The sequence below is a fragment of the Dipodomys ordii genome, unplaced genomic scaffold (assembly GCF_000151885.1).
Source record: "Dipodomys ordii isolate 6190 unplaced genomic scaffold, Dord_2.0 Scaffold188, whole genome shotgun sequence".
Lineage (NCBI taxonomy): Eukaryota > Metazoa > Chordata > Mammalia > Rodentia > Heteromyidae > Dipodomys > Dipodomys ordii.
Window position 1 is genome coordinate 2,099,789 of NW_012267404.1, and position 72,089 is coordinate 2,171,877.

Genomic DNA, 72,089 nt, shown 5'->3' on the forward strand with positions numbered 1-72,089 from the left:
GAAACATACTCCAGGTGATATCACTCCCTTGCCTCCAACTCTTCAGTCTCATCCTGTTCCATTCTCTGGATCATACTGGTCTTTGCATGCTGTTCCCTCAACACCTGGAACACTTCACCTCCCCCACCCTCACCCCCTCCCCTTCCTTGCGTTGTAACTCCTCTCAGTCATCCCTTCTTCAGGGAATTGTCTCCCAACCTCCTTGATGAGGTCAGCTCCTTCTTTATTAAAACTCCGAGGTACAATTTGAGGTTGGTTTGGAGTCACATGGGTACCAAGAACAGTTCTGATGTTGTTCATGCAGCCATGGGGGTGGCTCACTGAGTTCAGAATATCCAGACCCTGGGTTTGAAGCTGGATCTCTCTACCTTTCAGGACACTGGGATAAATAAGTAGTAACTCATTGAGAGCATGAACAGGCCTGACAGGACCCTTTGTTCACAGAGCCTGTAGAGTTTGAAGGAGTGATTGGACCAGGCATGGTGGCACATGTCTATAATCCCACTGAGGCAAGAGGATCATGAGTTTGAGGCCAAGTCCAACACAGGGAGAATCTGTCAAAAAGGAAAAAAAAAAAAAAGGAATGACTTAAGTTAGCATGGGGTCTGTAGGATCAGCTACACGAGGAAGAAGGCAAAATGGCTATCGCTTCTGATAAAGAGCTTATGTTATAATCACACATTTGTTCAAATCGTCTTTGTCACCAGCCCAGCTGGTGAGAAGCAGCAGGAGAAAAGGCCTTGCCCTGATACCCCAGCTTGAAGGATGGATACTTTCAGCATGGCAAGAAGACCAAGGATCTGTGAGCTTCCACTATCTCTTAAGAGGGAGGATCTTCCTGAGTGTCTCCCATCTTCTAGAACCAGACCACTCCACTCCCCAAGGCCAGGGCCTCTCCATTGCTTAAATCAAGTCCCCACACACACACTCCCGCTTCCCCCCCTCCCCCCAAGGATGCATCTTTTCTTCTGAGGTGTTGGCCAGAGACAGCTTATTTTCATAGTGGTGGTTGCAGCACCCCATCCTGTGCACCGGGGACTGTGAACTCCTCAGATGTGGGATTTCAAAGCCAAGGTCTGCAGTTCTTAGGCTAGCCTTTCCCCCAGCTTATCACAGCCTCCTAGACTGAGCCAGGCCCTTTTCAAAGCCCCAGTTGGCTGCCTCCTGCTGGCAGGGAGTTCCTTCCAGGCTTCAGTGCTACTGCCAAGGAATGGGGTTGGGGGCGGGGTGGGAAAAGGGAGGAGATCGGATTGTACAGGGAGGGGGGGTGGTCCTGTGTGTGTGCTATATTGCCCTCTCTCATGGTTGTGAATCGAGGGGGGATTATGAAAATCCATAATTTGTGACACTGGATACCTATCAAAAATGTATTTCCTCACATTCACCTCCTCCCATGAAAGTCTCAGTCTCCTCCATACATTTGTATTTGTTGTTTAATCATACCTCTGACCAGGTGGACTGAGCAAGAAATAGGAAGATAAATGAATCCTGCAGAGAGAGAGAGAGTTTCATTTAACTTTATCCCCACCCCCCCCCGCCCCCCAGCCAAGGCTGGCTCCCCAAAGCTAGTTTTACTGAGGTTGTTTGCTATAAGCAAAGCAAATTCCCAGAGGTTTCCCAGAGATTGCTGCCATCCTGTGCAAGATGACTGCTCCCACCCTCCCGCCCACCCACCCACTAATAAGACATAATGCCTGTCCTATTTTGGGTAACAATTAAAGGGCCTCCGGGTGAAAGCAGAAAGCTGTTTATTTTTCTGTTACATCACTTTGCCTTCGAAGGCTGCTCTGTGCTCGGCGTTTGCCGGTGATGCAAGCGGCTCTCTTCCTCCAGCAGTTGGATCGTTCCCATCTCACAGCACCTCACAGGTCTCCCCACCACCACCCCCCCACCCCGAGCAGTGCACTGCTGAAGAGAGGAGAGAGGAGCTGTTCACGAATCAGCTGCAGGTCCCTGTTTTGAAAAGCCAAGATACAGACAGAGAGAGAGAGAGAGGAAGAAAGGGTGGACTCCTATGTGACCTGTTCTGAGAACAAACCCAGGCACCCTCTGAATTCCAGAAGATCTGTTCATGTGTCGGGCTATTTTTTCGACTGCATGGAATCAGAAAGAAGCAAAAGGATGGCAAATGTCTGCATCCCCCTGAAACGAATTGCTTATTTCCTATGTCTCTTATCTGCGCTTTTGCTGACTGAAGGGAAGAAAGCAGCGAAGCCAAAATGCCCTGCCGTGTGTACTTGTACCAAAGATAATGCTTTATGTGAGAATGCCAGATCCATTCCTCGCTCCGTGCCTCCTGATGTTATCTCACTGTAAGGCCCGTAAGCATTTTGATATTTAATTTTATGATTGAAAAAAAATTCCAGCTTGTGGATCTGGGGTTTTGTATATGGTGATGGAAAGGCAGAGAGAGACAGAGAGAGAGAAAGATTCCTCTTGCATGCTTGGCCATTTGACAGCCTTAACATTTTGCTGCATTTCCAAATTTTTGATTCTTGATTAACTGCTACTGAACATGCTTAGACACCCCCCCCCGTGCCCCCCCCCCACCGCTGCCCTGCATTTCCCTGGGCATTCATAAGAGAAACCTGTAGCAGTTTCATCCGTCTTTCTTACTTTTCACCTGGGAAGAAGCAGTATCGTACTTCATAAAATAGGGTAAAAATAGTGAGTTGGATGCTAAACTGGATTAACATAAGGTTCGTTCTCTCTCTCTTGTCTTTGTGTTTTTCATGTGTGTTTTGTTTTCTTTCAGATCCTTTGTGAGATCGGGTTTTACTGAAATCTCCGAAGGGAGTTTTTTATTCACACCATCGCTGCAGCTCTTGTGAGAAATACTTATATCATGGCTATTTTTTAATACATAGTGGGATAATGATGATAAATAGTACAACGGGACTCTGGAATATAGTGGAATAAGCCTTTCTAGTAAAAACAAGCTTAATATTAATTTTGTCGCATGTGATGCTATTAATTGAGAAAGATCAGCAGAAGGAAAGGTGATAGGTTTGCTTCTAACTTCCCACCAACGGTGCAGGTTGCTACTTGCCATGGTAAATGTGCTAACCTGTGAGGCTGTCTACTCTAATGGCTATTTGTGAAGTTGTTGGAATGTGGTGACAAAAATCTCAATCCCATAGCACTATTTGACTTTCATTTTTAACTTGGGAACTTTGGTGATTTTTGCCCTGGAGTTTTTTCACATTTGTCAATGCAGAACCCAATATAACATATGCGCTCAAGATGTTGCCGCCAGAGAATCTGGTGCAGGCTGCTACTTTGTGTGATTTAGCATGTAGGGGGGAAAAAGAAAACCTTCAGTTCTTTCTAGGTAATTCCTTAAACTATCATTTCTCAAGAGACTGCTTTCTCATCTCATCTAATTTATAGAAGGAAAGAATATATTTAATTTAGGGTTAGTGCACAGGATTACTTTCCACTATGTGTTTTGAGTTGATCACAGGGGAATCACATATTTAGTCTGTGCCTGCACATATTAATATATCTATATATATACATATATATATATATATATATTTGGCTGAGAAATCAGATCTCTTTATAGGTGTAATGTAACATGTATAATTTGTTCAGATGTGTAATGTCTGGCAATTGGAGTTCTGGTTCTTAGAGCAATATCACATGGGGGAAAGGTCAAGAGGTCCCAGTAGTATCCGACAACAGTCTTGAGTTGGTAGCTAAAGGAAATTAGTCAATTGTCGATGCATTGAATTTGGAGTATTTTAACAGCATGATTCAGGACTGGAGTTTTCTGCTTGTTTTTTGGGGTTTGGGTTTGCTTGCTTTCTTGCCTTACTTGGCCATTTTGGCTGTTTGAGATTGTATATACTAAGCAGTAAGGAACTGAAATTGGAGAGCCCAGAGGGAACTGAAATCTCACCTTATCTCTCACTAGATCTTAGACATGTAATTTCGATCAAATGATTCAATCTCAGTGAGCCTCAGTCTCCTTCTCTGTAAAATGGAGACAATACACATTTTGAAGAGTTCTTATCGGAGATGAATAAGAAAAATTCTTGGCATGGCATATAGAAAATCCTTATATGTTATATAAAAGCCAAGGCATTTCATTTTGATGTAAAGATGAAAAAAAAACCTAAAAGTCACTAAACCTATTGTTAGGGCTGTATGAAATCCCAAAGCTGGCCTATTTCATTAGATTTGCAAACTTGATTGAATGTTTCAACTTATGCAACAATTGTGGCTATGTCCTTCCCCAAGCTTATGTCTCTGAGGAGTCAACAACTGAGTAGATGATTCTCAAGGGGTTTCCCAAGGGCCAGTAATGGATTACAATAAGTGTGAATATATTAAACAAATCAAAAAATGATAGTCTTTAGTAGAGAGAAGGGAGAAGTCAGTAATGCTGGGATCCTCCCACAGCATAAGAATTTGCTATACGTGAGAAAGTGATACATTGGCCTTATGCTGGTTATTGGTTAAATAAATGGGTCGCTTAAAAGATATCTTTTTGGTGTACCCAGATACCTCCCTCCCCCAGTATAGATCAAGTCTTAAAAGAAATCTCAGTTATACAACTAACTACTTATATTGTGACATTAGATGTACATCAGCTATCACATCAAAAAACCTGGATTGATCTACGTAAACAGTTAGCTTTATTTTTGTTGGGTGGGTGCAGCCATGACAAACCCTGCTGGGCAGTGTTGTAGAAATAGAACCCGGCTGCTGCATGGTAATGTGATTACATGTATTTAGAATCACAGAGGGAAGCCAAGGGATGGGTTTTAAATAGCCCACACCAAGTGTGTGCCATGCCCCTCTGTCCCATGCTCTGAGTTCCTATGGAACATTCCAACCCTTATTTCCACAAGCAGGTCAGGTTTCAGAAATAACAAAAGGGCGAGCAGTCTTGCCCTGGATGTCCTCAGTTAACTCCCATTGGCCAACCTCAGCTGTGTCATGCTGATCTTAGGTAAAACTAACAGGGGTCAACATTGGTCTCTAGTCACCAGGATCCTGTTCCTAAGGCCTTTGTTCTCCACACATCCTGCGCATCACTCCCTGCCTGATTCCTTCTATCCTCAAGGAAAGGTCAAACAAGACCATTTTCATTGAGTAGGAAAGTAACAATAAGGATCTGAATATGAGCTGTATCACCGTATAATAATTGTGGGAAAACTTGTACCACAGATAGAAAGAGGGTACATGAGTGAGACAAGGCCATCCAAGTGCCCTTGAACTCCCACTTGAACTGCCAGTCTGCCTCTGGAACCTTAAGAGCCCAGTGCTACCATTTTTGGGGGCCTAGATCTCATCCATTATTGCTTGGGAGTAGCTATGAATAATGGCATTTGTATCCACAGATCCTCAAATATGCCCCTTAGTTTGTCAAGAGAGAAACTTCAGAATCAATTCTGTTGGATCCATGTGGAAGGCAGTTGGTTTCATCTTCTCATTTTTTTTTTTTTTGTTTCTTGAAAGGAAAAAGAAAGATCCCATTCCTATCACTTACCATAGCCATCTGAGAATGTAGTTATGGCCCAAATGCATCCTCAAGCCCTTCTGTAGAAGTATTGGTCATAAGGTCAGCCTGGGATAAAGAGGAAAACATACGTAGTACCTCATTCTACACGGTGTTTCAGAAGAGATCCTGGTAGGCCGTGGCTGGCAGCTTGTGTTGGAGAACAAGAAAAACAAAAGCCCACACTGCATGGAAAGGAGAGAAAGAATAAAAACAATCCAATAAAAATTTCTCAGATTAGTTGTGAAAAACATTTTCTATCTCACTTATGGTTTTAAAATACACACATAGACACACAGACACACACACACACACACATACATACACAACCCTTTTCCAAGCAAATGCAATTTTATCCATGTTTTTTACAGGGCCAGTTCAGAAATGTAACGAATCAGAATGATTCTGAACTCTAGTTTGCTCTTAGGAATGACAGTGGTACTTTCAGTGATCACAATTAAGAGGTGTATGTTTCACACATTCCAGCCTGTTCTGGCACAGCTGCAGGCTGAAGTCCACAGTGATGCAGGACAGGCAAAGACTTGGTGTCAAGAGGATAAAATGTTGCCACATAGCTGTTGGTTGATGGCATTTTAATGAATATGCTTCCTGCAACTCCTAAGAGGGTTCTCCTTGCAGGGAGTGAATTTCAAGGGTAGTTTTGGTATCATACTCAGAAAAATTAAGTTAAAATAAAAAAGAGAAACCTATTAGAATTCGATATGGCCAGGAGGTGGAGAGGGGGGAACTATTCCAGTGAGATTTGGTCTTATATGAAATACAGAATTGATTTTCTAGGGAGAAAATAGCAATTTTTTAAAATAAATCCACAATTGTCACATAAATCCATAACCACCGAAAATTAAAAACTAAAACAAAAAGCAAAATAGAATGAACCAGAAATAAGCCCATCTTTACTAAGGCTTTAATCATTCAGTCCTTGAAAATAATTGTCAAAAGGAAAATATCATGGCCTATCTTACCTTAAAGAAATTGCCAGAGGGGTGCCAGTGGCTCACACCTGTAATTCTAGCTACTCAGGAGGCTGAAATCTGAGGGTGACAGTTTGAAGCCAGCCCGGGCAAGAAAGTCCATGACATTCTTATCTCCAATTAACCACAGAAAAACCAGAAATGACACTGTGGCTCAAGTGGTAGACTGCTAGCTTTGAGCAAAAGGAAGCCAGGGACAGTGTCTAGGCCCAGAGTTCAAGCCCCAGAATCAGAAGGAAAAAAAAAAAAAAGACAGAAAAAGAGGGAGAGAGAGCGAAAAAGAAAAAAAGACTGTCATTTTTTGAGCCACACTCCCACTTTGCTGGTTAATTAGAGATAAGAGTCTGATGAACTTTCCTACCACGGCTGGTTTTGAATCATAGTCCATGGATCTCAGCCTTCTGACTAGCTAGGCTTACTGTATGACCCACTAGTACCAAGCTCTATCTCTCTTGACAAGTATGAGAAAAGCTGGGTGCTTTTCAGTGACTAGAGAAGCCGTACCGCTCAGCTGTGAGGTATTGGAGAAGTTGTTAACTAGTTGTACATAGATAGGTATATTCTGGGTTTTGCCTAGTAGATGCTCTCACAATAATAGACTGGAAAGGAAATTTTCAATAGGTTATTTTGTCTACATTTTGCCCAAGATCCAGAAGTTTGATTGGTAACTTCTTAATTAATTATGGTAGCTGTGTACAATATTTTTTTTGGTTGTTTTTATTTTTCCTGAAAGCACATTTCATCCTGCTACCTCCTCAAGCAAGAAGCCCAACTATCAGGCCCCTTACATCCATACTCACTTCCAGCTGGACAAGTCCCCTCTGCAACAACGTGAGAGACTAATGCCTCTTCCTCCTCCTCTTCCCCAGCACCAAAGCTCATTGAAGCACAATCATCACATTTCCACACCCCCCTCCCCACATTTAGTTCCTGTCCCAGCCACCTCCATCACCATGTGTCTTTCCTGTGTCACCTTTGTGCTTGGAAAACTTTAATGGTCCTTATGAACAGAGAAAATCTGAGCACTGTGATTTGCGTGAACAACACTTGGCATACTTCTATTGGGGCAGAGTTTTCACTCACAGCATTGACATTACCTCCATGCTCTGCACCCTCCAGCTCCATCCATACTAGAGTGAAATATCTCATTCTGTGACCTGAACTGTCACAGTCTACGGACTTCTCTGTTGTTTGTAGTATTCCCTGCCACCCTCCAGGACGTTTATGCTTGTATCTGTCCCAAGTCTAACATGGAAGATCCTCAGTAGACCATGGTGCTGGGAAACAGCCTAGGCACCATAAATCCAGACTCTGCTCCTATGTATTTGCTGAATCCATGCACTGTCCATCAAAGACTCTGTTTTACTATCAGTGGAAAGTCCTGGTTGTGTGTTAATCCTTCCTTAGGTTTGGGATACCTATTTGAGGTCACATAAACTAATAGGGTGGAAAGAGGGAAAGTGAACCCGAGTCCCAAAGACCTATTTGCTCAGAAAGTTAGGACTTCAAACTTCTTCTGTGGACATTTCCAGAATCTCAAAAGCAATGTCCTTAAGCCTTTCCTGAGACTCATTGTTTAAGTCCTTTTTTCCTACTTTGATTTCACATTTACACTGCTGCTTGCTAGTTGTATGCTTTGGAACAAGCTTCATCAAGCCTTGGTAGCTGTATGTACACATTGGAGACTAACCACCAAAGCTGTGGTGCAAGATTACAGTAAGGATTAAATGAAACAGGGCACAAACAGCCCAGTTCCTGTAACTCCATGAACATTAGCTCTTACTATAAGGCAGAAAATCACTTTAATTTGAACCACTGTAACATCAGATTAGTGTCTTGACTGTATAATTTGTGTTTACCTACAATCCCAGCTTTAAAGTTTAGTGGAGCTATACCTAGGTCTCTGTTAGAATCTGCTACGAAATCTTTTAAAATAAGAAGTATTCACGATCATAACTCTCATAAGAAATGTGGACTACTTACCTTTTTTAAAAAAATCTCTCACTGGGTCTGGGAAGGTGGCTCAGTGGTAGAGTGCTTGCCTTGCATGCCTGAGGCCCTGGGTTCGATTCCTCAGCACCACATAAGCAAAAAGAAAAAAGCCAGAAGTGGCGCTGTGGCTCAAGTGGTAAAGTGCTAGCCTTGAGCTGAAGAGCTGAGGGACAGCGTCCAGGCCCAGAGTTCAGGCCCTATGACTGGACCCAAACAAACAAAAAAAAAAATCTCTCACTACTCCATAAGAAAATAACTGGCACCACATTTTGTAAAACATGTCAGATTTTTTAAAAAAAATAATGAACACTGGCTAGTTTTCAATGAGTAGTCTTTTGTTTAGGATATAAATAAGCCTAAACTAAAAGTCAAGCAACATGACTCTAAATCCAGTTTGTACACCTATGAGCTATGTGATATTTAATAGGGCACAAAATATCACTAAGCCTCAGCTTCGTTATGAATTAAATACCAGAGAGAGAAATTATAGCTCTCAAACTCAAGTGCTAATGAGAGTTGGGTAGTAAGATAAATGAAAGACACATTTGGGCAGGAGACAATGGGGACTGGTGGGGACTGAGTTAAGACAGAGAATATATGTCTTTCTAAAAATGGTATCTTTAGCTCCTGCTAATTATTGGTGATAGAAATTCAGTACATGGAGATGGGGGGTGGTCATTGTTTTCCTAAATATTTTCAGAGGAAAGATGAATCTGGAGTAGACTGTTAAATAGGATGAACATCATTTGACATTTGAGGACCTTCATATTAAATTATATCAATTATACCTAAGATTTCCTCCTGTCTTAAAATTCTATTGTAGTATATTCTCTTCTATAAATTTATTTTATATAATATAGAAAATGGCTCATTAAAGAAAGAACAAAATTATTCGTCAGTTCCAACAAACAAGTAAATTTGATTGGTAATTGAAAGAGCCTCCTAATATAAAGTTGACTATTATAAAGTTATTGATAGACTAATACTATAATATCTAACCTCCAATATAGTCCAAATGGATCTTACTGGGACTTCCAATCGTGGCTGATGATCAGACAGTATTTCAATATCCCTTCCATGGAGCAAACATTAAAGAGGACTTGTTGGGTGTATGGACATAGCAAACTGGCAGGCACTTACCTCTGTAAAATGTGACTAAAAAGCAAAGATTCTCTAAAAATTACAAATGAAAATGAATATGTACAAATGCATACTTCTCTGTGATACTGAAGTTTGAACTCAGGACTACATGCTTGCTAGGCTGATGCTCTATTACTTGAGCTCTGTTCCAGCCCTTCTTTGAGTTACTTATTTTTTCAGATAAGGTGTCCTGGTTTTGCCTAGACTATAGTCTCAGACCATAATCCTCTTCCCGATGGCCTCCCACATAGCTTGGATCACAGACACCTATCTTCATGCCCCACTTCTTGGTTGAAATGGAGTCTCATTAACTTTTTTGCCCTTGCCTTGGATGGCCTTGAACCATAATATCTACCTCCTCTTGACTTAACAGAGAATTCTTTATGAATAGCATTGGATTTTCTCCACATTTCCATAGATAAGACTTTTGGAGTCTTCTTAGAATTACCATTGTTGGATAGTGTGTAAACCATCCAAGGCATGCTTTGACTATGGACATTGGCACTGTATATTGTTTGGTACTAAGCACCTAATTTATCTCATATTTTTATTTCATCATCATGATCACCCTTTTGCTGTGGTCGTTCCCTGCAGTGGTGGAGATCAAACTTAGGGCCTGGTACATACTAGGAAAGAGCTCTACCTACAGAGATACATCCCAGCCCTCATAACCATTTGCAGTGTATATATGACCATCTCCACTTTCCTAGATGAAGTACTGAGTCCTCCATGAAACTTCCCTAATAGCAGTTGAGGTGAAGTTCAAACCCTTAGCCGGCCCTGGCTTTAACAGTTCTGTTGACTTCCTCCTTGAGTGGTAAATCACTGGGCTTGACTTTGCAGAGTTTTGTTCCCCAAATCAAATTCCTCTCCAAGGGTCAATCCTTTGCCATTGACAAGGGCATTGAGGGGAATGTGTCCTCATTCCCAGAGACAATGGTTGAAAAGGAGCTTCAAAGCGCTTTGAAAGGGTTGCAGCATTGCTGGCAAGAACTTCTAGTTTCCCTAGGATTCCACTCTCATTTGTATGTGTACGTTCTGGTCTCCTTGCTTAAGGAAAGAGTCAGAGAAAGAAAGAAGGGGGACAAAACAGAGCAAAAGAAAAAGACCTTATTTACTTTAAAGTTACACCTTAGACTAGTGTTCTCTAAATCTGTATCCCAGGGAACACTTGTTTCAAAAGAATAAAGTTCTGTGCTCAACTAAATTAGAGCTACTGCACATTCGAAACCCTGCCTGGCCACTTACAATGTAATGCACTTTGGCATCGAAAACTCTCTGCAATTATTTAAAGCTGTTTCATTTTTCGGTCCTACTATCAGTTCTATAGAAAATACTTTGGAAATGGATGCATGTGATACTTGTATGTATTTATTGTTTAGACTTTTCTCTTGATCTAGAAGGGCTAGATAATGATGCATAGGCAGGTAATTTCCTCTATCCTAGAAGAGAAATTTAACTATGTGTCTTGATAAGAAAAACAACTAAAAACAAGTTTGTTGGCATGGATTCATTGATGTAATATCTGGGGTTCTGGTCTCAGCACTAGGCTCTCTACCTGATTAAGTAGCTTGACGGGTTCTTCTTTAGGCGCATCCCAGTAGATCCTCCTTCTTGCAGAGAAGTAGATGGTCCCTTGCAGCACATTGATCAGGTGGGAAAAGGTTCCTGAGCTTAAATGTGTAATCTGAGATGGGCACCATGGCTCATGCCTAAGTATTCAGGAGGCTGAGATCTGAGGATCATGGTTTGAAGCCAGCCCTGGCAGGAAAGTCCATGAGACTCTTATGTCTATTTAACTACCAAAAGAAGCCAGGAGTGGCTTGGGTAGTAGAATGCTAGCCTTGACCATGAAAGCTCAGGTACAAGGCCCAGGCCCTGAGTTCAAGCCCTAGAACCAGTGTGCATGGGTGTATGTACATTGTACACACAATGTACACTCTGTTTGGGTCTAAAAGGGAGTTTCCTCATAGTGAATATTCATTTCATGCACAGCTCAATGATTAAAGGATCCAGTTATCAATAAGATTCCAAACTTGCCTATTTCAAAGGTAATTTTCTTCTGAAAAGTCTAAATTTATTTAAAGACAGAAAAGATTTGCATGGTTAAAAAAAATAATAACCTGGTAAATTTCCTTAACCCTCTTTCTTAAATGTACTCTACCCCCACTTTTTTTTCACACTAAGCTCTCAGTCCCTGGAAGGTTTTGTTGTATTCCAGGGAATACATTCTGGGAAATACTGGGCAAGGCTGCTCTGGTTTGCAGCAGCAATTGGGCAGAGCTGAAGGCAGTAAAGGAAGCTGGCCTCACTCATGGCTATTAACCAGTTCTAGCCAGAAGACTAGGCCTGAAGCCGGAGTCCAATTCTGCCACTTACAGACTGCAAATTACTTTTCCCCTCTCACCTTGGTTTTCTTTGTATTTTAAGTGGAGAATATAAAGCCAATATTAGTGCAGTCCTTTGAGGATTAAAGCGAGATGCTTGTAGCTAATGTTGAGCCCTGGTGCAGACAGGCTTTAGATAAAATCCTAGCACCTTCCTGGTGTTCCAGGAGCAAACAGAAGACGATCTTACAAAAACATCAGCCAAGTGAGCTGTTGGCCCACGTGTGTCAACTCCAGTAAAAAAATCTTTGAGTTCTGAGGCAAGAGGTAGTAGCCTACAAAATTAAGACACAAATCCATGCCCAGGAGATCCCTACAAGTCTAAAATCTATATCCCTATCCTGGTCCACTACTGACAAAAGAAATAACCTTTGTCAATTTACTTACCTTCTGCTGACCTGTTTCTTCATCTGTAATTAGGGTGCTGGTGGCTCATGTCTATAATCCTAGCTACTTAAGAGGCTGAGGACTGTGGTTCAAAGCCAGTCTGGGTGGGAAAGTTGGTGACATTCTTATATTAAATTAACCACCAAAAAAGCCAGAAGTGGTGGTATAGCTCAAGTGGTAGAACATCAAACTTGAGAGAAAAAGCTAAGGGACAGTACCCAGGTCATGAGTTTGACTCCCAGTACTGGCATACAGACAGAGAGAGGGGGAGAGAGGAGGGTGGGGAGAGAGAGAGAGAGAGAGAAAGAGAGAGAGAGATTACTAATACCTCCTCCACTCTAGATTTATGTGGAGCCAAATTATTCCAATCAATTCAGATTGAAGAGGTGGTAGTATACTTAAAGAGGAGTTGAATTACATTGAAAACTGTTTTTCAAGGATGAGAGTCAAAAATACCTATCAAATAATGTACTCTTGCACGGATGCCTCCCATTTTAATGCTTCCCTGTCTGAAGAGCGTATTTTTAAATATTCAAATGTAGATTATTCACATGGCACATACATTTAGAATATGTGCATTTAGCCAAAGTGAATCATCAACCTATTATTAATTATCATTCAGCCAGCCCTATTCTTCTGGATAAAGAAGAAGATTAGTAACAAGCAGAGGGTCTGAATCACTTTGGCAGTGTTCTATACAAGTTGCCAAGCCTCTCTTGTGCCTTTGTATCTTTCAACAGCTTGCATCCCATATGTTCTGTGCTCTGTCATTTATACATATACACTCATATATCCTGACCCATATATACCTTGGAGAGTACTTACTGGTATTTGCGCACACTTCCCGTGGCTGCTAATAACAGGACTGTGCCCATCCAAATCTTGAGTTTCCTTAACAGTCCAGTTAAGATCCTTTGCTAAATCTAAAGCTCATCTAGCTGATATTTTATGCTTGTGTTCTTTGCTTAGATGTTCTTTGGTAGAAACACCAGGGCAATGTTTATGTATCTCACATAATATATATTCAAGAAGTTGTTTTGTTATTGTAATTCCTATTTTAACAGACAACGGAACAGATTCACCTACATAATGTCTTGACAGATAAGCACAAGTGGCAACTACAAGATTTATTTTCTATTTCATATTTAACAAATTGTAGCCTCTTAAGTGACAACTGGCTTCTGGCTGCTCACTCTTCTTTATCCAGAATAGTCTTCACAGCGGGAGGAATTGTGTGGGAGTCTCCTAAACCATCTTTCTCCATAGCCAGGAGAACCTGATCTGGGTAGAAAAGATGTAGATTTTTCATGGGCCAATGACAATTCTGATGGCAGTGAAGATGTTGCCCGAGAGGATCTGAAGGAATGTCACTGAAGCTGGGGGCCTGGCACAAGGCCAGTGACCAGCCTGGTTTGAGACCATGTTCTCAGTAGAGATAGCACTCCTTCACATTCAGCCCTCTGCAGACCAGCCTCCTTGCCCCCAAAAGACTGCCCGCCCTGCTCTTTCACAACTGAAGCCTACAGTGCTGCAAGTACAGACTCACATACTTTTAAACCTAAATGGGACCTCAAGCACTGTCCAGCATAGCCCCCTTACGTTACAATATAAAGGAGACGTGGCATGCTCAGAACACACAGGGTTTAAAACCCAAGCATGCCCGGCTTCTGGCAGGCATGGTGGCTCATGACTGCAACCCTAGCTATTCAGGAGGCTGAGATCTGAAGATCTCAGTTCCAACCCAGCCTACACAGGAAAGGCTATGAGACTCTTATCTCCAATTAATCAGAAAAAAAAAAGTGGAAGTGGAACTGTGGCTCAAGTAAGCAAAGAAACAAAGCTCAAGGACACTGCTTTGGCTCTGTGCTCAAGCCCCAAGACTGGAACAACAACAACAAAAACAAGTCAGATTTCTTGATTTCCTTTATAAGGTTTCTTCCCTGGCCTCTGGGAGTGGCAAGACAAGAAATCACTGTCAGAGCCACACCAATACAAGGGTGTTCCCAGTCCTTTCACTCTGGACCATGTCTATGGCCTTTCAGCTGTACTTAAAAAGGCCTCGAACCCCTAGCCAGATCTTCCTTCTTAGACCCTCTGCTCCTGTCGCCAGTTTCCCTCTGAGCTATGAGTTGTGTGCTAACACTGCCACCCGCTTTTCAAAAGCTCCTTTGGGAGTAAATTCATTCAATTGAGTTTTCGTTTAACCAAAAACTCCCTCACAACCTCCAGCCCTGGTGCTAACATGCTGTTCTTGATGAAGAGCTGTGCTCTGTGGGCAGCTGGAAGAGGAACCAGGGTTAACAAATGTCCTAGAGGTCAAACCTTCGGATCACAATGTAATAGTAATGATAGATTTATGAAAACTTTTTTTAAAAAAGGGAATGCTATTCTAAATGACTGTTGAAATTAAGTATACAACTTAAGATTCTTCTAAGTCAAAGTTGCAGGATGCTTTATGCACAGAACAAAAATATACAACTGAGTACTGAATTCATTAAATACCCAAAATAAATAAGAGAAAAAACAATAATAGAAAGTTAAAACAATAGATTAGAAGCAGTGGGAATAAAAAAGGGGCCAGAGATGGGGCTGGGAAGGTGGCTCAGTGGTAGAGCACTTGCCTTGCATGCATGAAGCCCTGGGTTCGATTCCTCAGCACCACATAAGCAAAAAGAAAAAGAGCCGGAAGTGGCGCTGTGGCTCAAGTGGTAGAGTGCTAGCTTTGAACTGAAGAGCTGAGGGACAGTGCCCAGGCCTAGAGTTCAGGCCCCACGACCGGACCCAAAAAGAAAACAAAGAAAAGGGGGCCAGAGGCATGGCTCAGTAGTAAAGTACCTGCCTAGCAAGTGCGAGGCACTGACTTCACATATGAATCAGTCAATCAATCAATAAATCCAAAATTTGATCCTTAGAAAAACCTCCACAATAACAGCCATTTGGAAGAGCAACACTCACAGGTTGGAGAGACATTAATTATTCAACTAAAAGCTTTGGTGATAAATGTTTAGAAAAGAATCAAGGATATATCTCACTTGATATATTAACGTGAACTCCAAATGGATTAAAGAGGCCATGATTTCACAGGAAAAGAAGCATTGATAATATTAAATATTGGTAAGGATTTAAGACAGACATTTTCATACTCAGAGTTGGACAGATAATTTGGTAAAGCTTGCATAAAGTACTAGAGACTTAAAAGCCATCTACATTTAGCTGGATGCTGGTGGCTCACACCTATAATCCTAGCTACTCAGAAGGCTGAGATTTGAAAATCATGGTTCAAAGCCAGCTGGGGCAAGAAAGTCCACATGACTTTTATTTCCAGTTAACCACCAAAAAAAGTGGTAGAGCGTCAGCCTTGAGCACAAAAGCTCAGGGTTAGCACCCAAACCCTGAATTCAAGCCCTAGTACCAGCATTTCAAAAAAAAATAAGATTATTGCTAGCAAGTTTACAAAATCTTTGGTCTCTCTTCAGGCTAACAAGGCCATCCAAACTATAAACAAATGTACATGATGTTGTTGTGAGGAGGATTGTTACAGCTCACTGAGGGCTCTTGCTATGTGTAGTGATGGGGACAGGAAAACCCATAGCCCCTCAAGGCCCCACAGCAACTGCTGTAGTTAGACTGTTATTAGGAGCAAAGAGGCCTTGGTCATCTTGGTAAAGGAATTATTAGAACTGACCAGGAAGGCTGTCTGTGTCTCCAGGAGCTTTGAAATAGCCTGGGCCACATTCCAGGTAGATAATTGAACAAGAATCCTTGAGGGTGGAAATGAGTTGTCAGGATTTTCAATGCTTCCTGGATGATTCCCAGGGCAATCAAAATTGCTGCACACTGACTTAGGACCTGATTCAGTTCTAGGCACTTGCCCTATGCCACCACACTTCTTTTGGTGAGATCTCCATATTCTTTTTTGCTCCTGGATGTTCATTGCACATATGCTTTGCCTGCCATAGATCCAACTCAACCCTAAAGAATTTCCTTTGCTCTTAAGGATATCATCTTAGCCCAAATTACTTTTCTAAGTCATGCTATTTGGACCACAGTATGCTGCTCAATCTAGGGATTGACTATTTGGGGAAGAACTAAGTATTTATTACCAAAATAATCCACAGAAAAGGAGAGAAGTTGGGTAGCATCAAACATAGCCATGCTGGTGTGCCACAAGTCTGTTGTGTGTGACCATCATGTGAGATAGCATCATGGCTTGTATCAAGGCCAATAGGATGCCTGAACAGAATCTGACTCAATTACAAATCATAGAACCCAAATCTTACATTTCTCTAAGCCTGGTGGCAATAGCTCATGCCTCTAATCCTAGCAGCTTAGGAAGCTGAGATCTAAGGATTGTGGTTCAAAGCTAGCCAGAGCAAAAAAGTCCATGGTTCACACCTGTAATCCTAGCTACTCAAGAGGCTGAGATCTGAAGATTGTGGTTCAAAGCCAGCCTGGGCAGGAAAGTCTGTGAGACTCTTACCTCCAATAAACCACCAGAAATCTGGAAGTGGCACTATGGCTCAAGTGGTAGAGCACTAGCCTTGAGCCAAAGAGCTGAGGAACAGCACCCAGACCCAGAGTTCAAGCCCCACAACTGACCCCCCCTAAAAAAAGGCCATGAGACTCTTATCTCCAATTAACCACTAAAAAGTAGGAAGTGAACCTGTGGCTCAAGTGGTAGAGTGATAACTTTGAGCAAAAGAGCTCAGGGACAGCTCCTATTCCCTGAGTTCAAGCCTTATGACTGGCACCAAAAGAAAAGAAAAATCTCTGAATGTCCATTAAAATATAAAGATTATTGTTTCGCCCTTTTTGTAGGACACTATAGGAATCTGTGATTTCATAAGAAGCTTTTTATTGAAATATAATTAATATACATAAAAAGGTGCATATCCTGAATCCTTCTCAATTTTTTTTTAACAAAATCAACACATTTATAATCAGCATTTGGCTTGTTACCAGGTCAAGACCCCAAAGTATTCCTTGGTGCTATTTAGAACCAGCTTCCAAGAATAAACATTACCTTAAATTCCACCAGTATAGATTTGTCTTACTACTTTTTGTACTTTATGTAAGTGAAATCATATAAGATATACTTTATTGTGTTCTGGATTTTTTTGTTCACATATTGACCTATATTTTTGCATGTGGTTATAATTTTAACTAGATTTTAGTAGATTTTTGGCCCTTGAAATATATTCCAACAAACTTTTGTTGTTGTTTTTGGTCATGGGGCTTGAACTCAGGGCCTGGGGTCCTGTCCCTGAGCTTTTTTGCTCAAGTCTACTGCTCTACCACTTTGAGCCACAGCTCCACTTCTGGTTTACTGGTGGTTAATGGGAGAAAAAAATCTCATGGACTTTCCTGCCTGGGCTGGCTTGAACCATGATCCTCAGATCTCAGCCTCCTGAGTAGCTACGATTACACACATAAGCCACCAGCAAGTGCCTGGCTCCAACTATCATTATTTTAAGCAAGAACTGTGGTTAGAGCTGAGGACATACAAAACAAATAAGGGTAAAGTCCTTGCTGTGAGCAATGTTTGGTCTAGTCGTCATTGGAATTTACTATGAAATGAATTCTTTGATAAATAAATATTTATGCAGTATTCATTATGGGACAGGTGCTGGGGATAAGCAGTGAACCTGCAGACAATACTGGTGGAAATCCTTTCTTTTCTTTCTGAGACATGCATTGGCAAGTTCTGCTCACCAACAGCCACTTGCCGCTGTCTTACAAAAGGTTTACCATAGAGGAACTAAGGGTGAAAGCTATTTCTTTCTTCTGGCAGCTTGGAGTGGGCTATGATGGTATTCCTGGTTAATGGTAGGGAAGTTTTCAAATTCTTGAATGTAGGAAGCACCTGTCTGTCTATACCAATTTCTACTTTATTCTATGCCTGTACAGAAGGGGATAAAAACCCTGGAGCCTGTGGAACCATTGGCTGACAACTTACACTGGAATAAGGCTGAGCATCAAGATGCTTTTAAGAACCATAAAGTGAAAAGAGCACAGTTATGATAAAAGTCATGAACCCTTGAATTTGCTTCAATAACAAGACGCTCTGATGTGAATCAATTCATTAGTGCTGGCTTTTTGAAGCCTAACAAATTATTTGAATATGAAATTGTGACAGCAGAGGGAAGAAGACTTAGAAGTGAATCTAACACCACACCCGGACTGATGGTTTAGGAAAAAATACATTTTGTTTGGCTTACCCCACCACTCCTATTTTTTATGGAAGATATTTCAACTCTATATAACAATTCACTCTCACTCTGGGAAAGTGGCTCAGTGGTAGAGTGCTTGCCTTGTATGCATGAGGCCCTGGGTTTGATTCCTCAGCACTACATAAGCAGAAAAAAGCCAGAAGTGGCACTGTAGCTAAAATGGTAGAGTGTTAGCCTTGAGCTGAAGAGCTGAGGGACAGTGCCCAGCCCAGAGTTTAGGCCCCATGACAGACCCCCCCCCCAAAAAAAATTCACTCTCATGTGCGTATCTTTCAGCTTCAAGATAATTAGTCCATTTGCAATGTATCTCTAGCCGCCTGATGTCCCTCATTCCTTGATTATTATTTCTTTTTTATACCAGCCCTGGGACTTGAACTCAGGGCCTAAGTACCATCCCTTAGCTTTTTCCCTCAAGGTTGGTGCTCTACTACTTGAACCACAGCTTTTTGGTGGCTAATTGCAGATAAAAGTCTCATGGAGGGCTGGGAAGGTGGCTCAGTGGTAGAGTGCTTGCCTTGCATGCCTGAGGCCCTGGGTTCGATTCCTCAGTACCACATAAGCAAAAAGAAAAAAGCCAGAAGTGGCACTGTGGCTCAAGTGGTAGAGCGCTAGCCTTGAGCTGAAGAGCTGAGGGACAGCAGAGTTCAGGCTCCACGACCGGACCTCCCAAAAAAAACAAAACAAAATAAACTACTCAAGAAAAGCTGGAAATGGCACTGTGCCTCAAGTGGTAGCGCACTACCTTGATTGAGCCCAAAGAGGCTCAGAGCCAGTGCTCAGGAACTGAGTGCAAATCCCATAACTGGCAAAAAAAAAAAAAATAGTCTCAAGGACTTTCCTGCCAGGGTGGGCTTTGAACAATGATCCTCAGATCTTAGCCTCCTGAGTAGCTAGGATTACAGGGGTGAGCCATTTGTGCCCAGCTCCTGCTTATTTAGAAACAAACTCATAGTCAAATCACTTACTAGTTTCAATGTAATTCAAACTAGTTCAGAAAGTGAAATCTAGTTGTAATCCCCTGGTTAGCAGGCAGAGGTAAAGAGTTATATTTAATGCCTAAACTTCAAAAGTAAACATCACAAGTTTACTAACAAAAACCAGAATTATTAATGTGTTATATTATTTTATTTATATTTATATTATCACTAATTTATTTAGTAGACAAGCCTACTATTTGGCTTAAGGCCTCTCTTTTAAGCCTTTTGTTCAGAGAAGTTGTCCAAAGAGTTCAACAAAGCGTGGGGACAGTTGCTTTTTCATCAGTAATTTTGAAACCAGTTCCCTGTAAATTTTGAAATGACAAATTTGTCCCTGTGAAGGCATTTTACCAACTCATTGGTAATATGATGGTCTAAGACTCTAATTCCCATCTTTAGTCTGTCATATTCTCAAAAAAGAAGGTTGATGTTCACTGTGGATGAACGTGATGCTCATCAAGGAAGTGTCAATGAGGTAGGAAATACCTCAGTACCACTGGGCATTGAGCTAAATTTTACTATGTCTCCCAGGATTAAACTCCCAAATCACCATCATTTTTGCATTGAATGTTCCAGAAATTCTACAGTCTTTGTCATGATAGCCTGCAAAAATGTCTATTTAGCTGCACCTGCTGGTATTATCTGCTCTGCTTATAACTCAGAATGCTTCTCAGGGCACGTGACAACTGTCACTGGGGATGTGTGGGGCCCAAAACCTTCAACCAGCCTTTGATGAGAAGATAATTAGGAATAAGAAAGGCTGCAAAGGCTTTTCTATATAAATAGCACTGTAGAAAACAGACATTCAGATCTTTTTCTACATTCAACACCCCTGTTCATTTTTCTGAGAGATAAAAGCAGCAAAGACTGTCAATCTGTCAGTTTAACCATTTTCATTATGTTCTTTTTTTGGGGCAGGTTATTCACATCGAACTCCTTTGATGTGATCAGTGATGATGCTTTTATTGGTCTTCCACATCTAGAGTATTTGTAAGTAAGGGGAAAAAAATTACAAATGATTCCAGACAGGTTCTCTCAACTTCCTGCCACTGTCTGACCAAATGTATTATAACCTATTGCAGATTCATAGAGAATAACAACATCAAGTCTATTTCAAGACATACCTTCCGGGGACTCAAGTCTTTAATTCACCTGTAAGTATGTATATTGTTATTACTATTTACGCTTGCTAATGCAGTAAAAGCACCATGCTATGAGTGTCTATGAAAATTTAAGAACCCAAATGATTTGTCTGTATGCATGCTGTGCTCTCTCTTTCTCTCTGTCATCTGTCAGCATATTCTCAGGAAATTGATCACTATTAATATTTTTAGCCTAAACTGCCATAATTAGAAAGCGAGCTAAAGCAGGGAAATTATATGACTGAAATAACTTTTTTATATCTACATCATTACTCACTTCATAGATAATTATGGTTGATATTAACTGCTAATTTGATATTAGCTGGGGGATTTTTCTGTATAAAATCTACCTTTATATACATTTTAAATGAATATAGCCAAAGGCAATATCTACAGGGTACCTAACCAACTTGTTTTATAAATTTATCAGTGGATGATTAATATAGTAGTCGTTCTTAACAGGGGGCAATTTTGTCTCCCAGGGAACGTTTAGCAATATCTAGAGACATGTTCGCTTGTCACAACTAGGGAATGTAATTGGCATCTAGTAGGTAGAGATCAGGATTGTTCCTAAACAGGATAGTCAAGAATTATCTAGCCTAAAATGGCATAACAAGGAGATTGAGAACCTTTAACAACATGAACTCTACAACTTGCTTCTTCTAGTTTCTTCTACCTCTCTGTCTGTCTGTCTGTCTGTCTGTCTGTCTGTCTCTCTCTCTCTCTCTCTCTCTCTCACACACACACACAGAGTTGGAGGCATAACATCTTCCCATGTAAGAGATTAGGAAAAAAGATCATGAAGGGAATATATAACTAATGAACTAATGAGTTATGAATCTATAAAAGCATCTCTGTACTGATTGGATTGATTGGCTATTCATCCACTTGGTGACTATTATTACCCAAGTGCCTACTCTAGGTCTCATTAGAATTAAAGATGTAAGAGTTCTATGTAGCATTGTCATTCTGTCAACCTTACCCTAGTCTCTCATAGCACTGGATTCCCAGCTCTGTTCTAGGCCTAGACTGTAGCAAAGGAAAAGAGCAGACAGAAAGAGCTGCCCTCCAGGGGATGTTCCAGTATGCCACATCAGTCATCCTGTAAGTGAACTAGGCCTCATTCTCTTTTGCTCTTTGGTTTGCAGAAAGGGGAAGTTAATAGCCTGATTTACTTTACTAAATTGTATCTTTCATGGCTTTTATGAATAGCCATTTTATAATAAAAACATCATCTGCAATGCTGCCCTTTGTATCAGCTATATAAAAAGGTGCAAATATGACTGTTCACAGGATAAATGTTATGCAGTTTTATCAAAGAGTACAACACTGCCAAACTTCATTCTTCAGACAAAATAAAACAAAAGCAGTAAGTATATGGAAGGAGAAATGAATAAGCATGACTTCAATTTGAGGTCTGTTTCCTTCACATATATACAGAGGTCCCAGACTGATACTTGGCATCAGGGGGCCTGCAGAAAGAATACAAGGCCCTCTCCAGGAACCCGGACTCCATGTACTCAGGAGTACCCTTTCCAGCCCAAAGGCTTAGACCTTTACTCAACCTTCCTACAGGAAACAAGAGAAAATGTCCTCTCTACTTCATAGGAAAGGAAAAGAAGAAGGGAAAGGGGCAAGGAAGGAAGACAGAGGGGAAAAAGGAGAGGAAATGAAGGAAAATGGGAAAGGAAGAAAGAAAATAAGTTATATACCCCCATATAGAAGATCATACATTTTGCTTGACGACAGAGCATTGTTTCTTATCAAATGAATAGGAATTTTTTTTGGGGGGGTCCAGTAGTGGGTCCTGAACTCTGGGCCTGGGCACTGTCCCTCAGCTCTTCAGCTCAAGGCTAGCGCTCTACCACTTGAGCCACAGCACCACTTCTGGCTTTTTTCTTTTTGCTTATGTGGTACTGAGGAATCGAACCCAGGGCCTCATGCAAGTGCTCTACCCACTGAGCCACCTTCCCAGCCCCATTCTGTATCATTTTTTTTTTGTCGGTCGTGGGACTTGAACTCTGGGCCTGGGCGCTGTCCCTCAGCTCTTCAGCTCAAGGCGAGTGCTCTACCACTTGAGCTACGGCGCCACTTCCATGAATAGGAATTTATCTGTGATGCAAATGAAGTCCCTGTTTTAGTGGTATGGAAACTAGAAAGACAGCTTGGTATAGCTTGTGCTTCCTATCTAGAAACTTTCAAGATCAAAGGAACACCAAAGGCTGCCTTCAAAGAGTGAGAGGCAAAAATTGTAGGAGTCATACAAAGAATGAAAAGGAAGTCCCACCTCTCCAATTTGGTACTGGAGGCATGAAGGTATGGTGAGGGAATGGGCTGAGGCTGAACAAACAAAGATCTTAGGTCTCCAGCATCTTTAATACTTATTAGGTTGATTAGACAGGTTCCATCTACAAAAATGACAGTGCCATATGGCTCCTTCTACACAGTTTCTATGATGTGAGTTGCACTTTACAAGGAATAAGACCCGCAGGGATGAGTATGATCCAGTCCCACAGTGGAGAAATTCATTCTAGAGAGAGGAGTTAGGCAAACCAGTGTTTTCTTACTATGTGAGTGTATGCCTGTGTTTTATTCTCCTTCTAATTATGCTGTTCTCCAAGGCACATTTCATTCTTCCTTTCTGCTTGCCTGCCTGTCTGCCGTTTTTCCTTCCTGTTTTTTTCCTTTTTTTCCTTCCTTCTTTTTCTCTTTTCTTCCTGCTTTCTTTCCTTCGTATTTTCTTTCCATCCTGCCTCTTTTCTTTCATGTCTTACTTTCTGCCAGCCTGCCTGCCTTCCCTCCTTCCTTCCTTTCCCTTCCTTCCTTCTTTCCTTCCTTCCTTCCTTCCTTCCTTCCTTCCTTCCTTCCTTTTTTTCTCCTTCCTGCCTGTCTTCCTTTCTTCCTTTTAAGGAAAAGATGGAGTAGGCAGTACTTGAAACCCAGATGTCCCTCTGCTGCTTGTACGCCAAGTTCATTTCCCACTATTTACTGCTGATAAATTCAGCATTTGTATGAGCCATTAGTTTCCCTTTGAAGTTTTTAGGTGGCAAAGGCACTTTTCTTCACCTCTGACCCCCTTTCCCTAATTGAAAGGCAAATGATCAAGCAGAGAATGATTACCTCACCCTCTAACCTGCATACCCTTCAGAAGAGTTTACAAAGCTGTATTATGCTCTAAATACATCATAGTTTCCAGATGACAGCAGGAAAGAGAAGGACAATAGCACCATCCTCATAGATGCACTTCAAGATGAAGGCAACCCTGAGTATAAGCCACTCCCCACTCAGTCAGCAGTAAAGCCAGACATTTCCCAAGATCTTTGGCAAGACATTAGTAATGGCTCTACCATATCAGTTATAGCTCGACCAGAAGCTTTCATTGATCCTTCCCTGAGAAATGATTTGAACAGTAAATGTGACTAGAGAATGAAGAGATCCTGAAGATAAGAGCCCCCACATACACACACTTCTTTTTGTTGTTGTTGTTGTTGGTCGTGCAGCCTGAACTCTGGGCCAGGGGACCTCCCCCCTCCCCGCCCCCAACTTCTTACTTTGCAGATATGAGGTCGGAATTCAATGTACACTTTTAGACTTTTAGATCCAATTTGTTTCCACTACAGTTTAATATTCAAACTGTGTCAAGAACAATAAACATATCACTTTAAAATTATATCACTTTAAACTTATCTCACTTTTTTAAATACATCTGTTTCATTAGAATTGTCTTCTAGAGTTACTTATGAACAACTTAAAAGTTACTACAGGGCTGGAGATATATGGCAATGGTAGACTGTCTAGTATGTGCCTGAGTTTGAATGATAGAGCTACAAAAAAAAAACTACTTAAATATACTTATCTTACCTGTAAGGTAAGACTCTTCTTCCCTAAAAAATTAGCTCTCAGAAAAAGGTGAGTGAGCCCGGCATTGGTGGCTCACACCTGTAATCCTAGCTACTCTGGAGGCTGAGATCTGAGGATCCTGATTCCAAGCCAGCCAGGCAGGGAAGTACATGAGATTCTTTTTTTTGGGGGGGGCGCGGGGGTCCAGTCGTGGGGCCTGAACTCTGGGCCTGGGCGCTGTCCCTCAGCTCTTCAGCTCAAGGCTAGCACTTTACCACTTGAGCCACAGCGCCACTTCTGGCTTTTTTCATTTTGCTTATGTGGTGCTGAGGAATCGAACCCAGGGCCTCAGGCATGCAAGGCAAGAGCTCTACCACTGAGCCATCTTCCCAGCCCCAATGAGATTCTTATCTTTAATTAACCAATAAAAAGCTGGAAGAGGAGCTATGGCTCAAGTGGTAGAATACTAGCCTTGAACACAAAAGCTCAGGGATAGTCTCCAGGCCCTGAGTTCAAGGACTAGCACAAAAAAAGAAAGGGAGGAGTGAGAGGGAGAGAGAAAAAGGGAGGGAGGGAAGGAGGAAGAGAGGAAGGAAGGAAGGAAAGAGGGAAGGAAAGAGGGAAGGAAGGAAGGAAGGAAGAAGGAAGGAAAGAAAGAAGGGAGTCTTTATGGTTAAGAACCTATAACACTTCTCTAGAGTCAGAACCTTCTCTTCATTTCCTTATTCTGAGTCATTGCCCTAATATTATTCATGTGCATTAGTTAGCTTTTTTTTTTTTTACTATAATGAAATGCCTGAAGCAGGCTAACTTTATAAGGAAAATATATTTATTTAACTCAGAGTACAGGAGGTTCAAGAACATAGTACTGGCATCAGCTTGGGTCTAACAAAGTCCTTCTTGTTGGCAGAGTCCTGAAGTGCACTGACCAATGCAAGAGACCAGAAGTGTCTGTGTCTCTGTGTCTGATCTCTGTTGCCTTTTTTTATTTAAATAAAGCCAACAGGACACAATCCTGAGGCTTCAACCAACAACTTTATCTAAAACTAATCACTTTCCGAAGACCCCACCTCTTAACTCTTAAGAGCATTAGCAATTAGACTCCTGCCTGCGTTTGATGTGACTAATCATATTCAAACCATAGCACCCTACCTAACTTTAATGTTTGAATAGCTTGTGTATGTCAGCAAAAATAAAAATTAGTTTATAGCCAATGCTGACCAAAATCCTTGAATATCATTAATGATTTTTGTTAATATCCATTGAGCTGTTTTCTCTTAGGGATTATTATAGCTACCAGGATTGTTGACATGAAATGATAATATTCTGTGGGGAAAATTATCACCAGTCTACTTCTTATAGAGTAGCTACTGGTTGCTCAGTGCTATGGAGGCACCAAGAATATGTGTAACAGTTCTCAAACTTTGGGTGCCTGTGCCCCAAGTCAACCATGCTTAGCCTTAGTCTTTGCTTGGCCCTCATGTGGACATCTGTGTGAAGAGGTAGTATGATGTAGGGGCTGAAAGGGGAATCTCTCATCAGGCTGCGGGGTTCAAATCTTGGCAGCCCTCAGGCAGATTGTATTATTCTACTTTGTCCTACTTGTTCACATGTAAATGGGAGTAATCATTACTTATAAAAATGAGAGTGAGGAAGCCAGGCCTTAGTAGCTTACACCTGTAATCCTAGCTATGCAGGATGTTGAGTTCTGAGGATCGCAGTTCAAAGCCAACCCTGGCAGACAAATCTGAGAGACTCTGCTCTCCAATTAACCAGAAAAAAAGGCTGAAAATGGAGTTGTGGTTCAACTGGTAGAGAAACAATGCTCAGGCCCTAAGATCAAGGCTTAGAGGTGAGGGTGACTTAGGAATAGCTAGTTCCTAAGGTTATGAAATTAAATTAGCTCATCTCTGCAGAGTGCAGAGCCTTATGTCTAGTAAACCCAGTGTATAAGAAGAAACTATAGGAAGTGGCGCTGTGGCTCAAGTGGTAGAGCGCTTGCCTTGAGTTGAAGAGCTGAGGGACAACGCCCAGGCCCAGAGTTCAAGCCCCACGACCGACAAAAAAAAAAAAAAAAAACACACAAGAAGAAACTATAGCTATCCTGGATCTGGATTCTGAATGCTGCTGGGTATTTATCTCCTTTAAACATTTCATAGGAAATTAAAATAACTGCATTTGAAGTGCCACAGGTTCAGTGAGACACAAACCCAAGCTGAGATGCCGCATTGCAGGGGGCCTGGGAGCACCCCAGATGGCTGTGGGTGTTGCTTTCTTAGCAGCACAGCCCTGTGGCGCTGAAACAAATGTGCTGTCTGAGCCAGTCTGGTCTGCCTTGGAGACAAGACTTCCTAGTGAGTTCCACCACCATGATCAGAGGTTTCCTCGGGTGGTTGAGCCATCTGAACACAAGGTGGAGGGAATGGTAGACATTACTGTTGGGGAAGGATGGAGGTCTGCCTTTGAGAGAACTTGACCCTGCTCAACTACCATCAAGTTGAGTGATATTCTGGGTGTTTTCTTAGACTCTGAACAGAAGTCACACTGTGAAGAGGCTCTGTGTGACTTGGAATTATCAGCCCAGTGAGGCAGGGGAGGAAAAGCAGCTGTGGGACAAGGTCCACATGATGGGGTCCCAGCAATGCCCACACAGAGGCCTTGCACTTTCTCCTTTTCTGGTGCAGTGTTCTAAGAGAAGTATCTGCCACTCCTCCTCTTTTCCAGATTGCTTCCTTTTCTCTTATCCACTCCAAACCACCTCCTTTACTCACTCATTCATTCATTAAAAAGTATCTACTGAAGGCCTCCTCTGCTGCAGGCTAGATGTTATGCTAGGCACTGGGAATACAATGGAAATGAGAATGTTCTTCCAGTACTTAAGGTAGCAGCATCCTAGATAGAAAGGACTAACGGTGGAGGGAGAGGGGTGGGTGGGAGAAGACAGGGACATTTTCTTAACCTCTCATGGCTTTTGTCATCTTCTGTTCTCCATCAGCTCTGCCCTCCTTCACAGATATCCCAGGACACCATCTCTTTCCTAGAGAAACCTGTTGACTCTTAATGGATTCAAGTATTACTTCCAGCATCATCTGATTAGTATTAAAGATGAAACTATAAGCCTCTTACAGTGAAAATGATGAAGACGTAATTTAAGAGTGAAAATAGAACTTACAGATCATTTTAACCAAGGTATCAAACAGTTCATGAAAACAGCCAGAGCCCCACGACCGACAAAAAAAAAAAAAGAAAAGAAAACAGCCAGAGCTCAAACCCACATCTTCTCTTCCCCATCTGGACCATGTCTACTGCACTCGGTGGCTGATTCAAAAACCCTTCATGGGAGCCTGGCAGGATGGGTTGGCTTGGGTCATGCCTGGTTTTCCTTAAATTATCCCAAACGGAACCTCTTCTCTTAGCCATGTTGATGGCCAATTCTAAGTCCTTGCCTTTCTCTCCTTCACTCTTCATATTCTTCTGCCTTTCAATCCTGAGAAGAAGAATTTCTCATACACTATTGATATCTAGCTCTGACCCTTGACCTCACCTTTGCCAGTGTATCCCAGCTAGCAGACCTTCGAGGAAGGAGGTTCCCAGCCCCAGTTCATGGCCAGACTCCCTCCTGCCATGACCTCTATAGGACAGAGGACTTCAGAGATGAGGACCAGGGCCATGAAGCCTCAGAATCACTTCTTCAGTGGGCTCTGAGCTGATGACTGTAAGAGGCTATGACAAAATCCTAAAGGGGGGGCTACCAGGATGATGGTTATTTTTCTCTTAAAAAAATAATTTTAAGCCAGGCACCAATGGCTCATGCCTGTAATCCTTGCTACTCAGGAGGCTGAGATCTGAGGATCATGGGTCAAAGCCAGGCCAGGAAAGTCCATGAGACTCTTATCTCCAATAAACTACTCAGAAAAAGCCAAAGTGTCACTTTGGCTCAAGTGGTAGAGCACTAGCCTTGAGCACAAAGAAGTTCAGGGACAGCACCCAGGCACAGAGTTCAAGCCTCAGGACAGCAAAAAATAATTAATTAAATTAAAATGATAATAATAGTATTTTAATTTAATTTTTATTTTTTGTCTTTCATGAGGTTTGAGCTCTTTTACTCAAGGCTAGTCTTCTACCACTTCAAGCCACAGTGTCACTACTGGTTTCCTGGTGGTTAGTTGAAGATAAGAGTCTTACAGACTTTCCTGCACGGGCTGGCTTTGAACTGTGATCCTCAGATCTCAGCCTCCTGAATGTCTAGGATTACAGGCATGAGCCACTAGTGCCTGGCTATTACATTTCTTTTATAGCATTATTCTCATGCTAGGGGGCAGCATTACTTCCTTAAGTCTTTCTCCGCTCAAGTTCCTCTGCCTGCTTTCTGTTTATCCCAATGTGACCTGATGTCAGCCTCCCAGAGACTAGAGAACTGAACTTAAGTTCCTAGGTCTTAGGCATCTGGAAGTCTCCAGATTCTGTGTCTTTCTTTTGTTTCTGCTTCTTCTCTAAGTCCAGCCTTCTCAGGCCCATCGCTCACCAAATCTAGACATAAAGCACCATCCTATCACCTTCTAATAGTCCCCTTTAGCAGATTTTGGAGCTGCTGAATGTGGATGGTCACGTCAGTCAATTCAGAAATGAACAGTTTCCAAATGTTTGCTGGACAATTTTTACACAGGAGCATTGCTTCTCACCACCCCCCACCCTTCTCCCTCCCCACCCCACACCCCAGTTAGGCTGGATACCAGCTTGAGGTATCTCCTTTTCTTTTCCCAACACCTTCATATTATCTCTACTTCATCATGATAAAGCTGAGCTGTATACATTTTCTGTCATTATAACAGCTACTTGAGGTAACCAACTTATAAGAGAAAAAAAGGCTTTTTTTGCTTCACAGTGTGGGGAGTTTCAGTCTCTGGTTTGGCCCCATTGCTTTGAGCCTGTGGCTGCACAGTGTGGTTGAGAGAGTGCAGTGAAGTGAAAGTCTTAACCTCATGGTCAGAAAATAAAGTGAGAAGTAGGAATGTCCTGGGGTCCCACAGTCACCTTCTGAGGGCAGACTTCTAGCCATCCTCCATTAGGCCTTGTTTCCATCATCTCCCAGTAATGCCATGGTGACTGGAGACCAAACCTTTAACATGTGGGTCTGTGGTAAGCATGCTAGATCCAAACTTTGGCAGGAACCCTGAAGAAGATACATCACCAAAGTCACATGGTGAAATCAGGATTCCGATTCCAACCTAGTTCAGACTCCAAAACTGCCTTTCATCACAAAATCCTTTGTTGTCCAGACTTCAACTTTCTGATTCTTGCCCCATTCTTACATTCTACCAGTTCATTAAAAAAACTTAATTAACTTAAAAATAGGTTCTAAAAGGCTTGAATGTTAGCATTTGAGAAATCTCATATATAATTAGAGGAGGTAAAAGGCAGGGAAGACTTTTGAGGTTTTAAAAAGAAAAACTTAAGGTTTTCAAGGGCTTTGGAGGCAAACAACATAGGCTTTTTGGTTTCCTTTTTTTTTTAAATGAGAGATATAAAAGTATATAACATGTGCTAGCTAAAACCAGAAAATTTCAGTAGCTGGTATCCTTTCTTGATATAGCATTACCATTTGATTAAGTCAGTATTCCTGTAGTATGTGCATATATATCCCTTAGTATTATCAGAAGTATCTAGGTGCCAGTAGTATCTAGAAAGTACATTCGGCCTGATGAATATCAATGGAGTGATCTGTGGATGAACAAATAGAGGAAACAAGACATGTGGTAATACAAGAACAGAAAGGGAGAAAGAGATGACTAGAGGATAGATGGGTAGAAAGCTTTTTCTGAGATGCAATGAATGAAGCTGGAAGCTAGAAAATGGGACCCATACTTTGGAGAGAAGAAGGCGTATGTGAGCAATGGGATAGAGCCATGGGTATGTTGATTAGAAATGTAGCTGCCTTCTGATCATTATAAGATAGTTCAGCTCCAGTAAGTGGGAGAAGGACCATTTGGATGCAGATACTACCAGCTTAGTGAATTATCATTTGGGAAATACCCTAAAAGGTAAGTCTGGTTTCCTAAAAACAGAGAACAACACACTGATATCATTGTGTTGCTGGTTTGTTGTTATTGTCATTGCCTTTGGCCACTATGAACTGTTGAAGCAAAGAGGTCAAAGGTTAAATACAATAGTAGGAATCTGAGTAGTATCTTAGAAGATAAAAGCAAGTCCTATAAGTAATTTAGGAGACTGGAAACAGCAAAAGGAACTCAGAACTCATCTTTGTCATAAATGCATTTAATCCGTCACCTAGTTTACATCACACTTTTTTTTTTATTATTTTTATTTTTCAGGAGTCTCGCAAATAACAATCTCCAGACACTTCCAAAAGATATTTTCAAAGGCCTGGATTCTTTAACAAATGTGTAAGAAGACTTAAGAAATCGCTGATGAATTATTTTGCAGTAATTAATTAAATAGGTGTTGCTTATGAGACTTTTTAAGGGGCTTTAAAATTCCATTTGAATTTCCAAATTTTAATTTTAAATTGGCCTAAAATTTAAATTGACACAAACTAACACATGGGTGTTCTTTGCTGCATGCCATGGGAAATTCTGAATACAAGGGACCTAGGCATTATTTTGACAAAAAGTGTGTGTCTATTTAAGAGGGGTAATGGAAAGGGTCTCTGGGGAGGGTGGGGGGGGGGGCGTGGCAGGAGGAAAAGACCTCCACAGAAATTTCAAGATCGCTTTTCTTTGTTTCTCATGAGGTCCAGGAAATGAGGTTTCAAAGAGAAAAACATGAAGGGGTCTGGGAAACTGACAGAGTAAGATGAGAGGTTACACTCAGGAGTTGGGTGAGGCCACCGAGAAAGGGGAGCAGGAAGTGGGGGAAGGGAAAATTTGCCTTTTCTCTCATTAGACTGAACAACAACTCTGGGCTTAATCCCTAGGAATTTGGCTTAAGCCCCAGGAAGAGAATGAATTTAATTATTTTTGACCCTTTTTCAAACAAAAGAGCTTTCAAACTTTGACTTTTAAGCTTCAGAGTGAAAGATCTTTTGCAAGGAATTTGTATATTTTGCTGTAAGCAAAGCAAGTACTATAGGCCTAACTCTCCCAAAAGCAATTTGGCTCCATTAATGCCTTCCAAAACATTAACAAGGTATTTGGATGTCAGAAAATAGACTATTAAGAGCAAATAAGAGGATAGATGAAAGAAATCAAGAGATTCAAGTGCTTTACTAGAGACTATATATTCAAAACAACTTGTCTCCAATAACAGAATCTTCTGGGGCAAAAATTTTCCTCTAAGCCTAGTATTTAACTTCAAATCAGGAAGCTAATGAAAAACTTTCTTTGTTCCTTGAAGTAGGTCCTCAGCCCTTCCCCCATGCCTATTATTCCAATTCCAGAATGATAGTTTTATTTCCAAGAGTGCCAGAATCAAGACACTTTCAAGAGAGACCGCATACATCTATTATCTTGTCCAGCTTACGCTAACCCTGAAGGATTGGCACTCATTATTCTGTGTCAGATTACTCTTGGGAGATGAAGTCAGTTCTGGGAATGTCTTGGAAGGCAGATGATGCTCCATGCCAGGCCAGGGACACAGGTCATCGGTGGCTTCCATCCCATTCTGTATCAATCTAACATTGGAAATTGGTTCCGTCTCTAGCAAATCCCATAATGAGTTTGGCCTTGTGGGCCTAATCTGATAGGCCCAAATCAAGAATTATCTTAGAAGTGTAAGGATCTGTGCCAATTTGCCTTTTAGTGGGTTTCTTAATTTTCTTGAACGGTATCATCTAAAACATGTTCTTAAATGTTTGGGAATCTAAAAATTATTTATGTGTATGTGAAGAGTGAGCAGCACCTATCTCAGGAATTCTGTGTGACCAGCAAAAGAAATGGAATTCCTGAAGAGAAGCAATGTAAATAACAGAGAACTTGGTGAATTGGGGTCCAACGTGGAAACTTAAGCCTATAGCATACAATTTATTACAGGCATAAACTAGTGTATATCTACATTAACTCTGCCTTATCAAAATCATTTCCTATCAACAGAATATTAGTAATTCAGGAAATTTGTAGACCTAGACCAAGACCAGGATTAAATACATCTATAAAGAAGCAAAGCAAACAAATACACATTGTATTCTATTCTGGAGATCCATGATGTGTAATATGGTGTCTACTAGACCCTTGTAGTCACATGACACCTGGGATGTACTGTAACTAAGGAACTTAATTCTAAATCTTTAGTTTTTGGTGCTGAAAACTGAACCCAGAACCTTGAACATACTAGGCATATACCATTGAGCTAAGTACGCCCCCATTCCCTTACGTTTTAAAGTTTAAACAACAACAAAAAAAAGTTTCTTAATTCAATTACCAGGAAATTTTGGCTTATGAATCTATTGCTCACCTATATGTTTTATGAAATCTAAATGCAGACCACATTTTCGGATGAAAATTTAGTATCAGAATTGAGATACAGTGTAAATATAAAATACACTGTAGACAGTATAAATAATGTAAGTATCTCAAAATTGTCGATATTGACTAGCTGTCCAAATGATACTATTTTGAGCAAATAAAATTAAATGAAACATACAATTATAATTAAGTATATTGTTTCTCTTTACTATTAAAAATATGGTTATAGAAAAATTTAAATTACATGTGAGTCACACCTTATTTCTATTGACAGCACTGCTTTAGACTAAGCCCCCTTTAATCCAAAAGAGAGTAAGTTATGAGGTCTCAAGGACTGGAGTGTCCTTTATGGGTGCTCTGTCGTCATATTCTGAGCCCAAATTGGATGGTCAGTGAAGTTCAAGGCAGATTATGGAGCATTATATAAAGCCAGGTGAGATCATTGCACATTAATGACTAATTGTAGAAGTCTTACCAGGGCCCTCAAACTGCAAAAGCAGAAGAGGTTTGTCTTTCAGGGACCTGAGAGGAAATTCATTTAATTGTGACTGTAAACTGAAGTGGCTAGTGGAATGGCTTGGCCACACCAATGCAACGGTGGAAGACATATACTGTGAAGGCCCCCCAGAATACAAGAAGCGCAAAATCAATAGTCTCTCTACCAAGGATTTTGATTGCATCATTACAGGTAATATACTTAAAACCAATTGACAGCATACAATTAAAATAAGGGAAACTTTTTTATTTGTACCTACAGGAACTGGGGAAGGGGGTTGACTTTAAAAACTATCCCAGTAGCTGGGCGCAAGTGGGCTTGCAATCCTAGCTGCTCGGGAGGCTGAGATCTAAGAATCTCAGTGTAAAGCCAGCCTAGACAGGAAAGTCTGTGAGACTCTTATCTCCAGTTAACTACCCAAAAGCCATTTGTGGAGGTGTAGATCAATGGCAGAGCACTAGTTTTGGATACAAAAGCTCTCAAACAGCACCTAGGCCCTGAGTTCAAACCCTCCAACTGTGGGACATTCTTTTGGACAACCAGCACCAAAGAAAGAAAGAAAACAAGCAAGCAAGCAAGAAATTAGCATTAATTTTTTTTAATTATGAACTCTTAAAACTTCATGTGTTTAAAAGCAAAATAAAATTGCCATTTTATTGTTTCTCTAAGATAAATGTAAATCTTGAGATATTTGAAACCTAGCCAAGGAAAGAGGTATTAATAGTAGTTCACACTTACCCATCATCATTTTTTGCTTTTTGCAGAATTTGCAAAGTCTCAAGATCTGCCTTACCAGTCACTGTCCATAGACACTTTTTCTTACATGAATGATGAGTATGTAGTCATTGCTCAGCCGTTTACTGGAAAATGCATTTTCCTTGAATGGGACCACGTAGAAAAGACCTTCCGGAATTATGACAACATTACAGGTAGGAAAACCTGATACACTGAGTGGGAAGTGATTGCTTTGGCCAACAAATAATACCAGGACAAGATGAGTGGCATGAAGGAGTCATTCTAATCCCATTTACTAAGTGACTTGAGATTATCTTCTAAAGTTTCAGTTATATTTCTCAGTTATAAAATGAGAGTAACACTTGATTCAGAGGATGGTTAATAAAATAGTATGATCATGTATTTAAGAAAGTTAGGATAGGACCCAGTGTATTAAATATACATTAAATGGCAGGCTTCTTATCTCAAAAGAAAATACTGAAACTCCTAATCTAGATTCTGACATAATGTAGCTGGAGAAATCAACTCACTTTCTTTTGTTTAACTATAAAATTAGGTTGATTTTAAAAAATTAGGTTGATTGATTGATTGTGCCACTACTGGGATTTGGAGTCAGAGCCTCCCACTCTTGCTTAGCTTTTGTATTCAATGCTCGCATTCTACCACTTGAGCCACAGCTCCACTTCCCACTTCTTGCTAGTTAGTTGGAGATAAGATACTCTCAGATTTGTCGGCTTAGGCTGGCTTTGAACCACAATCCTCAGATCTTAGAGTTCTCAGCAATTAGGATTACCAGCATGAACCATGGGCACCTGGTTTTACTGAGATGGTGTCCCCACATGTAACTGACTTCAAACTCCCAATTCTCCTTCTTACCTCCCAACTACCAGGACTACAGGTATATACTGATACATATGTCTGGCTTAAAGAGGTTGTTTTAAATCAGTAAGCCTCCAACTTTATTACACATTTATTGTATAAAATATTAATGTGTGTCATATAAAAATAAAAGGTTTTATAGTCTAAAAAAAACCATAAGCCATATCTCCCTCTAGAGATTCATAAAACATATATTAGCGGTCTGAGAAAAATCCAGCAATGAGAAATCAAATCTCAGTATTTTTCGCTATTAATTTGGTGGACAGTCCAAATTTTTTCCAGGAAGATTAATACTTGGGTCATGTCTTAAGTTTCTTTCCCAGTTCAACAGCCTTTAAAATTGTAAGTCATAAATTAGAATAATTCTGACATGTTTACATCACCTTACCTTCTCATACCTTGGAACTGCTCCTCAGAGCACTCAAACCTCTCTGTGAAAGGTCTTCTGGTAGACAAGGTGTAGAGGATTGCAGTTAAGAGTCTACCCGTGGCCATCCATCTACCTATTCATTAAAGGATAGAGAGAATTCAGGGCTTGCTAGGAACCACAGGTAAAGGAATCCCTCCAGACTGAGACCTTTCTTGACTTCCCCTTCTTTCCCAAGGAAGAAGGTCGTGCATCTCTCTTCCTAAGTTTTCCAGTGGACCAGGAAGGACTTCATACTAGGAAACGATTCTTCCAGCCTGTGTACAACCCATCAGTTTCTCCGGATGAGTCTTCTAGAGGAGCACTTTAAAGAGAAATGAGTCATTCGTTTGCAGAATAGAGGGCAGGCACCTCAGAGTTTATCTCACCTAAAATGATGCCTTAGTTTGTTCCTGCTGCTATAACAAAGATGCCTTAGACTGCATAATTTATAAACAACCAAGGTCTATTTCTCACAATTCAGTGTCTCATAAAGCTTACTGTGCTTCCAAGATGGTTCATTCTCTCTTCTCACAGACAAAGAAAGGACCAAAAGGGACTAAATAGATTCCTTCAGGTTTGTAAGGGCATTAAACATTCATAAGGGCTCTGTCCTAACCACAAAATCACCTCTTAATATTGCATTGGGAATTACGTTTCAACACCAAATTTTAGAATTATACAAACATTCAAATCACAGCAGATGACAAATATGTCAGATACAAGATCATTGTTTACTTCTTCACCACAGACATTGCTACACAATCATGTTATTCTTCCTTGAAGAGCGCAAACATGGCCAGAGACTCCTTCTCTAGGCAATCACAGTCAGCTAGTCAATCAAGATTGGTACATATGGCAAAATCAAGTGGCCATCTCTGACCTATTCTGATCTCTCACTGCACAAAAGAAAAATCTGAATCCCAGAGAAGTTAAATGATCCTCCCAAAGTCACACAATCAGTTTAGTTCTGAAAAGAATCACATATAAAATATGTTTAAGGGGAAGGATGGGTGAGAATGTTGAAAGGGATGAAGATATATTGTGTTCATAAACTAGTTTGTTAAATTCCAATTCCTTTGCACAACTACTTAAGGAAAATTTAAAAAGGAGGGAAAAAATCATTTTACTTGTGGATGGACCAAGTAGTAGAGAGAGTTTGTATCAGACTTGTTTGCATCAGAAACCTGGAGCTAGAACCAAAAGAAGAAGAAGAATGGGTACAATTTGTTCTTGTTTTCTTTGGATTTCCAAGAGCTCAACTCTCTTCAGACAGTGAGATCAGACTCTGTTGATAAATGTCAAACTACTGGCAAAAGGATAACAATCATATCACTCACAGACCCCTTATTCCCTTATTATTCATTATATGAGATTTCCCAAAATAAATTTCAGGAGCATTACCCATGGCTGTACTTTCACTTTGTTCTTTTTTTTTTTTTTTTCTGATTATGGAGTTTGAATTCTGGGCCTGGACGCTGTCCCTCAGCTCTTCAGCTCAAGGCTAGCACTCTACCACTTGAGCCACAGCATCTCTTTCGGTTTATCTGATAGTTTTTTGGAGATTAGAGTCTCACAGACTTTCCTACCCTGGCTGGCTTTGAACCACGATCCTCAGCCTCCTGAGTAGCTAGGATTGTAGGAGTGAGCCACTGGCTCCTGGCTGTCACTTTGTTCTTAAAGATTCCTTTTCCTTCTCACCTGCAACCATGACATGAAGCTCCAGAAAAGTGACAAACATTATTTCCTTCTTTCCCTGGGGGATTCTAGAGCAAGATTATTCTAGAGCAGGGACTATTTTATGCGTAGAGCAAATCAATCACACATGAAGCTACAACCATCACTCTAGGTTTTGTAGGGTAGTCCTAGAACTTTGTGCAATCCTAGCCCAAGTTTTCAGACTGGGACAGCTAACTTTACCTCAGCCTGGGTTAAACAGGCACATACGGGTTTGAATAGGTCTTCATTCCTTTGGGCTTCATTTTCTTATCTAGAAAAGGGAAAATGGTAATATTTACCTTTTAAGTTTATTGGGAAATTTTAATATGATGCTGTGACAAAGCACATAGTAAATTTTCAGTAAATGTTAGGATTTTTTGTTTGTTGCAATCCTGGAGATTGAACTCAAGGTCTCTCTTTTGCTAAGCAAGTACTCTACCCGTTGAGTTTGTTTTACTTTTACTTTGTTTTCCAGATAGGTTTTCATGCTGACTTTGGTTAGCATAGTTGGAGATTAACCTCTAACTTTGATCTTCCTACCTTTGCTTCCCGAGTAGTTGGGACATTAGGTGTTCATATACACATCCAGCTTCTCTTTGAGATAAGGCCTTGCTAGTTTTGGCTCAGCTGCTTCCCAAGTAACTGGGATTATAGGCAAGTGTCCTTGTGTCCGACCTCTAAATGATATACCTTTTTAATTAGAATTACTGGAATTAATTTATGATCTGTCAGAGAAAGCAGTACTTTCTGTTTCAAGGAGTGAGAGAAGAAAATATAGGCTCTATGGTCTGAATATCTAGAGGCAGTTGGAGGTGACATGGTAACTTCATTGTTCATAACAAGATCCTATGAGGTCAGAAACCCTTGGGTCCATTGGCCTTGGAAATTGCCTTGCTTAGCCAATCACAGAAATCACTTGTTTCAGACTGCTTTCAGTAGAAGTTGTATCTGGCTCCAGTCTGCATGTTCTCCATGTTCCAGAGGAGATAGCCACACAACTAATCTCTCCTTTGTCTTTTCCCAGGCACATCCACTGTAGTATGCAAGCCAATAGTCATTGAAACTCAGCTGTATGTCATTGTGGCCCAGCTGTTTGGCGGCTCTCATATCTATAAGCGAGATGGTTTTGCAAACAAATTCATAAAAATCCAGGATATTGAAATTCTCAAAATCCGAAAACCCAATGACATTGAAACATTCAAGATCGAAAACAACTGGTACTTTGTCGTGGCTGACAGTTCCAAGGCTGGTTTCACTACCATTTATAAATGGAATGGCAATGGATTCTACTCCCATCAATCCTTACATGCCTGGTACAGGGATACTGATGTGGAATATCTAGAGATAGCCAGAACACCACTGACACTCAGAACACCTCATTTAATCTTGTCCAGTAGCTCCCAACGTCCTGTCATTTATCAGTGGAACAAAGCCACCCAGCTATTCACTAACCAAACTGACATTCCTAACATGGAGGATGTATACGCAGTAAAGCACTTCGCAGTGAAGGGCGACGTGTACATTTGCTTGACCCGATTCATTGGTGATTCCAAAGTCATGAAATGGGGAGGTTCCTCATTCCAGGATGTTCAGAGAATGCCATCACGAGGATCCATGGTGTTCCAGCCTCTTCAGATAAATAATTACCAATACGCAATTCTTGGAAGTGATTATTCCTTTACTCAAGTGTATAACTGGGATGCAGAGAAAGCCAAATTTGTGAAATTCCAGGAATTAAATGTTCAGGCGCCGAGATCATTCACACATGTATCCATTAATAAGCGTAATTTTCTGTTTGCTTCCAGTTTTAAGGGAAATACACAGATTTACAAACATGTCATAGTTGACCTAAGCGCATGAAACACCAAATTCTGTGGCTGCTATCAGAAACTTTCTACAATACAAGACCTTGATGAACTCAATGCATGATGACTCTTCTTATCACACTTGCAAATGAATGCCTTCCAAACACTGAGAACCAAGCACTACCACGCTCTCCATCTTTTAACTGTCCAGTCCAGTGGTGTGGGAAAGTTACTGTGTCTAAGACAAAATTTAATTGTGTAACTGTTCTTTGCAGTGAAATGTGTAAATAAGCGTTTAATGGTATCTGTTACTCCAAAAAAGAAATATTAATAGTACTTTTCCATTTATTTATTCATGTGTTCAGAAACAACTGCCAAATAAAATGTTTACATTTTCTTTCATATCCCAAAGGTAATTATTTACAGGGCTTGTTTTACTTGGGTGGGTTGTCGCCTGAGGAAATAGCTTTATGCAACAGGATTAAATTTGTGTGCAGGATTAGTGGTATGGTTAATGAGTGAAGATAAAAAAAAACAATGTAAATGATTTCCCATAAGCAGGTTTATAAACAGGCTACATAAGCTGATTTCCAACAGCCAAAGTATTTCCAGAAGTAAAGACTTTCTAAAGTGCTGACTGTAGAATCATCTGACAGAGGCTATAACTCAATTGCACTTGCCTCTAATGTACCTCTGTGGAGGCCTCCTAATCTGATCCAGGATGCTTCACTTCTGCACCCCCTTTTTGATGTTATATTGCCTTGCTGTACAGTGTCCAGAAGGCTCAGATTGGGTTTCTAAGTTTCTAAGCAACTGGATCACATGAGCCGTTGGTAGTTATCACAATGCCCATGGCATAGCAGGTCCTCAAAACATGCCTTGGAAAAGGCATATAGTCTTCTTCTCATAATAGACTAGGAGGTCCTTTGACCTAACCAGTCAGTATTTACTGAACACTTATTAAGAATGAAGTCACTGGGTGCTCTAGTGGCTCACATCTATAATCCTAATTATTCAGGAAGCTGAGATTTAAGAATCACAGTTCAAAGCTAGTCTGGGCAGCCAAAATATTGTGACTCTTATCTCCAGTTAACTAGCAAAAAGCTGGAAGTGGAGGCATGATTCAAATCATAGACCACTGGCTGTGAATGAAAAAGCCAAGAGACCCTCAGTTCAAGACCCAGTACTAGCACACATACACAAAAGGAATTCAGTATAGTTGAGACATAGTCCTTGTCTCCTGGAGTCTTAGAAAACTAGTTGGGATGTTAAACTACTTTTTTAAAAAAAACCTACAAAGCAAGCAATGAGTGGGAGAATCATCAGAATGCTCCAGATAGTGAGTACCTTGGGAACATCAAGATTGACTTTCAAGATGGAGTCCTTACTTGAACTTAAAAGAAGATGGGACTTCAAAAGAGGGCCATGGCCAGGTGCTGGTGGCTCACGCCTGTAATCCTAGCTACTCAGGAGGCTGAGATCTGAGGATCGAGGTTCAAAGCCAGTCCAGACAGGAAAGTCCGTGAAACTTTTACCTCCAATAAACTGCCAGAAAACTGGAAGTGGCACTGTAGCTCAAGTGGTAGAGCGCTAGCCTTGAGCTGAAGGGCTGAGGGACAGCGCTCAGGCCCCGAGTTCAAGCCCCACAACCAACAAAAAAAAAAAAAAAGAGGGTCATGGCAGAGAAGATATTCCTGGAATAAACTGGTTGTGTGTATTGGCCTGACAGAGTAAATCAGAGCTTGCTCCTGCTTGTTGTTCCTGAGACTTTTGCCATAGCACTGAGTAAGCTCAGGCACACAGTGGCCTCTCTGCCCAGAGAATATCTGGAAGACTAATGTATAGAAGGCATATATAAAACTTACACTGTCTCCAGGAAGCAATACTCGAGGGGTCATGCACAGAACTAGGTTCCTTCACCCACACAGAAAAGCTAGTGTTAGCCCTCTACTGGGATCAGGTCTTTGGAAGGCCTTACTCATTCCTGCTCCTGCTCCAAGGGAGCCACTAGTCTTGGACAGTCTCTTCCTTCAATTTGTTCCTTTTCCTATGAGCATCATCACATACTGTCAGAGGACCCCTGCTTCTAACAGACTAGGTATAAGTCCATCTCTGCCATCTACTGACTGCCCACAGACAAGTTACTTAACTTGGCTGAGCCTGTTTTTTCTTCTCCTGTCTCCTCCTCCTCCTCCACTTTTATTTTTCTGGAGCTTGAACTCAGGGTCATATGCTCTCCTTTGGTTTTCTCCACTCTAAGCTAGTACTCTATCACTTGAGCCATACCTCCTCCTCTAGCTTTATGCTGGTTAATTGGAGTACTGGTGGCTCACGCTTGTAATCCTAGTAACTCAGGAGACTGAAAGTTCATGGGACTCTTATCAGAACACCAGAAGTAGAGCCATGGCTCAAGTGGTAGAGTACCATCCTTGAACAAAACAGTCAAGGGAGATGAACCAGTCTTCAATTCAAGCTCCAGTCAACAACAACAAAACCCAACCATGGTCCACAAAATTGAAGAATAGAAACTAATTTAAAGAATCCATGGAGCCAGGTGTCTGTGGTTCATGCCTGTAATCCTAACTACTCAGTAGGCTGAGATCTGAGGATTGTGGTTCCAAGCTAGCTCCTGGAAAGGCTGTGAGGCTCTTATCTCCAATTAACCACCAAAAACCGGAAGTAGAGCTGTGTCTCAAAGTGGTAGAGTGCTAGCCTTGAATACAAAATCTCAGGGATAGCACCTAGGCCCTGGGTTCAAGCCCTACAACTGACACACACACACACACACACACACACACACACAATCAATGGGGGAAAAAAAAGAAAAGAGAAACCCTCTTTACATCACCTTTACAATAACAATTTTTTAAAAAATAAAGAATCTATGGAGGGCAAAAAATGCTCTAATAGCTAATAGTACTTTCTGAAAGTCCATGCTATGAAATGGTTATCTCCAGGGAGGATTTCAGATAATGTTCAGCTACTTAGAGATACCTCAGGGCGAGCATCCACACTAGAAAGGTAATAAACAATAATCTCCAGCACAAATCAGAACCCTTAATGTCACATCCCAGGCCAGAAAGTTCTTTATCTTTCGTTCCCTTGACCCTCTATAAAGAAGTCCTAAATAAAATATCCTTAATATAGGGCATATTCTTTATTATTTTAAGCACAACAGGTGATATTCACTGAATACTCACCAAGAGCCAGCCATTAAGCCCATTATGCTAAATGGTTTCTCTGCATTATCATCACTTCCTTTGTGATTCTTTGATAATAGTATTGTTTTACAGTTGAGAAAGCATTCTTAGAAAAGCTGAGTAACTTGCCCACAGTCATACAGCCAGCTGAGAAGCAAAGAAGGATTCCTTTGGGTGGTATCTATCAGTGGTCCCATGTTATGAAGTGCCCAAAGACAAAAATGCATATTACAAGTTCAGAACCCTGTACACTCTCAGTAGATGAATACCCAACTCAGAAACCTGCAGTGTTCTCTTAGAATAAGGCATTTATTTCTATGGACACAAGAAGCTTAATTTCACTGGAGATGTTTATTGAATGTCTTCCCTGCACAAAACACTATGGTAGGTGATAGGAAAAAAACAAAATGAGCTAAAGATATCCTTAAACTTAAAGGGTTTACAAAGCAGTAAGGCTTATGTCTAAAAGCCAATATGCAAAGCAAAACATGAACTTGGACCAAAGTAAGTTCTATTGATGTCAAGTAGAGAGGTGAATCATGACCCCAGTTTTCCAATCTTTTTTTTAAATCAGTCACAACAAATGGTTGGTAGTCACAGCATTTCTCTCTCTGGGTTAGTAGGCATAGTGATTTTAGAGTTAGCAGACCTAGGTTTGAATGTTGTATGGGAATTCAGTCATGAGAAACAGAGAAGCCACATTTTGAGAGGTCAAATTGGAGAGCCTTCCTTAGAAAGCCAACAACTGTAGGTGGACTCCTGTTCCAAAGACCTGCAGCCCTTCAAATTCAACACTATTTTATATTTATATTATTTAATTCTATTAGAAAACTGAACCATGACAGTAGTAAAGCAAAAAAAAAAAAAAAAAGAGCAGGAAAACAATTACCAACCAACCAGATCAACTCCAATGGAGAACAGAGGAGAGACAGGAGACACAGGAGACACAAGGCATAGCTTAATGGCACCTGAGCTAGTCTGTGCCTAAATAGGGGCAGTGGCAAGAGGAAGGGCCACAAAGAGCTTAAGAGTTCATGACCCAAGACTGGCAGGTCCAGTAACATATTGTCCAAGACCCTGCCCTGCCTCTGGGAATTCAGGAATGCCCAGCACCTAGGAGGTATGACTTTACTTTCTTCCACCATTGAGACAACATGGCAGCAGGTAAACCCAAATCCCTATCATTCACCACGTGGCCAAGATGGCGCTGTTTAGACCCAATATCTTTATTTCAGTTTGCAACTCAATGTGTCTGTATGACCATACTAGCTATATGACCTGAACTAAGTTAACCCATGTTTCTCTGTAATAAAAACATGAATGACAGTCAAAGAATAGGATGGTCAATCAAATCTAAGCCTTAAAATGATTTCTGTTTCCAAACAGGGTGACTACTCTTAAACCCTCCATTTTACTGCCGAAAAGTAAATTTGCCCACATTCACACTGTTAGCAAGTCTGGCAGAGTCTACTTCAGTCCAGTTCATTAGCTAGTGGAGCACTGCTATGTAGAAAGTGCAATCATTGAATAGGGTTGATGGAAGTCTCCTGTGGACCATCACATCCCTGTCGATGAGAACTGAAGATGTCTGTGAACTTGGAGAAGAGAGGGAACAGAAACCCAGGGGACTGCCATACCAGGCCATCCAGCCTAGCAAGAGTGGGGCAGGCAGATGGATGCATGCTCTGTAATAGGCAAGCATTTCTTCTTGAGGAACATTGAAGGATTTTTGGCTTCAAGGAACTTATTTATGTTTTAATAAAACTTCCCCCCCTTTTTTTTGTGTCAGTCCTGGGGCTTGAACTCAGGGCCTGGGCACTGTCCCTGAGCTTCTTTTGGTCAAGGCCAGCACTCCATCACTTGAGCCACAGCACCACTTCTAGCTCTTTTCTGTGTCTGTGGTGCTGAAGAATACAACCCAGGGCTTTATGCATGCTAAGCAAGCACTCTACCACTAAGCCACATTCCCAGCCTAAAACTTAACTTTTGTTGAAATGTGGTCCGTGTTTATATGCATGGAGAGAATACTGTGTGAAAAAGAGCTCTTGCAAATTTCTGTCTGGGTTCTGCGACAATAAAAGGCAGATCTCCCTGAATGATAAAATGATACAATCCTACCACATTGTCCACAATGTTATATGAAGAAGTGATTGTATTCCTTTACTTCTGTTTTCCCTAAGAGACGACTCAATTGACCTCAGAAGAGGTGTACTGTAATCTAGCTGTGAGACTTTGGCTAGGTTTTCTAGACTAGCTTGTGCCTATTCTCGACTACATGTACTCTGGTGAGGAAAGCCATAACCCATTTCCTGTTCTCAATCTTGTTCCCTCTCAATAATCAGAATTGTCATAATTTTTCCAAATACACAAGACCACTTTCCTACCCCAGACTCTGAATCCTGAGGAATTATGATGGTGATAGTTCTTTTGATTATAAGTTGCTGAAACCTAACTAACATAGCTAAAATGGTATTTTCATAAATCTGTCAATATGTGACTCATATGTTGGCTTCTTCCTAAGTCAGCCTCTCCTGGGAGACACTCACCAGCAACTATATTAGTTCTGTCATGTTAGCCATGTCCAGTAGAAACACTGGAAACTATTCTCTCTCTCTCTCTCTCTCTCTCTCTCTCTCACTCTGTAGTTCTATCAAAAACACAGAGCTGATTCTGATTAGCCCAGTGCTAATTTCTGATTAAAACAACAACAACAACAAACAATGATCATGACTAAAGATAGCATTCTGTGATTGGCTAAATTAGTGGTGGACTTGTCCTCAGAACCCATGGATGAAAACCGTAAGGATTATGAGTAAGAGTGATTCCATAAATTAAAATTTAAAAGCTATTTTACTTTTTAAAAAAGTCATTGAGAAGTGACTGAAGAGTAGTGAGGCTGAAGAACTCTAAATTCAAGACTAGCTTGAATTATTATTATTATTTTTTTTTGTCGGTCGTGGGGCTTGAACTCTGGGCCTGGGTGCTGTCCCTCAGCTCTTCAGCTCAATGCGAGCGCTCTACCACTTGAGCTACAGCACCACTTCCGGTTTTCTGGTGGTTTACTGGAGATAGGAGTCTCATGGTCTCTCCTGCCTGGGCTGGCTTTGAACCGCGATCCTCAGATCTCAGCCTCCTGAGTAGCTAGGATTACAAGAGTGAGCCACCAGTGCCCAGCTAGCCTGAATTATATAGCGAGAGCCTGTCTCAAAAAAATTTAGGTGGGCATTGGTGGCTCACACCTGTAATCCTAACTCTTCAGGGGGCTGAGACCATAATTCAAAGCCAACCTGGGCAAGAAAGTTCATGACACTCTTAGCTTCAATTAATCACCAAAAAAGGCAGAAGTAGTGCTACCCCTGAACAACAACAACAACAAAAAGCTCAGGGACAATGCCAAATTCCTGAGCTCAAGCCCCAGGAGTGGCACACACACACAAAAAGATTTTATCAGTAAGAGGTCAAATCTCTACAAAGAACCTGAAGGGGAGCTAGAATGGTTCTCATTGAGCCATGCTCCTGATGCACTTTACCAGAAGAGGTTTCAACAATCACTTCTCGCTTTTATTTTGCAAAAGATGATAAAATGCAAGCTCCTGTCTTTGTCCATTATTCATGACGATCCACTGTTACATTTTCTATATACATTTTAAATGTGTATTCTTTCCAATATTCTGTTTTTAAATATTTAAGCGGATGTCCTTGATTTCAGAATGATGTTTTCCCCCAAAGAGGTCAAGCTACCAGTTCTGATTCTGTGGCTGCCTGTCCCTGGGAGGGGAGCCCTGGTATTCCTCGATCACTTTCTGTTCCCTTCCTGGATGTGCTTCCATTTCAGATCAATCTCCTCTTGGCAAGGGTAGCACCAGCTGTCCTCTCTCCTCTCATCACCTTGAGCTTGGTTTTTGCCTATTTATAATGTCAGAGGCTCCTTCCTGGCCCAGGACTGACTCCCTCTGACTTAGCTCTTGACTGGAAATTACCATAGGCCAATCTCACAGAGAAGAGCAGAACGGAAAACACTGGCTTCCGTTAGCATTGGCTCCCCTAGGCTGGGCTAATTAAATACATAGACTCCTGGAGTCCTTCCTCAAATCCACTGAACTGGAATCTTCACAGAATGAGACCAGGAATGTTTCTTTTTAAACATCTCTTGGTGATTCTGAAGCTAATGGTCCATCACCAGCTCAGGGATTGGGACCTACTAGTCTAAATAATAATTTCATTTGACTGAGCAGTGACTCATCTTGAGAGTAAGCTTAGGTGAGAAAACTTCACCCAAAAACTCTGGACGTAATAGTGGGGATTTGTTGTTTTTGATGATCGTTTGTGCCAGTACTGCAGCATGTGCTCTTGTTTGGTATTTTTTTTTTTTTTTGGTCCGGTTGTGGGGCCTGAACTCTGGGCCTGAGCACTGTCCCTCAGCTCTTCAGCTCAAGGCTAGTGCCCTACCACTTGAGCCACAGCACCACTTCCGGCTTTTTTCTTTTTGCTTATGTGGTGCTGAGGAATCGAACCCAGGGCCTCATGCATGCAAGGCAAGCGCTCTACCACTGAGCCAACTTCCCAGCCCCTTGTTTGGTATTTTTGCACAAGGCACTCTACCACAAGGCACTCTACCCCACTTGCTGATTAATTGGAGATATTCTTGGATTTGTCTTCCTGGGCTGTCTTTCAACTTGGATCCTCAGAACTCAGCCGCCTGAGTAGCTAGGATTACAGGCGTGAGCCACGCACCCAGTTTCTTGATTGTATTGTGAGACAGGATCCCACTATGTAGCCCAGGTTGTCTGATAGTAGGGTTAAGCAATACCTGGGTAAGACATTTAAATTTCTTTGGGTCTCCATTATCTGAAAAAATATCAGAACTAGGTTGGATCATCCTGAAGGCCCTTTGCAGATCTAGTTTTATCACTCACTGTTTTAGTGGCAAAAACATTAATTTGGAGTTTGGAGACCCCCAATCTACTTTTTTGTTGCCAGGTGTGGGGTGGGGTGTCGGTCATGGGGCTTGAACTCTGGGCCTAGGCTCTGTTACCTGAGCTCTTCAGCACAAAGCTAGTGACACTTCCTGTTTTCTAGTAGTTAATTGGAGGTAAGAGTCTCATGGGACTTTCCTGCCCAGGCTGGCTTTGAATGGTGATTCTCAGATCTCAGCCTCCTGAGTAGGATTACAGGTGTGAGTCACTGGCATCCAGCTTCTACCTTGAATATAGTGAGTGAGTTTCTTGTTTCCACAGTTCTAAGATAGCAGTAAGATGACAACTCAGACTCTGACATGCCTTTGCAGTGATATTTTGAGCTGTAGGATGTGAAGCTCTGGAAGATCATAGTTTCATACTGACTTGGGTCTGCTTAGTTGAGAATCTACCAGTGGCATTTTGTTGGTGTTTCACGGGAATAACGTTTCACTGTACCAAATGGAAAGGTGGTATTTTTAGCACAGAATTCACTGAGGTTCAGGAAAAAGGGACTAGTGTTTTACCTAAAGTATGGCCAAACCTAAATCTAGGTATGGTGATACACACCTGTAATCTTAGCACTTGGGAAGCTGAAGCAGGAGGATTGTGAGTTCCAGACCAGCTTGAGCTACATAGTAACACTGTCTCTAAAAAATGAAGCTTAAAAGGAAAAGAGAATATAGCTTACTGGTAGAGCACATGGTTAGTATGTGCAAATTCCTGGCCAGGTTCAACCTCTAGTATAAAAACAACAATATCAACATATCAACATGCATACACACTATACATACATATATGCATATATATACATAATATATATGTGCATATACATATATATACAACTTTTCTCCACTATCAGAAAAAGTAGTCCCATATGCCTTTATTTCCACCCAAAAGCTTGACGAATATTAATCCATCTATATTAACAATAGCTCCCCTGGATCATGTACATTGCTAAGTACATATTCAATAGCCTAAAAACATAGTGATTGAAATAAAATAGTTACCCTTACTTGAATGTTAAAATCACATTAAATTAATCAAATAGAGGATTAATTAGACCAGGGAAGAATGAAATTTAACTGGGACAAACAAGTCCAAGGTAACCTGAGAAACATAAGTACAGACTCTAGGAATGGAACAAACCGTATCCTGGCATTTACTGAAATTTGCAAAATGAGTAAGAATAGGGCCAAATTTGACAGGCAGGATCTCCCAGTAGAGGAAAAACTCCAGGCTAGTCATTAAAAGGAAAAATCTAAGCCGGGTGCTGGTGGCTCACGCCTGTAATCCTAGCTACTCAGGAGGCTGAGATCTGAGAATCACGGTTCAAAGCCAGCCCGGGCAGGAAAGACCGTGAGACTCCTATCTCCAATAAACCACCAGAAAGCCGGAAGTGGCGCTGTGGCTCAAGTGGTAAAGCAGTAGCCTTGAGCTGAAGAGCTGAGGGATAGTGCCTAGGCCCAGAGTTCAAGCCCCATGACCGACCAAAAAAAAAAAAAAGATAAGGAAATTGAAGTACAGATAACCACTTTGCTCAAGGTCACGCGGCTTGAATTCAAACCTGGAGCTCTAACAAGTGGGAAGAAAGCAATTTCAGAGGATGGGGGGAAGTTAGAAGATTGGATAGAAGAAAGTTAAATCCCCATGTACCCTAATAACAAATCAACTCAGGCATATCTAGAATAGATAACACATTTATTAGGTAACAGATACAGGAAATTTTAGCTCATGGAAACTACGCCATTTGGAATACAGAAGTATATATCATTAGCAATAGCTAAAAACAGCTGAAAGTGTCTGGCGAGAGGGGTGGGCAGTGGACTTTGCTATTACTGGAATTCCATTGTTTGATATAATATATTTGGATAACTTAACTGTAATGCTTATCAAACAGGGTCAAGACAGGGCGGGTGGGGGTGTCTCTTTTTCCTATTTGAATAGTTATGCATTTATTTCAGTATTTATTAGCAAAAATATAATGTATTGAATCACAAAAAAAGTAATAAAAAGCACTTGAGTGCCCTCCTTTTCCACCCCCACCCCCCGCAATCATTATTGTTTTGATGCGGGATTCAGTAGCCTATCTTCTAATGAGGCCAGTAGGCCCAGAAGTCCTCAGTCATCTGAACCAAGTGTTCATTCACATTTATAAAATTTATCCTTGTGGGGGCAACATACTGTCGTCACACATCCATCTGCTAACAGCCTCTTCCATGCCAAAGAAATGGATCCTTCCAGAAGTATACCCTAAGACTCCACACTATTCACCTGTATTGAAATAAGGATACTGGGTCTGACCAGCACCATCTTGGACACACAGTAGATAGCAGGGAAATGGGTTTAACTGGCACCATCTGATAGAGGAAGGTGAAGTCCCACCCCTAGGTGATGGGTGTGCCTGAATTCGTATAGGCAGGGGCAGGGATTTGGAGGATAGGTTACTGGATCTGTCAGTCCAGTGCCTTGAACTCCTGAGATTCTCAGGCTCCCTGTGATCCTGTCCCCTGACCGTGACCTTATTTAGGCCTGTACCAGCTCAGGCGCCACTATGCCATGTCTCATGTCTCCTTCCTAGCGCTCCTATGGCAAACATGGCGTTCCACTTCAGTGCTCCATTGGAATTGATCTGGTTTGTTGGTATTTTCTGCTCTTTCTTTCTTCTCCTGCTCTCATGGCTCAGTTTTCTAGCAGTGTTAAGTGTATCAAGATGGCTGCAGGTCTTTGGGACAGGAGTCCGACAGCAGTTGCCGGCTTTCCAATAAAGACTCCCAATTCAACTTCTCGAAATGTGGCTTCTCTGTTTCTCACAACTGAATTCCCATACAACTGTATCAGACTCTAAGAAGATACCTATTTTATAATAAAAATGGACATATTTCTGATCCTTAGTCATTGAGCACACCGAGATATTTAAATCCAGTGTCCTTTATCTTTAGGATAGCCTATTTCAACTGCATTCACTTTCAGCTTAAAGGGTCAAGCAAATGCTGATGTTGGGGATTTCTGCTGTTTTCAGCTACTACCACTTCACAGATGCTATAGCCAACAAATCAACAGTAATAGCAGCTGTTATTATTATGTTACAAAGGTTTTGTGTTTAAGAGGCTCCTAAATTGGAACTACCATAATACGTGGGGACAAGGTCAAGAGATACCACAGTCTGACAACAAATCAAATGAGAATCAAGTGTAGTTGGTGAGCTCAGACATTTTCTGACCATATTTCAGGGCCCTTCCCAGAAGCAAGCCATTATCCATTATGATAAATGCCAGAACCATTCATACAGATGTGTTAGATAAACTGTACCTGGAAACTACAACGTGGCTTTGTGCCCTGCTGCTTAACAATAGAAATCTTTGGTACCCCTTAACGAATGCTGATGGGGAAAATTGGAGGACAGGAATCACAGACTTTGGGGGAGGGGAACATTAGCCAATGCCAACAAGCAGAAAAAGTCCACTGTATCCAGCAGAGGGCAGCAGAGGCAGCCTGCCTTGCAGGTGGCCTTACCACAGGACACCATGTGACAGCTGCACTGGCCATTTCCACTCGGAAAAAAACCAGTACCACAAAACGGGGAGCCCCAAGAAAGACCTATTTAATGTGAGCCAGGAGGCTCACAGAGAGAGAAGATTTCCTTCCCAGAGGATGCCTGGCCTGTGGGTTTATTCTGGTGATGCTAGTAACTGGTTTCTGGACACGGTTTGCAAGGTTTGCCTCTTCTAGATGATAAGGAAGACAGGAGGAGCCAAGGAAGAGTGTAAAACTAAGAAGAATATTTAAATAACATTTTACTTTGTTGTTCTAAATAGGCTTTCTTCAATAGGAGCAAACCTATATTCAGTCCCTTTTGAAGTTTATCTCATGCCCTGGAATCCACCCATTGGTCTGTTTATTAAGAGAGAGGATATGTACTCCAGATCCTGGTCATTCCCAGAGGAGCCATTATGATGGCAATTTGGTTTCTGCACAGCTGAAGGCCGGAACATAAACTCCTAAGGACTTGGCCAAGATATGAGCAATTAATTAAACTCAGTGTAAAATAACTACCCAGCACTTCCTGCTGATTTACTAAAATAGCCCTGGATCACCAATGTTCACCCCCTGCATCACAAAGGGGGACAGGAAACTCCTTGACTCTGTTTCCCCAGGGGCCTGCCTCCTATACTTTATTTTTGTTGGTCATGGAGCTTGAACTCTGGGCCTGGGCACTGTCCCTCAGGTCTTCAGCTCAAGGTGAATGCTCTACCACTTGAGCCACAGCACCACTTCAGTTTTCTGGTGATTAATTGGAGATAAGAGTCTCATGGACTTTCCTGCCCAGGCTGGCTCAGCCTCCTGAGTAGCTAAGATTTCAGGCGTGAGCCACCAATGCTCGAACCTATCCTCTTATCAGGAAGGGCAGTATTCTAACACAGGTAATGGTAAGCAAAAATTGCCTCCATTTCTTTGGTTAAGAACAGAGACATAGAATGTGGTTGAATTTCCTGCCCTCTAACACAGCAAGACTGATTCAGCTTCATGTGTATGAGTTAACAGTACAAGGTTAGAGTAGCTGAGATGATGCTCCCAAACAGCATAGACACATCCTGGAGAGGTACTTAAAGGAAACTATGACTCGTTGTATTCCCCAAAGGTGAGGAAAAACCCAGCAAAACAGTTGCTCTCAGTGCCATCCCAGTCTTCCAGTGGTCCTGATTTATGAAAGTTTCTGGGTTTATCTACTTTGTATCTTTCTCCTCCAAAGCCATTCCAGAGGAGTCCTGTTTGGGAGACTCCCATGAAGCACAACCAGGAAAGATCAAGGCAGAAAGGGGTTGGGATTCAGGATGTGGCTGAGTGGTAAAGTGTGTGCCTAGCATGCTCAAGGCCCTGGGTTCAATCCCCAGCACTGTAGAGAGGGAAGAAAGACTGAAGAAAATAATACAAAGTAAGGTAGGCTGGAAGAGGATGTTAGTTGTTATATGCTCTCTGTGTGTGTGCGCGCACGCGTGCACGTACACACACACACTGACTTGTGTACAGATGCTGGTCCCTAGAGCTTGAACCCAGGACTGGGGTGCTGTCCCTGAGCTTTTCCACTCAAGGCTTGAGCCAATGCTCCCCTTCCAGCTTTTTTTTCTTTTTTTTTTTTTTTTTTAAGAAGTAGCTAATTGGAGAGAAAAGTCTCACCAGATTTCCCTGCCTGGGTTGGCTTCAAACCTTGATCCTCAGATCCCAGCCTCCTGAGTAGCTAGGATTACAGGCATGAGACCCTAGACCAGGCTAGTGTATGTTGTTTTTTTTTTGTTTTCTTTTTATCTTGTTTTGGTTTTTGAGACATAGTTTCACTCTACATAGTTTAAGCCGTCCTTGAACTCAGATCCTCCTGCCTCAGCCTCCTAAATGCTGGGATTACAGGCATAAACTACCACAACAAGCTTTAATATTTTGTTTGTTTGTTGCACTGAGACACTGTTCTTGCACTTTTCTGCTCAAGACTAGCATTCTACCACTTGAGCTACAGCTCCAGTTGTGGCTTTTTGCTGGTTAATTGGAGATAAGAGTCTCACAGACTTTCCTGCTGGGGCTGCCTTGAGCTCCCAGAGGCTGACTTTAGTATGTTTTGAAAGAAAATGGAGAAAGAGTTGTTTTTGTTTTTGTTTTTTTGCTTGGTTGTGGAGCTTAACTCTGGCCTGGGTGCTGTCCCTCAGCTCTTCAGCTCAAGGCTAGCCCTCTACTGAACTGCAGCGCCACTTCTGGTTTTCTGGTGGTTTATTAGAGATAAGAGTCTCATGGATTTTGCTGCCCAAGCTGGCTTTGAACTGCGATCCTCAGATCTCAGCCTCCTGAGTAGCTAGGATTACAGGCGTGAGCCACCAGCGCCCTGCTAAGAAGGAGCTTTTTAAGGGGAGAAGATGGACAGGAACATGGAGGGTCTTAAGAAACCCTTTCTTATTTGAAAAGATGTCGCTCATATATTGATCAGATGCACATCTTCTTTGCAAATAAACCTTATGATCAAAGCTTCAACAGAATTACAGAAGAGATTGACATAATTCTGCTATTTCCTTTGAACCATGTGGATCATTTTAACAGATTATCTTATACCCTAAGAGCAGCATGAAAACTACCAACACACAGAATCTGAACTTAACCAAAAACCAGGCAACTTTAAAATCCAAACATATTAAAACAGAACTAATTCTGATTTTACTTCCATGTTATTGAATCAAGAGCTTTCCAGAATTATCTTTGCTGTCTGCAAATTGTCGGAGATATTTTCTCTCCGTCTGTGGGCAAGCTTCATACTCCAGAACACTTGGTTCCAGCACCTAGTTACAAGGCTCTATCTAGGCTGTCCCCTAAGACAGCTATCTCATTGTGGCCAGGACTGGCAATTCTCTATGGTACTGTCACCCTCATACAAAAGAGACCTCTGTCACTCCTAATACTGAAGTGATTTGAAGAAAAGAACAATGTTATGATAACCACAAAGGTAAGAGGTGGTCAGTGGATTGGTTTTACAAGATTTTGGGGTTACAACAGAATAAGAAGCATAGGGTCAGGAGGAGCTTTCTGGCTAAGGAATGAAAACAAAAAGAAAAGGGAAACATTAGCTAGAGAAAGTCTCCTGACTACACATAGGAAGAATTTTAATACCTGGGCTGCTAAGATGCTTTTGCTCTTCTTCTCTCTTCTTCCCCATACTCCCTCTGTCTTTGTATCTCTGTCTCTGTCTATCTGTCTGTCTGTCTGTCTCTCTCTCTCTCTCTCTCTCTCTCTCTCTGTCTGTCTGCAGAGATAATGGGGAGGAATTGGAATTCACTTGGGAAATTACCTCAGAAGCCAGCTATGGCAGAGGGCAGCAGGAAACAGGTCCCCACGTAACCATAGTGACAGAGCTGGTGGAGGGAGGGAGCAATGCAGATAGAGCACCAGATAGAAACAAAACCCAGAAGACGGAGACACCAGATCAAGGGGTGAGGGACAAGAGCTGGGAGGAATTGAAGATGAGTTCTGATTTTTTTTAAGGAAGAATTAATAACTACAATTAATTGGGAAGGCCAGCTGCAGATAATATTACGGATTTGTTTTACATTTGAAAAGAAGTTTAAATGTTTTCTTTAGAGCTCGGCTACTTGAATGAATCAAGATCGGGGTGCGCAGTGAAAATTTTGTAGAAAAGAGGACAGATGTCATGAAGGTTGCAGAAGGAAGGAAGCCAGAGTTTTCCAGAATCTCCAGGATGCTTCCTCCCAGCCATTGTGGCACTGGGCTGCCCTCTGGTGGCAGTGGACTTCAGCCAGCAGGAGATGGCACTTGCAGAAACAGGTCTGGGCTGGCCAGAATTAATACATAAAAAATACAGATGCTTCATGAAGGTTAAATGCCAGGCAAACAATGAATAATATACCAGTAGGTATTTGTGCCTGAACGACCCTTTGTATAGTGGCCCACGAGGGTCACATTTCTTCCTGCTGTTCTTCCGAGTACATTTTAAAAAGAATGAAGGTAAAAAAAAATAAAATAAAAAGAATGAAGGGGAAGAGGGAAGGAGGGATAATAGACCTGAATCATAACAGCTTTCTCTAATTCACTCTATCTCTTCACCCACCCCCTCCTTTATCATCATCATCATCATCATCATCATCATCATCGGGACTCTCTCAATTCCCTACATCTTCAAGAAATCAAACCAGGAAAAAAAAAGCTTCTTTAAAAAAGGGGGGGGGCCTTAAACCGGGTGGCAGTGGCTCATACATGTAATCCTAGCTACCCAGGAGGCTGAGATCTGAGGATCACGGTTTGAAACCAGCCTGGGCAGGAAAGTCTGTGAGACTTTTATCTCCAATAAACCACCAGAAGATGGGAAGTGGTGCTGTGGCTTAAGTGGTAGAGGGCTTTCCGTAAGCTGAAGAGCTGAGGGACAGTGCCCAGGCCCAGAGTTCAAGCCCCATGACTGACAAAAAAAAAAGGGTAGGGGGCTGGGAAGGTGGCTCAGTGGTAGAGCGCTTGCCTTGCATGCATGAGGCCCTGGGTTCGATTCCTCAGCACCACATAAGCAAAAAGAAAAAAGCCGGAAGTGGCGCTGTGGCTCAAGTGGTAGAGCGCTAGCCTTGAGCTGAAGAGCTGAGGGACAGCGCCCAGGCCCAGAGTTCAGGCCCCACGCCGGATCCAAAAAAAAAAAAAAAAAAAGGGTAGGGCTTAAAACCCCCTGTCCAGTGCTATAAGTTTCTTGAAGGCAATATTTTATTTTTTATTGTTACTATAAAGGTGATGAACAGAGTCAGGTAATGAGTACATTTCTTTTGGGGCAATGTCACCCCTACCCTCACTCTCTCCGTTTTTCCCTTCCATCCCTCCCCATACTTTGTTTAGTTCATTTTCAACATACTATCTAGTGAGTACCATTACTATATTTATTCACCCTTTGTCCCTCCATTTCTATGTCCCCTCTCCAAGACAGATAAATGAAGAAGACTTTTGTCAATCTTCTTCACTTGGATCTTAAAGAATGACTGGCCTGCTAAGTGCTGGTGGCTCATGCCTGTAATCTTAGCTACTCAGGAGACAGATCTGAGGATGGTCATTTAAGCCACGAAAGTCAGTGAAACTCTTTATCTCCAATAAACTACTCAGAAATGTCCGGATGTAGTGCTATGGCTCAAGTGGTAAAGTGCTAGCTGTGAGCCAAAGAAGCTTGGGAACAGCACCCAAACCCTGATTTCAAGTACTAGGACTGTTGCTCACACACACACACACACACACACACACACACACACACACACACAAAGATGACTGGCCCAACTGCACAACCTTTTCCTAAATATTGGCTCCTATTACAGCCACTGTCTACAGACTCTACTGGTGCAGTCTCCAGGTTGTCCTTTCCTGGGTCCAAACCTGGATCTAGGCCATGTGTCTGCAGACTGTAGGTTCCTGCCATCTGCCTGCCCCTTATGTAAGAGGTGCTTAAAAAATGCTTTCTACTGAGAAATGTTGACTCTTTTCGTAGCCCCATAAGTTAATTGGGAACAGCAAAAGGGTAGGCATCCTAGATTCCTCCCCCCTCCCCACCCCCACCCCCCACACTTTTTTTTTCTTTTCTTCTTCATTAAAAAAACTGTGTCCTATGTCCTGAGCCATTCTCTCTGAAGTCACTTTGCAACCATCTTGGAATCCAGGTTGGGGCCAGGCATCTTCTCCAGGCCTGCCTCATCAATCCTGCAACCATGGACTGGCACACCACCTGACCCCACCTCTGACCATCCCTGCATGCTTACCTTCTGTCCCCTCTACCCTCAATCTCCCCACTTAGCTTAAGGCAAATGTCTGCCTCCCAAGACAGCTAAGGATGACTGAAAAGGTACTGAATGCTGTCTATCCATGTAATAACTGTCCTTTCTCTGTCCTTCTCCATGTCTCTTTATTTGTGACTTTGTGACAGTTGTGCTGCTCTCTCCCACAGGGGCCTGCCCATCTAGCACTCCTGCAAGCTAAAATGCTCCTGGCCTTCGAAAGAAAGAAAGAGAGAAAGAAAGAGGGAAAGAAAGAAGGAAAGAGAAAAAGAAAGAAAGAAAGAAAGGAAGGAAGGAAGGAAGGAAGGGAGAGAGAGAGAGAGAGAGGGATGGAGGGAGGAAGGAAGGAAGGGAGGAAGGGAGGGAGGGAGGAAGAAAGGGAGGGAAGAATAGAGGGAGGGAGGGAAAAATACCTTTTCCCAGCTAGCTCCCAAATTCCTGAGGAAACTGAGGTAGCCAAAGTTGGATCAACTGCCAGGGGCCCTCTTTCTGGTTCTACTGGCAAGTTCATCTTTCTCTTTGCAATAAACTTTTCTGCTCAGAGTTTTCACTGTTCTTGCCTTATTTCAATATAGTCCAGAGAACAAGGACACATGCATCTGCATCTCAAGTTCATATTGAACTCCCAGAGCTTGAAGTTGGAGGTCTAAAAACATCAGCTTCATTTGTAACCCCTCCTTGCTCTATATCTCTAAATTTCAGCCACTTGTGCCCTAGGAATCTTACAAGGATTGTCTGTACATCACTACTCCCACAGAAGAGGGTGATCTTAAACTAGGAAAGGCCAATTATTTTATTTCATTGTGTGTGTGTGTGTGTGTGCATATGTGTGTGTGTGCGTGTGTGTGTGTGTGTGTGTGTGTGTTTAACAGTTGTGGGGATTGAACTCAGCGTCTGGGCACTGTCCTTAAGCCTTTTTGTGCTCAAGGGTAGGACTCTACCACTTGAGCCACAGCACCATTTCAGTTTTTGAGTGGTTTATTGGAGATAATAGTCTCTCAGGGACTTTTCTGCTTGAGCTGGTTTCAAACCAAGATCCTCAGATCTTAGCCTCCTGAGCAGATAGGCTTACAGGTGTGAGCCACCAGTGCCCAACAATGCAAATAATTTTAAAGCCATGAAATGTAATGTGATGAAATGAAGCCTGCTAAATCCACACAAAACTATCTAAGAGGATAAATGAGAATCAAAGAATGTTAGTCAATGAAATTCTTCCCCCAAAACAGCCACTATGCAACCACAAACACAAAATTTCAAATGGAATTAGTATTTTCAAACAAACATCTGGAAATATAAAAAACCACTTTGAATCAGAAATTTGAAACCCAAGAAGATCCATGGACAAAGCAACAGATAAGTAAATAAAGTGATTGAGAAGTTGACTGAACTTGGGGAAAGGTAGAAAAAAGACAATTTAGGAATGAAGGCCCCCTCATACATACTCAATGATAGACTCAAATTAAATTTGAATAAAGGACTTTGTGGCAAAAAAGAAAATCAATACAATTAAAAGAAAGAAGTAAAAAAGACAGAGGAAAAGTGGCTAAAATGAAAGATGACTAAAGAAAAATAAAGATACAGATCATTGGTATCCCCAAAGAAGACATAAAAAGCAGTGGAACATTTAAGTCTATGATCCAAATTGGAGTGATATACCAAACTCACATACAGAGAAACTCAGTATAGTTATGATGTCATTTCCTGCCAAATTGAACTCTAGATTTGATTTGTTCCTTATCTAGGCAGAAAAGCCCATGAGATTATTTAAAAAAAAAAAAAAGCTGTTGCCCAAGTGGTAGAGCACTAGCCTTGAGCAAAAGTAGCTCAGAGAAAACACCCAGGCTCTATGTTCAAGTCCCAGGACCAACACACACACACACACACACACACAGAGTGAACAGGTTGGGTGCCTGTGGCTCATACCTGTAATCCCAGCTACTCTGGAGGCTGAGATCTGAGGATCATGGTTCAAAGCCAGCCCAGGCAGGAAAGTCTGTGAGACTCTTATCTCCAATTAATCACAGAAAAAGCTGGAAGTGGAACAGTGGCTCAAGTGGTAGAGCACTAGAATTGAGCAAAAAGGGGCTCAGGGACAGCACCCAGACCCAGAAAGTGAGCCCCAGGACTGGGAAAAAAATGAACAGATAAACAAGAGATCATAATCAACCAATGACCCATGCAACTTACAGAAAAGACAAGACTTCTCAACACTATCTGAGTCAGAGATTCCCAGACACAAATGACTTACTACCCATTCTACAATTCTGTTTGTATGAAATTCTATAAAGGTAAATCTAATCTGTCATGGCCAGAAACTTATTTGGGATTGCTTGGGTAGATGAAATGTTGACAACCAAGCATGAGGAATTTTCTTTGATGATGAAGTCTGTCTCTTGATTGCATGTATTTGTTAAAGTTTTTAAACTCTATATTTAAATTGGCTACATTTTATATATGTAAACTAAATTGCAAAAAAATCCTATTATGTAGGAAAATTTTTTCAGAAAGAAAGAAAAAGATCTGAATGGACCAAATGTAAGAAGTTGCCTGGGCAAATTGGTACAGCTCACTCAAAAATATACTTAGGTTGCTTGCTTTCTCTCTTTTCCAAGTCAGTTGTGGGGCTTGAATGCAGGGCCTGGGTGCTGTCCCTGAGCTCCTGTTTGCTCAAATCTAATGCTCTACCAGTTGAGCTATAGTCTACTTCTGGTTTTTGAGTAGTTAATTGGAGATAAGAGTGTCACTGGGACTTTTTTGTCTGGGCTGGCTTGGAACCACGATCTGAGGATCTCAGCTTTCTGAGTAGCTAGGATTACAGGTGTGAGCCACCAGTGCCCAGCTTAGGTGTGTATTTATATATGTGTATATATATATATGTGTGTGTACATATATATATATATATATATATATGATTCTAATGTACTTTATGTGCCAAAAGTAGCACCCATGATTCTCCTTGAGGTATACATCTCTGTGTGTATTTATTCTCTTACAGTGTCAAGCTTTTAAGTGTTTTAGATAACTTTTTAGTTTTTCCTCAAAGATCTAGTGCTTCTATAACAGTTACTGAAGATCTTTCTAGCCTAGCTAAGCTGTTAACCTTTGAAGTTGCTATGGGAACGAGAAGGGTTTTTTTTTTTTCAAAAATAAATTATTGATGTAGGAGAAAGAGAGGCTGTGATGCCTGTCTCAGGGGGGAAAAGTAAAACATCAAATTATTTTAAGTAACAAGAACAGCTTTTCCATCTTCATTCAAATTGTAAAGTAGAAAGTGCTCCAAAATCTTACTAAGTTGGGAAGAAGAGGCCTTATTTCCATGGCTGTGGTCCATTTGTACTTGTTGGTTAAATGAATGAATGAAGAATGGGAGACAAAATAATCCTGAGACAATGTTAGATAAACTGTCTTGGTCATACTCCATGACAAGAATGAAAGGTGTTCATCAGCCCATTATTAGCCAGCAAGCCCAGGTTTTCATGAGCTCTGTTCCTTAAACCTTGAGAAGTTACACTCTCAGAATTCTTGTTTCTGGGCTATGGGGGTGTGAAAGTTGGGATTAAAAAATAATTGATTACTGTATGTATGAACCAGCTGGGAGCAGGGATCAAGTGGTAGACACTTCCCTCAAAAATGTGACTCCAAATTCAAATCCCAGTGCTGCCAATAAGAGGAGCCAGAGGTAAGACAAGACTGTAGCCAGGGGCTTCCTGCCAAATACATGTAAGCACTGATGCCATCTAGCGGTACAGATTTGTGTTTCCCTGCAAATTAAAGAATTAAATGGCAGGGAAGTGTTAAAAGTGGACAGAGCAAGTTTAGTTAAAAGTCAAAGAAAAGCAGTGAAAGGAATCCATCAAAAGACTGCTAAACCAGGTGTCAGTGGCTCATACTTGTAATCCTAGCTGCTCAGGAATCTAAGGTCTAAGGATCTTGGTTCAAGGCCAGCCTGGGCAGGAAAGTCTGTCAGACTTATCTCTAATGAGCCCATAAAAACTAAACTGGAGGGCTGGGAAGGTGGCTTAGTGGTAGAGTGCTTGCTGTGTATGCATGAAGCCCCAAGTTCAATTCCTTAGTACCATATATACAGAGAAAGCCTGAAGTGGTGCTATGGCTCAAGTAGAATGCTAGACTTAAGCAAAAAAGAATCTCAGGGACAGTGCTCAGGCCTCAAGTTCAAGTTCCAGGACTGGCAAAAAAAAAGGCTGGAGATGGCGTTGTGGCTCAAATGGTAGAGTGCTAGACTTGAGCAAAAAAGCTCAGGGACAGTGCTCAGGTCCTGAGTTCAAGTCCCAGGACTGGCACACACACACACACACACACACACACATACACACACACACATACACAGACTCTTCAAAAGATGAGCCTCCAAAAGATGAGTCCAATGGAGTCATTTGCAAGAGCAATTACTTTAGTAGAGGCTCCTCCTATCTCTTCCCTTGGTTGCCTGGGGTTCCCTTGATTGCCTAGGGGATTGTGTATTTACCTGGATCTTTTCATTGGTGAGTGGGTACCCAGGGCATACGGGAAGAAGTGCCATGATGAGCTACATACATTGCCTGCCATACATTGTGTCCAATATTTTTTTTGTGGGGGGGGGGTCCGGTTGTGGGGCCTGAACTCTGGGCCTGGGCACTGTCCCTCAGCTCTTCAGTTCAAGGCTAGCGCTCTACCACTTGAGCCACAGCACCACTTCCAGCTTTTTACTTTTTGCTTATGTGGTGCTGAGGAATCAAACCCAGGGTCTCAGGTATGCAAGGCAAGTGCTCTACCACTGAGCCACCTTCCCAGCCCCTGTGTCCAATATTTTTTACCCTTATATGCCTAGCAGAGGAAAGCTAATACTCTGTCATCACAACATCCAGGTTTTTATTCTCTCAATTCTAAAATAAGACTGCATTCACCAGATACCGGTGGCTCATGCCTGAAATCCTAGCTAACCAGGAGGCTGAAATCTGAGGATCACAGTTAGAAGTTAGCCTACGCAAAAAACTCCGTGAGACTTTATCTCCAATAAACTTCTCAGAAAAAAGCCAGAAGTAGGGCTGTGGCTCAAGTGGTAGAGCACTAGCCTTGAACACAAAGAGGCCCAGGCATAGCTCCCAGGTCCTGAGTTTAAGCCCCAGGCAAGACTAGCACAAAACAAACAAACAAACAAATGAATAAATAAATCATTAGAATATCAGATAACAACACCTGGAATCGCCATGCTAAAATTATATTTTAGCAATAGATAATAGAGTAGATATTGTAGGTTAGTCCAAGTATAGCCTCTACACTTATTATTTGAGTAATTTCTATGAAGTGGTTGTACAAAGAGGTTTCAATGCCATAAGGCAGGCTCTTCTTGCAATGTATCTCGATCAATGCCACCCCGTCCATCATTTAGCCCCAGCCCATCCCTACCCCCGTTACATAGTTCAGTTTTTACATTGAGCTCATTGAATACTATCATTACAGTTTCTCACTTTTCCTCCCTCTGTTTGTGTGCCCTCTCATGGGAAAATAAATACATAAAATGGGTATTCTTTTTTTTTGGTCAGCCATGGGGTTTGAACTCTGGGCCTGGGCGCTGTCCCTCAGCCGTTTAGCTCAAGGCGAGCGCTCTACCACTTGAGCTACAGCGCCACTTCCGGTTTTCTGGTGGTTTATTGGAGATAGGAGTCTCACGGTCTCTCCTGCCCGGACTGGCTTTGAACTGTGATCCTCGGATCTCAGCCTCCTGAGTAGCTAGGATTACAGGCGTGAGCCACCGGTGCCCAGCCATAAAATGGGTATTCTAATTCCAGGAAACTGAGCTTCTGAGGGAAGGTTGCCAGATCCATGACAAATAGAATGGATTGGTGCTCTCATGAGGCAAATCTAGGGACCAGTGGAAACCACAGAGAGCCCCCCCCCCCCCCCCCCCCCCGCCTGCTCTCATGGGAGACCCATCAGTGAAGGCCATCTGGAGCAGAGGTAAGTGAATAAGAAGTCCTTCATGCTGGCCTCTTACTATTTCTTCCTACAATTTGGCCATCATGACAACTTGGTGTCTGAGCCAACATCTCTAAATACTGCTCTGAGATAATAGTGGGCAAGTAAGACCATGGTGATGGTCATAGGATAAGAAAATTTCTAGTGACGCTGCCACTCCTCTGGCCTCTCCCTTCACTTACTTTGTTCCACATCTCTTGTGATTCCTTGAACACATAAGGCACATTCCTACTTCAGGGCTTTTGCACTGGCTCCTTCTTTTGTACAAATCACTTTGCCATAGGTATCTGCAAGATGTATTCTGCCACCTTCAAATCTCTGCTCCATTGATACCCCTACTGCAAATGTACCCAGGTAGAGATTGATCAATGGCTGCTAAGTTACACTGAGGGTTAGGAGTTCTGGTGGGCTATTACACAGTAGGGTGACCATAGGTAACCATAATGCACTGTGTATTTCAAAAAGCTAGAAGAAAAGATTTTGAATGTTTCAGTTAATAAATGATAGATTTTTGAAGACATGGATCTGTGTAACCTGGTTTAAAAATTGCATAATGGATGGATGGAAACACCCCATAGAATTCCATTACTATATACATATATATATATATATATATATATAACATTTATGCTTGTATGTATCAATAAAAATTAATTTAAAGTTTAAAAATAAATAGAGCATGACCAATGTGCTAGCACCGAACAGCTCATACCAGTGCTAGTACATTGGATACTCAAATACTTATTAAATAAGATACTGTGTTAGCAATCCCAGTGAGTTAATACAAGATCCCCTACACGTCTACTACATTATAGGGTTTTTAGAGAAAACAAAACAAAGCAAAAAAAAAAAAACATTACTAGAGTGTGACTTCAGTAGGACTTCACACTTGCTCAGCTTGCTTACTCAGCTAACACTACCATTTGACACTACCATTTGAACCATGCCTCCAGTTCTGCTTTTTGCTAGTTATTTTGAGATAGAGTACAGAGTCTAGTGGACTTTTCCTGCCCTTTTTCTGCCTTTTTCAGCGAGTCTGAAATAGTGATATTCCAGATCTCTGCCTTGTTCATAGCTAGGATTATGCATGTGAGCCACTGGTACTGGTCTTATACTTTGGACCTTATATCTCCTCAGAGGTCATGTATCAAAAGCCTGTTGAACAGCTTGTGGAACTTTGAGGAGGTGGGAAGGGGTCCAGTTTCCGCAAGTCAAATCACTGGGAGTATATCTTCCAAGGGAATGCTGGGAACTCTACCCCTCCTTTTCCTCAATTGCCAAGAGGAAAACTTGCCCCTCACCCATCCTGCCATGATGGGATGTGTTGCCACAGTCCCAAAATGCCAGGGTCAAGCCACCATGGGCTGAGAAGTCTGAAACCATGAGCCAAAAACCCACCTTTCTCCTTATCAATGAATCTGTCTTGGGTATTTGTTACAATAATGGAAAGTGGTTGGACACAACTTCCTAATCCTGTTTTCTGTAAACCATACTAGATGTTCTTTCTCTCTCTGTAAGTCAGGCATTTATTGTGTTTGTTATCTCCTCACTCCACTAGCCTGTCAGATCCAGAAAAGGAACACTGTATCTGTTTTAGTTACTGAACAGCCACATCAGCACTAGCGCATTGTGGGGACTCAAATACTGATTGCATTAGCAATCTCAGGGAGTTTAGCCTTACATGAAGGAGCTCAGAACTCTCTCTCTCTCTCTACCTATTAATTATTAAACTGCACAAGTGTAAAAACTCACTTTCATTTTACCCTTCAGTCAACAAAGCAGTAAAGGTCCTTGAACTTGCTTAATGAGCCCAGGAGAATGATAGCTCATCATGACAAAGCAGCCAAGCTTCTCTGCCAGTTACAGTGGCTTACATCACTAAGGAGCTCAGAAATGGAACAGCCGCTCTCTGGCTCCCTGCACATCTGCCCACTTGTCTGTCTAAACCCTGGGGTTATCTAAGATCCTCCAAGGAGAACAGAACCAGATCTTAGTCTACAGCCTCTATCACACGCCCAGTCTTCCCGGCCTTCAGTGGACCTTGGGATTCCCACCCTTTCAGCCCAGGACCCTTGTCTTGCGCACTGGCTTGCTGGATTCTTACAACACTGGCCCTAGAAGTATTTAATGGGAACACAACCCCTCCAGTTCCATCCGGCCTCACAGGACCACTCACATTATACTTTAATCTCTGGAGTCTTCCCCAAGGGAAGTGCACCCAATCTCTCTTTTTATAAAAACTGATGTTCTGCCTTGCAAATCAAGAACAGACAGCCACAGTCAGTCTGGATCTTAGTCCAGCGAGGCTACTCTCTGGCTGATTGACCTTGGATGAGTTACTTAACCTTTGGATGATACTGAAGTTTGTGTGAGCTCAGAGAACACTATGAGGACTAAGAAGTCCCTCCAGCCTTTTGTGTTTGAGAAAACACATTCTGACATGATATCACTGACATCTTTTCTAAGTAGTTGCTGGAGATTCCATCTGCCTTCAAGGGGAAGTACGCTCTCTTCCTTCCGAAATTAATAGCCAATGTCCTGAAAGGTGAAAGAACCCGTAGAAGCCACATTTTGAGAGGTTGAATCTTGGAGTCTTTATTGAAGTGATAGCAATCTACAGGCAGCCAATTGTTACAAAGGCCTGCAGCCCATAAATATACTTAACACGCTTAGGAAACAGGCCAGAGAAGAAAGAAAGAAGAAAAACAATACCAACAAACTAATTCAGCTCCAATAGAGAGGTGAAGTGGGACACCATGGTAACTTGCAGAGAGTCAAGTCATGGTAACCCTGTCATCCAGTGCCTAGGACTGGGAGTTTTCCTGTGACCCTGTCCCCTGAGCTGACCCTATCTAGATGCAGAACAGCACAGGCACCATTACATCATGCCAAATGTCTCCATGTTCCTGTCCTGTCTCCCATCTCCTCTGGACAGTGAGAGGTTCCCCAGACTCTGAGATCACTTCCCCATCCACCTTTCCCTATATAATACCACCCAACCACAAGTCCCTCCTTTTTCTTCTCTCTCATGCAGGCCAGCAATTTACTCTCCCCAATAAACTCTTTTTCTGTCTGAACCACATGGCGATCTTACAGGCAGGATACTCTGAATTCAATGGCTTGAACAGTTTTGATGATGGGAATGTTAGGAAACTGAGTCATGAGGGTATTAGGATAAGGAAAGAGCAGAAAGCAAATTCAACAGACTAGATCTTTTTTTGTGTGTGTGTTTTTTTTTTTTTTTTTTGCCAGTCCTGGGGCTTGAACTCAGGGCTTGGGCACTATCCTTGAACTTCTTTGACTCAAAGCTAGAACTCTACCACTTGAGCCATGGCACTTCTGACTTTTTTTCTGTTTATGTGGTGCTGAGGAATCGAACCCAGGGCCTCAGGCATGCAAGCCAAGCACTCTACCACTGAGCCACCTTCCCAGCTCCAGATCAATTTTAATGGAAAGTTGAAGAGGAAAGCCATGGTGACCTGGGGAAAGTCAAGAGTCATGAGACTTAATGGGGCAGTGTGGGGGGTCCTTAAGCAGAGAATTCAATAGTGATAGGGTCAAAGGTGGTTGGATGGTATGCTCTCCCAAGTGTTGCCTCAGTTTATCGTCTCTGCCTGAAGTTGATTTCACGGGCCTATTTCTGGGAACCTATGGTTTGAACAAACCCCTGCTTAGTCAGCTGTGGTCTGCTTGAGGAATTCAGACACCTGTCAACTGGAAGAAGGGTGGGAGAGTGGGCTTTCATGCTTTAAGATTATAGATTCCTGTCAGGAATCTGCTTTGTTCTCCTAACTCCTAACTCTATGGCTGCATCCCTGGCCCATTGACCATACCCCTCCCCTGGGTACCCCTCCTGATAATCTCCTCCCTGTCCTTGACTTATTCTCAGCAAAGCTTTACCCCTGACCTTATCTGAAAGTGCAGGACTGTCTGCTGTCGCTGCAAGGACATCACAAATCCAAAACAGGTCCTTTGCTACAATTGCAAGGACATTAAAATCTCAAACCCTCATACTCGACTATATTTAAATCCTAGCCACCCCCCTCACCTCACCCCCACCCCCGCACCGCTCCTTGCTCTTTGTATGTCCGACTGTTTGGTGCTACTTGGTACCCCTCTTCACAATGGTTAAGTCTGTTATATGGGAATTTGTTCATAAGATACAGAGAAGCCACATTGTGAGAGGTTGAATTGGTAGTCTTTCTTAGAAAGCTAGCAACTGAGAATGGACTTACATCCCCCCCAAAAAAATACTTGCAGCCTCAAATGCACTTAATACTGTTAGGAAACTGAGCCACAAGGGTAGTGAAGAACAGAAAAACAATCTCAACAGACCAGATCAACGCTAATGGAGAGTTGAAGAGGGATGTCAAGGTGACCGGAGGAGAGTCAGGAGACAGCAGGCACGCGGTTCAATGGCAGCAGGGGTATGGAGGGGCCAAATAGAGTCATGGTTAGGGGGCAGGGTCACAGGAAGCTCCAGAGTTCAATCCCCTAAGTTCATTGTACAGGTCTGGCAGGTCCAGGAACCTATTGTTCCACTCCCTGCCTCTGCTTCTAGGAATTAAGGCACCTATCACCTGGGGGGCGGGGGGTGGGGGGTGGGTTTCCTCCTGTCTTCCACCATCCACCAAGATGGCACCACTCAGACCCAGTGTAGTACCCCTATTTACCAACAAGACACCCCAACACTTGGTCAATTAGGCTAGGAGTCTTAATTGATGCCGCTGCTACCCCTCACTGTACCAAGACAGCAATAAAGTCAAATAGATCAGGGTATTTAAAGGCAAGATCCATGGGGGACTGGGGTGCCACTCACAGGTGGCCAGTGGTAGTTTCATGATGGGCAAAGAAGCAAGTTACAGAAGCAGAGCTAGCAGTTAGTGATTACAAAATGGCGATTATAATTCCAGTCATTCCAATAACCAAGGCCATAAGTCACAAGGCAAAGTCAGTGAAATAGCAATTACAGGCTCTATAAAAAAAAAAGTATAAGTCCTTGAAGCAAAAACCACATTCCAAATTTCTTACTTATCACACACCAAAATCAAACCACCTTCCAGGTTTTCTGGCTCTTCCAGGTTTTCTGTTATTTACCAAATTCCAGTACCTGGGTGTTTAACTCACAATTTACTTCAAGTCTTTTATCTTTGGAATTTTTCCTGGAGTTTTTCTCTAGAGGGAGATTCTGCCCTTCAAGTCTCTTACTCATTTTGCCAGTTTCAGTAAATACCAGGCCTCAGTTTGCTTCATTGCTAGGGTCTGTACTTACCTTTCTCAGGTCCCTGGGACTTGTTTGTCCCAGTTAAATTTCATTTTTCCTTGGTCTAATTAATACTCTATTTGTTTAATTTAACCTGGTTCTAACACTACATTCTACTCTAGAGTGCAGCCTGGCAGTTTGGCTCTCCAAATAAACAATTCTGACTGAAACATGTGGTGGTCTCCTTTCAGCAACCCTTACGCTATCTATCTATCCTGCCTCAACATGAGTTAAAACTTGCTTTTTACTGGACAGAGAACCCAAACTCAGCTGCCATTGTTGTAAGGTGAATCATCCCAGAAGCCACATTTTGAAACACTGAGTATTGATGTCTTTATTATACTGATAACAGGCTGTAGGCCGCCTGTTGTTACAAAGGCCTGAAGCCCCCAAATACACATAACACAGCTAGGAAACAGGCTAAAGAGGAAAGAAAGAACTAAAATAATGCCAACAATCCAATTCAGCTCCAATGGGGAGCTGGATTGGGACAGCATGATGACGAGATTAGCCAAGAGACAGGACACAGGACACCATCACGGAGACACACGTGACAGGGCATAATGGCCACGTGGCTGGTCTGGGCCTAAATAGCGTCAGCACAGGGGGCAGATCCACAGAAATTCCCAGTCCCAGGCACTAGACTGACAGATTCAGTAACTTATCAGCCAAGTGCCCACCCCTTCCTCCAGGGATCTGGGCACACCCATCACCTGGGAGGCAGGTGATGGGCAGGGGGTTTTCTTCCCCCAGCATGAAGACAAGATGCCACACCCTGCCATTCAACCATGTAGCCAATATGGCACCAGCCAGACCTGACTTCCTTACTTGATTATGTTTCAAGGTTTCTTCTGGCTTCCAAACAATTGCACTAGAAGGAACCTTTAGAACATAAGGCTGTTTGCAGACTAGAAACTTCTCTGTACAGTTTCTAGCTAGTGGCATCTCATCCATAGAGACTTCAAATATTTGTCAATAAAATGGACGTGCCACCTTAATATCTTCCTTGCCAGTGTTGCACGGGAACTTGATCAGCGAGAAACAGAGAAGCCACATTTTGAGAGGTCGAATTGGGAGTCTTATTGAAGAGCTGGTGACTGCAGGTGGATTCTTGTCACAAGACCTGCAGTTGCCTTGAATATACTTAACACTGTTAGAAAACTGCACCAGGAGAGTAGGAGAGGAAAGAAAGAGCAGAAAAACAATACCAACAAACCAGAACAACTGCAATGGGGGACGCCATGGTGACCAGGGGAAAGCTAGGAGACGTGGCATAATGGCACCTGAGCTGGTCCAGGCTTAAATAGGATTAGGGTCAGGGTCAGAGGATAAGATCACAGGGAACTCAAGAGTCTCCAGTGTTTAAGGCACAGTAATCCATCAGCCAGTCCCCTCCCCTGCCTCTAGTAATTCAGGCTTGCCTATCACCTGGGGGTAGGAGTTCACCGTCTTCCACCATGAAAACAAGATGGTGTCAGTTAAACCCAATTTCCTATCATCCAGCACGTGGCCAAGATGGCGCTGGTTAGATCATTTTACCAGAAGTTAGGAGCCTGAGCAAAGATATCGTTTGCAACTCCAACAGAGATAGAAAATTAAAGCAGAGCTCCAAAAGCATTAGTTCCTGCTGTGAAGAATTCTTGCTTTGAATGATTTATGAAGTTTTGGAAGTAGAGATGAGTTGACACAGACTTAAAGGATATTCTTTCCCATAGGAGTTCATTAATTCACGGATCCCACTGAGGTGGAGACTTGAGAGTGGGGTAAAGAATGGCTTTAAAAATGGCTGGATCCAAGAACCCAAGGTTCACAAAGAGACCTTGGGGTGCTTGTTAGTCTATAAATGGCAGTAAAACCAATTTCTTTCTTGCATCAGTGTTTTGCTTTCTCTCAGATCAAGAGCCCTAATGCATCTCAATGGTCTCAAAGCTGTCATTTGCCTTCATTCCAAACAGCAGTCATTTGCCACCTGCAGGTTTGTATTAACATAAACCCTGCAGACAGCTTTCTGTTGGGGGGCTGGGGTGGGAGGCAGGGAGGCTTCTGTAGCTCCAGGCAATCAGACATTCAGCTTAAAAAAAGCAGAATTCATTAATTGCAGAAAATAAACTAACAGGCTGCTCCAATAGTGCTGTGGAAGGAAAATAATCTTGAATGGATTTGTAACTGGTTCCTTTACAAAATTTCCTTGTCTTAAAAGATTCTGTGGGCTTTTAAAAGTCAGTGATAGCAGCTTAATAGAAATTGCCCTGGGTAAGAGGTTAAAGGTCCACATGGATGCCTATCATCCTTGTTTTTATTATATTCAAGTTGTTGCTGTTAGGCGGTTTTGTTGTTGGTGGTGGTGGTGGTGGTCATGGGGCTTGAACTCTGGGCTTGGTCTCTATCCCCAGCTCTTTAGCTCAAGGCTAGCGCTCTACCGCTTGAGCCAAAGCGCCACTTCCAGTTTTCTGGTAGTTTACTGGAGATAAGAGTCTCACGGACTTTCCTGCCAGGGCTGGCTTTGAACCGTGATCCTCAGATCTCAGCCTCCTGAGTAGCTAGGATTACAGGCGTGAGCCACCAGTGCCCGGCTGTTGTTGTTTTGTTTGTTTTGTTTTTTGTTTTTTTAAGGGACATTACACAAAAAACTTTGTCTTGTTTTTCCATTTCTGGTACATTTTGCCAATTTCTCTTAAAGCTTTTTCCGTGATTGATCTTTATCGGTCTATTATCAATGGCTCAGATTTGAAAGAGAATGTACTTAAATCATGGGGTGCTAGCCCACTCCATAATTGCCTTAGTTAAGGCCTAGAGGTACTGCTAGAGACAATGACAGAAAGTCTGGCCAGGCGCCAGTGTCTCACACCTGTAATCCTAGCTACTCAGATCACAGCTCAAAGCCAGTCTGGGCAGGAAAGTCTATGAGACTCTTATCTCCAATAAACCACTTGAAAATCAGAAGTGGCACTGTGGCTCAAGCGGTAGAACGCTCGCCTTGAGCTGAAGAGCACAGGGACAGCACCCAAGCCCAGAGTTCAAGTCTCTTGACCGACAAAAAAAGAAAAAAAAAGAAAGAAAGAAAGTCTGGGGGTTCATAAAACAGAGTGAACATAACAGTGGCTTTGAAATTTAGAATCCATAATTTCAAGCACTTGTAGGGTAGGATAAGGTGCTCAACTAAGTACTTCTCGAACTGAGGCTGCTAAAGAGAAAGGATGCTGACACCCACCCCTCCCTAGACACATCTTTCCTCTCACAGTCACTTCTCCTTGGGGATAATTAGTGGTCAGTTTATAGTTTGACATCTAAGGAGCAACTTAAGTCCTTAAGTCCTGACCTTTGTGCAACAAACTCCTACTTCAGGCTTCATGAATATGGGTTCCATCTCTTACATGTACTTCAAACCATGGGATGGCAATGTTCATTCACAGATTCTTTCCAAAAGTCACAATCCCTCATTCATTACCATGAACTCTTCCCACACGCCAAATTCTAGAAAACTGAAATGCCCAATCTAGTGTTGGCTCTTGAGCCACCTAGCTCCAAGCTGTATTTCCTTTCATGGCATTCTATTCTCTTCTTTCTCTCCTCTCTCTCTTCCTTCCCACTCCCTCTTCTCGCTTTGCCACTGTGTGTGTGTGTGTGTGTGTGTGTGTGTGGGTGTGGGTGTGGGTGTGTGTGTGTGAGTGTATGTATGTGTGTATGTGTTCAGGTTCATATAATCCCTTCTTGGAGACACCAAGAATTTGGGATCTCCACCTCTACAATCAATAACTGATAACCATCAACAAAACCAGGATGTTTTAAGAGTAAACAGGAGTTCTGAAGAGTGTTGAAAGTGGTGACATTGATCAAGATAGAGTGTATTCATAAACTGCTTTGTTAAATGGCAACTCTTTTATACAACTATTTAAAGATAGTTGAAAAACAAGAGGGAGTTCTCACTGGAGGGGACTAGCACAAAAGAGTTGGACAGTCCTAAGCAAATTAAGCTCTTCACTCATGACTTTAGAAAGTCATTTGTAAAAATAAAACTATAATGAAAGAAACATTGGGAGAATTTTTTCAAAATTTGAGTTGGGAGACCACTAAAGAGACAGGTACTTCCTGGAAATGTAGACTTTTGATGATCTTTGCCTCTAACAGTAGGTATCTGTAGATTTATGTTGTACCCAGAGACTTGAGATGTGTGTCAAGAGGTTATTGGATTCATTGTTAGTTGACATTTTCACTATGTATATATTTTTAAGTATTTTTATTACCTTTACATAGTTGTACAAAGGGGATTTTTTTTCTTCCTTTTTTTTTTTAACATTACTGCCTGTGAACTTTTATTTACTGTGCTGTGTGTATAGCAGACAAGTTCATACGGG

The 72,089-nt window shown here is 41.9% G+C and overlaps 1 protein-coding gene across 3 annotated transcripts; it reads left to right on the forward strand.

Annotated features, from left to right (window-relative positions):
- The first annotated feature begins 1,732 nt into the window (after positions 1 to 1,732).
- On the forward strand, positions 1,733 to 39,472 carry Lgi1 (leucine-rich, glioma inactivated 1). Of its 3 annotated transcripts, none has more exons than XM_013034351.1 (8): positions 1,733 to 2,312; positions 2,756 to 2,827; positions 20,530 to 20,601; positions 20,694 to 20,765; positions 30,926 to 30,997; positions 33,532 to 33,701; positions 34,274 to 34,438; positions 38,273 to 39,472. In XM_013034351.1, exons 1-8 carry the CDS (start codon positions 2,098 to 2,100, stop codon positions 39,106 to 39,108), a joined length of 1,674 nt encoding a protein of 557 aa, XP_012889805.1. In that variant the 5' UTR covers positions 1,733 to 2,097; the 3' UTR covers positions 39,109 to 39,472. The 3 variants fall into 3 exon arrangements, with proteins under 3 accessions (XP_012889805.1, XP_012889808.1, XP_012889807.1); XM_013034354.1 differs by having other exon boundaries at positions 39,054 to 39,472; XM_013034353.1 differs by lacking the exons at positions 20,530 to 20,601; positions 20,694 to 20,765.
- The last annotated feature ends 32,617 nt before the right edge of the window (positions 39,473 to 72,089 follow it).

Coding starts and splice junctions, on each gene's coding strand:
- Lgi1 (XM_013034351.1), top strand. CDS start 2,098: ATGGAATCAGAAAGAAGCAAAAGGATGGCAAATGTCTGCATCCCCCTG. Junction 20,766..30,925: donor CTCAAGTCTTTAATTCACCT/GTAAGTATGTAT, acceptor TTTATTTTTCAG/GAGTCTCGCAAATAACAATC. Junction 34,439..38,272: donor GAATTATGACAACATTACAG/GTAGGAAAACCT, acceptor GTCTTTTCCCAG/GCACATCCACTGTAGTATGC.